Raw genomic sequence first — 68215 nt, forward strand, 5'->3', positions numbered from 1 at the left:
TATCCACACACATGCACTGATTACATAAAAACCCAGTTAACTGCTAAGCCAAGTGCATAGTGCAGCTGAAATAAATACCACTTTGGTTTAATACCATTACCTCACTGAAAAACAAGCTCACACTCCAACACAATAAAAGAGCGGGAGAATGAGAGAACAGCCCCTAATCCTAAACTGGTTGTTTTACAAGGCCAAGAAACAGCTGTGCCTTGGAATAGGCACTGGGTGTCAAACCCAAGGCCGGGTTTCTGACTGAACACAGTTTAGTAGAACGCTTGCCCTGGATGCAGTGCCAGGGCACCTCAACACCAGCAGGGAAATAAATAGTTTATTTACAGCAATAAGCATTTGCATTTGTAATGCTGCCTGAGTATGACTGAAGATCTGTTTAAGTATTATTTCAAGTCTTTCACTTCAAAACAGCTCCTCCCAGCAAATAATACCCTGAAGTCCTACAGAGAAAGTAATCCTTGTCCAACATTGCTTTGTTCCTGGGTTGGGGAATTGAGTAAACCCAGGAACTCTAGCTCTGTTTAAAGGCCATACTAAAATTCCATCCCAAAGGTGTTTTGCATTAAAGAAGGTTGAGAAAACAAAACATGAAAATGCTGAAGGATAGTAATATAAATAAGGAAAAGGAGGAGTGATAGTCTTTTATGCTCTAACTTCAGGCACAGGATTAGGGGAATATTTATCCCAATACATGTGTGTGTAGTTGGTCTGTAAGGAGATCAACTTTATGCTTGTCTTCTTTTCAGACCAATACATTAGTGCTGTTGTTTGGCAGGAAAAAGCAAGAGAGAATATGTTCTTATTGTGCTCTATGCCTTTGCAATAGCCACAGCTGAGGACTACCTAGGAGCCCAGACTGAGGACTGCTCAGAACAGCAGCTGCTGTGATGTTCAAAGCAGTATTTACAATCACGTGCATCTCTACTAAAAAGAAAGGTTGATTTCACACAAAGTACATGCATTATGGCATGAGACATGACAGCATTAAGCTGCACACACCTGCAAAGGCTTAAATTAAGAATGCAACTGCTGCTTCTTTCAAAGCAGTTCAAACAGCAAGCTCTGATGCATTCCAAATCAAACAATGACTGCCAGTTAAGAGCTCTTTAATTACAGAAAAATAAGTCTTTAATTTCATATCAGATATCATTTCAGACAAGCAATTTCAGTATGATAGTCCATGAAAAACAAATGCATACTCTATGGAAGTTAAGAGCTCTCAGTAAAGTCACCATAACATAGAAAGTTGTAGTTGAACAAAGCTTCCTATCTGGTTGAACTTCAGCAGCCATCATTGCACGCAGTTAAGTTCCTTTAAAACGTCTGGTTTAAAATTACAGTTCATTTAAATGGAGGGAAAGGCACTTAGTATTGCAGTTTCCAGAACATGATTTGTTTGTCTTCCCCTCCTGTAATAACACTGTTGCACTGTTCATTCATCCACATGGACATTACAGCACCTGGGAAACAAAACAAAGCAAAAACCAAATAAATCCAAATGCAATTGAGTGTGGTATTCGAGATGACAGAACAGATCTTTTTAAGAGAGTTTAGCCGAGTCTGATCATTAGATTTCAGTGACACCATATATATGCTAAGAGGAGTTTTAGTAGGCTTCAAGGTAGCTGCTCATATTCACAGTGATGATCTCATGCTCCATTGCCTCAGCTGACTTTTGGTACTAGAGGGACATCACCACTGCAGTGTAGAATGCAGATGGCAACTAAGGAAAGCATTCATGGAGAATGAGCTTTTTTACTCTGCCATTTGGAATTTTCATGCTAAAAGTGTATTCACATCTTGTAGCACATGCCTTAGAAGCCCAGAATGATCTCTCCACAGGTCAAGTTCCAGAGTAAAACTTACAGTAGGGAAGTTTGAAACAACTGTTTTTAGTTAAATAGCCTTAAAAACTTAACTGAATAAAACGGAGGTAGTTTTTCTGCACACATCCTGGTTGCTGATGTCCTGAGACTATATAGATATATTTAATCACCCTATAAATCCCCATCCAAAACAAGTTCTCTAGTAAACTTTATTTAACATTGCTAGACTCAGCCTGGACAGACCATGACAAAGGATACAGTGCAGTCTATACTGTATTTGAGGGCCAAGAGGTAGAAAAAGGTTGGCTTTCACAGTGTTGTGTGAATTTGAAAAATTGAGAGTAATTTCCCTTTGGCCAGTCTGGTAAAGAGCAATATTCCTCCATTGTTATTAGATTTCCTAGGCGGCTCACATGGCCCTACTTTTAATTCTGGTGTTTCATGTAAAGCTGACATCAGAACAGCCTGCTGGCTGAGCAGGTGAGTCAAAGTTTTCAGTACTAAAAGAGCTGGAAAATAGAAATCTTGCATTCAGTTTGAGAATGGGAATAGTTCAGGCATACCTGTATGCCCTTTGATTCTTTCAATAACTTTTCCTCCAAGAATGTCCCAAATCAGTAATTCACCAGATTGAGAGCCTGATAAGATGGTATTTCCATCCCACTTGAAGCACCTGCAAGTAAGTCTGAAGTTAGTTCATGTCAAGCTTTTACATAACGACAGCCAAACATTTCCAAACTAGGTCAAAAAAGAATTGGAAATAGAGATATGAAATCAAAGGAAACTCCACTTTTTAACATAGTCTTTCTGGAAAGATTATTCCCAAATTATTTTAAAGAGTCACAACCCAAACTTGCTTCTCTGACTACCCTAGATCCAGCTAGGCCTTCCCCTGGCAGAGGATAAAACATAATCCCCTAACAGAAGAGGACCCAGTCAGCTACACGTGTGTGATATCCCAGTGCTCTCATGAGCCATCACTTCTGCCACTTCATATTCCTGAACTGCAAAGATGACTTTCAGGTAAATAACTAGTGAAAATATATATGTGAACATGTGTATGTTTAGATATATCCACTAAAAATGAACAAGTGTACTCCATGTATAGCTGCTGTATTTTCACTCCAGTAACTGAGTAAGCATTCCATCTGTTTACCTGATAAACCATAAATAACTGTATACTTCTCAGTTGCTGGAAAAAGGTGATTGGTCTTTGATTTTAATAGTCAATCATTTTTTAAGATTATTGAAATAAAAAGACAACATTAAAACCCCCCAAAACAAAACCAAAGAATCAATTATTAGCTATAGAGATGATTTAAGTAAGAAAACTGTCACCTTGTTGGAAATTTCAGTAGCTCAGCTGCTGGAAGAGCTGGTTAGCTACAGATCTCATCATCTTTAAAGGACCTTAAAGTTGTTGTTGAAAAGTTATTTACTTAGCTGTTTGAGTTTGCCCCAGTTTGGAAAGCTTGATCAGAAGGCACACAACATGGTACAGTGTCAGCCTTTGCCCTCTAAAAAGTGATTCAACAAAACAAAGTTCCCAGTATTACTGCCCTTCCCACTCTGCTGTCACCAACTATCTCCACACAGCTCTGTAACCTGCATGTTCTCAGCATTACCTCTGTGGCTCTTCAGCAGTCACAGAAGATATGAGCATTCCAGTTTGTACATCTATCACTTTAAAACAACAGTCCTCTCCTGTGCTCAGTAGATGTCTGCTGTCTGTACAAAAGAAGAAAGCAAACAAAAGAAACAACAACAACACATGTTCAGACATTTGGTTCTAGTCACTAAAGCACTCTGTGATCAGCATGTTGGATGTGACATTGCCTGACCTACTTATCTATAAATAATTTACTGGAAATTAAGTCTCTAAGCAAGCAAAGATAAACAAGATTGGTTTAGAATCTAGACCACTGGTCTACAGCCTAGCATGGCCTTGTGTACAATTAAATTCTTTACAGTGGAGATGTGTGACAATCCAAAACATCTTACCATCCCCCTTAAAGCAGTAGTTCTAATAGGAAAGATAAATTACATGGTATCAGGAATAAGATTCCCTTTGAAACTCCCAAGAGTGCGTATTAAAAACAGAAATCCAACATACCAGGACTAAAGCCAGAATGCAATACAGTCCCAGAATGACATGGCAACTGGTGCAACACTGTTGCTGTAGAAACATCCCAAACACTAATGGTACCCTCTTTGGTTCCAGATGCCAGTATGGTATTTGCAGCATTAAGGTCGATTGTATTTACCTAGGAAGTTAAACATCCCATGATTTTTCCTATTCTTTCATGTAAGCCATCTTGAGACAGGTTTTAAACATACACAAAACAAGCCCATTATCCCTAAGATGATATTTTATTTATGAAAAGCTTTGAATTTAATTCTCAACATCCTTAAATTAAGTACAAGTATGAAAAATCCAAACTATAAAAAGAAAAAAATAGGTCACTTAAAGATATTTTAAAAGGTTTTTGCTTTGCTGAATCAGAAATGCTAAGTAACATTTCATATTGCTTTTAGTACCAATACTCTCCATCTAAATGCCAGACTCTACCCTTAAGGGTAAAATTTTCACTTTTAAAAAACTTCCTACCCATCAATGTTTCCAATTCTCTTGGCTACAGTTCTTAAATGTTACCAGAACTGTTTCACTATTTGCCAACATGACCTGTTAAAAAACTAACTCTTAGGAGGTTTAGAATACAGTAATTCTAAGTATCTTACTAGGCTGACATTAGAGGCTATAAACAAAAGTATGCAGTTACATATTTATGATTCATTGCACACAATGTGTTTATATATTTACAGTGAAATTCACTAAGATATTTGATAGCATAATAAACAACTCAGGAATTCTTTTTCATTTGCTTGCCTTACATTAAGAGGAAGCTGTAACAATCAAAACACTTGAAAAAAGATTAGTCTGTTTTCAAAACCAAAGAAGCAAACAAAAGCCACCCAATCCTTCCTGCCCCCATAGGAATTCTGTGCACACAAGCTGAGCAAGACAAATTAAGAAACCTCTGTTTACACTGGTGCTTCAGTCCCCCGAAGTGGGCCTTTCAACCCAGGAAGCAGGGAGCAGAACCATCAGACAGTGAAAACCCAAAAACACAACAAAAAGCCCCCATACACATTTCCCAAAATACACTCCTCAGCCCCTAACCCAACCCTTGTGCTTTACCACTAGATCATGATTTAAATGATCAATTAATTTTATTATTCTGAGATACTATAGCATACTGAGATACTGTAACATACTTACACTAACATCATGTTCTAGCTCTGCAAGCAGTTCAAAGTGGTGTTTTTTATTGCTCAAGGTCTCTCCAGGAACACAGTGCCACACCTACAACACAGATAGTTAAGTTTGCTCAAGGAAGCAGTAGTATAACCCCAGATGAGTTCCTCTAGTGCTGAACTCTCACATTACAAGGAGGACTGCTGGTGTTCACTGTGGGCCTTGCCTACGTGGCAGAACACAGCAAGAAATGGCACCTGAACTCATTTACCCTAAGCAGAGCCACGTGCTGAAGATGACTCTGCTGACTCCAGATAGCTACAGAGCTTACCTAAGAGTGGGTATATCACTGCACTGAATGTGTACTTGCCAAAAAATCATACACAGCAGTCTTTGGGAAATTATTTCCTGTGTCTAGCTTCCAAATTATCTTTCCACCTAACTGTAGGCATGCTCTTTAAAATTAGCAAGTTTCTGGTCCTCTTAGCTGAAGAATGTAAACTACAAAATTATTAAACATTTTGGAAGTCTATTCCACCCCGGAAACAGAATCACCAAAGTCACAAAACATTCCAGTTCCTCCAACAAATACAGTTTGTCTTCAGAATCCTTATTTTTTACAGTAAAATTAGAATGAATGAAATTTCTTGAAAAATAACACTTTAGCTTTGAAACAGTTGAGCTAAAGCTAAATGAAGAATAAACTCTAAAGTAAACTTACTGTGATACTAGCTAGGTTATTACTCTAGTACCAGAGGTACATCCAGCCCAAAGCATTTGGCTGTCTGAATATTACAGAGTGCTGGCTATAAATAGTTATGCAACTGTAACAACCCCATCTACAAACCTTCACAGTGGAATCCCAAGATGCAGAATATAAGCGCCCATCACGCCAACAGATCTTGCTGACTGCATCATCATGGCCCATTAGGATGTCTTGCTGTCTTCCAAATGCGATTGAATAAAAATATCTAACAGAGGAAGGTTACAAAAGCATTACATTTTGTAAAACTTAAGGGTTTTTTTTCTAGATAAAGTAACTTTGTTTCTGTAGTGTCTAATGGAAATCTAATGGGAAGAAAAAGAAACAGACACTGTTTTAACTACGAATTTCCGTATCATTATCTAAAACCATAAACGTAACAACCAAGGCACCCCATGCAATTCAATAAAGTCAATAGGAAATAAATACACACATATGATTGTCCCATGAAGAACTTATGACAGTGGTATCTCCTGGTAAGATCAGACAAGATGACAAAGCCTGTAAGAAAAAAAAAAAGTAGTATTCAATTTCTTACCCCAAATTCAATAAAAGTATATTAACATGCTTTTGGAGAACAAGAAGCATTTTAATCTTCTATAAACAACATGCAGATGTTATATGAACACTGACCAAGAAAAACCTTAGAGGCTGGACACTGAACAACAAGAATACTTCATCTCTGTTAAATAAAGGTAGCAGAGACATTCAGAAATACATGCAGAACTGATAGATTTTCCAAAGAAGCTGGTATATTGAAGTATGTAATTCCTCACTCAGAACTAACTGCGTCAGATCATCTTTTAAGCTGCTGTCAATTCTGGACTCAAATGGCTAACGAACTAAAAATGCAGATTTCTTTTGATGTTTGTTCTCCATCACAGGTACTTACCAGCTCAGCTCTTCCAAAGAACAAATATAACTAATTCCTGCTATTCTCAACAAGAAACATTTACAGATACCTGCTCAGTTACATTACCATCACTGGAAATGGCAAGGAAAAAACCAACAATCAGCCCAGTGCTTCTACCTGATATCATTACTGGTCATGTTTTAGGTCTACTTGAAGAACAGTAAGCCACTGGACTGTAAAGACTACTTCTTGCTGTACTACATTACTGTAAGTGTTTAGATCAGCACTAAAACTACAGGGGAGAAGAATAAGAGTATACAAGACCTCCTCATGAAAAACAGACTTTTTGCTTAGGAGTCAAAGAGCTCCCTTTTCACAGTGCCAAGAAGCAACATTCCAAAGTTTCCCTTTGCTGAAGCATTAGGAATTGATGTATCTCGATTCACCTGCTAGTGTGTCCCATGGCAAACCACAGGGTCTTGATCCTGCACCTTACTTGGGGACCAGTCAGGACATGCTATGGCTTCTGTCTGGGCAACACATTTGCCATTCTCATTCCCCCCAGAGATGACGGTAGAGAGAAAACTGATGTATCTTGATGTCTTGCACCAATACAAGACTGAACATGACAACTGTATCTTTATGACCCAGGTCTGGCCACAGTGCTCAAGCACAGAAAATCAAATTCAGAATCCCTTTGCCAGTTTTTTTAGGAGCAGGGGAAAAATGTTGTTCAGAAGTTGCTGAGATCATTGCTCATGGAGGAAGGATGGCTCATTTTCACCCAGCACAGATTCCACTCCCCTGTGCTTGGTTTTTCTTTGCTGGCTGACTCAGGCTTCAAACACTTGGGTGCAGTAAGGCAATGCTGGATGTAAGCACATGGGTGGAATTTAAGCTTCGCAATTCTGGTCCCAATGGTAGTTCAGGATTGCTCAGGAAGACACCTCTGCTGATGCCAGACTATCTTTGTCTACCACAAGTTCTTCCTTGGATAGCAGGGCAACTCAGAACACAGCCAGTGTAACCAATTAATGCTCCTTCCCCATGTTTGCAGAATGTGCTGTCTCTCTGGTGGCCTGACAGAGTCTCAATTCACTCTGCTAAATTATTCACACACAATAAAACTGAGTAGGGAGGGGAAAGAAAAGAGGCATTGATGGATGCTAAGAGCCATCTCTCTGAGCAGCTTTCCAGATCTCCTTATTTTGACAGCAACTTACCATATTTGAAAAGGACACACTTCTCTGGATGGTTTTTGATTCATTGGAAAACATCTTCAAAGTTGAATCTGGGGACAAGGACAAAATAGAAGAAAAAAGGACTATTTTATATTCTAGAAGCTAATAATTTTGTTCCTGCTTGAATATCTTACTATGGGAAGCAGACACAGGTTTCTCATAGTCTCTGAGAAACTCTTCTTAAGGCCTGTGACTTGGGCCTGGAACCACCCTGTTTTGCGCCAGTTACAGATGGACTACTCCAAGCTCATCAAACTCCACGAGAACTCTGGTATCTAAATGGACAAACTTCCATTATTATTATTACTGAAATTATCTTCCAAGCCTAAATAATACTGAAATACTTGAGTCAAAATCATCTAAAACAGAGCAAATTCATATAGTTAAACTATTTAATTACATCAGATATGTATTTCAGTTTCATGTCCTTTTGTTGAAAAAACCCCATAAACCTGCATTTACACTGCAGGTTGGTAAATACCTGTGCAATACTTACCCTGGGATGTAGTGAAAACAGAAGACCCATTGCAAGTGACAGCTATTCCAGTAATTGCCCTGTTTAAAACAAGGAAGCTTGTGGGTGACTTCATAGGTTTTGAAACTTAACCACCATACTGTAAACAGACTAGAGTTGAAATCTGTTATTTGAGCTCTGTAAGAGCTAAGACATTCAAGAAGAATAAAAACACTTCAGTGGTGTGTTATCTGCCTAGAGACAAAAATATACCTTGACATAATATGTGGAACACCAGGACAGGATCCCCACAGTGTTCTGTAAGAACTCTATCTTTATCAGAAGGGACTCGCCCATGTGAGAGGATAAATGGTTTCACATTTAGTTTTCCAATTTTGGATCAGCTACAAATAGTCAAGAAGCTGCCTACAAGCAGATACTGAATACCCCAATTGTCAGGAATTGGAACTTGCACATCTTTTCTCCTTTAAGTTGACATTGGCAAAGTCACTATAGGTAGAAATTTAGACAAAGCTTATGTCAGGGAATTAGGAAGCCCAGAGCATCCTGCACAGCCAAAGTTCTGTTACACAGCTCTGTGTCTCATTATTTCTCAGCAGTCTTCAGAGAAAAAAAAAGTAATAAAAATAATCAGAAGCTGAAATTTGAGTCTCTCCAGGATCAGGATTTCTCTAATGCTAACAATCTGGTAACAGGTTTCTCACTACAAATATTACCTTGTTTTAGGGACATGATAATGTTTTCCTTGATTGGATTACAGTCACCAAGAAAGTAGCTGGACTCAAGGTAGTAAGAAATCCTCATAACCAGCCCAGTCACTAGGACAAGAGATAGGGCCAAAGAAAAATCTGTTCTTTAAAATATAGCTGACATTGTTCATTATTAGGTATTTTCAAAGTCCACCTGAGTGCCCCTACTGACTGTTGACTCCCTAGGAACACATCAGAACAGTAGTTTGGTACTTGGATTAACTGAAAACCTATAGCTGGAGACTTAGCAAACTGCTCACACAGCAGCAGCTTGAGGTGTACAGTAGAAAAACTTAAGTGTTTAACCTTTCAAATCAGATGGGATGAAGAAGTTTGGTCATCCTGGTGTTATAAAAAAAAAACTAAACAGAAGTCTTTATCTGGCTGCTGTTATCAGTTTTAGAGAAGAGTAATCAATATCTGCTTCAGCTACTAAAATGGTAATGAACTTATACAAATCTAGAGCTAAGGAAAAACAACAGCAAAAATCAAGCTGACAAATACCTTCTCTGGATTCACAACCCATCATATACTCAAATTCATCTTGCATAATCAAATCACTAAGTCATCTCACAAAGAAAAGTATTTACCTTAAACCCTAACCCATCATTCAGATTGATACACAGATCTCCCACCCCAATTTAATGGAAGAATTTTGACTGAAAAGAATAGTACCTACTCTTTGTGAATTTTATATTGCTTATCTAATTTTAGTTTGGCAATATTGTTCCAGGCAAGTGTTATACTTTCTTCTGTCAAATCTTCAAATGATTCTTCATTTGGAGAAACTGCAATAAAATGCCACGATAAAGTTTCATCACAAAGAGAAAATAAAAAGACATATTTCAAATACCTAGGTAGCTGACATAAATATGAAAGTACAGAAATCATGCAGAGCTTCAGGAATAAGACCCTTAGGCTAATGCAGAGAGTGATAAGATCACTGACTTTTTCCCCAAATCTCTTCCTGAATTTGCATAGGCTTACACAGTCAAAACCAGGATTTTTCTTACCAAATGAGTGCTTTTAAACTGCAGACTTTATAGAACACAATTCCAAAATGGAAAACAAACAAAAAAAAAGAAAACCCAAAAACTCTGCAGTGATGTTCTGATGTCCTTTGAAATGTCAAGGTCTTTCCAGATGGAAAAAATCTAGAAAAGCCATTTACTGCTACAATACAGTATATGATTTTATTATTCTGTTGCATTCTGTTAAGAGTATCACAACTTCATTTCACTGTTGCAGAAGTTAAGGGATGAAAAATGTGACAAAATTGAGAATTAGATGTTGATTATTATAAGAAGGTCAAACCCAAGAGAAACTGCTGATGTGTGAATTAATGACTTAGGCAGCAAACCACCACATCTACTTAATACATATGACCATTACTATCACCACATACAACTTCCAAAGCCACTCTTGCCACCTGGATGCTACAGGCTGCCATGCTAAGTAGCACTCATTGTCATTCCTCTGCTTAAAAGTGAAGGCCATCAAATGGTAAGTGAATTAAAGACAATCAAATGTGAAAAACCTTTCCAAGTGATACCTGGGCTGAATCTTCAGCCCAATTTATAGTTAAATCACTATATACATTATGAAGACAAGAGCATGTTAGTTTCAGAGAAATGGTGTTAAGTCCTGCCTTGAACAGGAGCCTGTGAGGGCATTACAATCATTTTCTTGAAGAAAGTTATTCAGTCAACTCTGGCCCTACAGTATGTAGGGGGAAAAAAAAAATCCCTTCAGATTTTCATTCAAGTCATGGAAAAGGGAAAAAAATGCAGATGCTTTATTTAAGTTCTTAGGGTTTACTTTGATCAAGCCAATTAACTGATTACCCCTAAGACATCCCTGTTAAAAACACAAACAAATCTTTACATCATTTAAAATGCCTGCAGATATGGTCAGTGCAACTGCTGTCACATCAGCTTGAATTTGAAGTGTCAGGAAAGGCTGGGATGATAGCCCTCCCACACCTTCAGAAACAGAGGTTGAACAGTCCCAGAGGAGAACACTGGAACAGAAGGCAAAATACAGGGCAACATCTGTACTTTCAAATTTTAAACTGGTCTAGTTTGTTTTTCTTTAAGATTTAGTTCATGGGTTTATCTTGGGTTAGCTTACAGGGAAAGTAGCCAAGAGAGTTGTATAATGAGATCCTGTGGGAGAAAGATACTACTCAAAATTACAAATCCTTTACATTGTCAGTTTATCTATTAAACATTTACCTGGAGACTCAGCTATGGAAATGCTGTGACTAGATGTTCGAGACAAGCTTTTCAATTTCGGAATGATCCTTCGAGGATGAGGGGTTGTAAACAACTGTTTTGGCGTCTGTCCAAACTCCAGGATTTGTGTCAGCAGAGCTACTTTTTCATTGGGGTCCATAATACTTTACAAAACAAGATATATAATTAAGCCAAGGAGACAAGTACTACTTTTCCCTCCCCTCCCCTGAAGGCATGGGCCTGCATGTGCAGTTACTACAGCACTATAGGCCATCACACATTCTTAAAGAACTGATTTACTGCAGATTCATAATCATATAACAACTTTTTAATTTTCTTTATGTAAAATGACAATATTCTCAATGACTGAAAAAATGAAGCAATTTCGTGAAAGCCAGACTGAAGAAATGTTCAAGTAATAATCTTTCAATGCAAGCTAGAACTGAGAACAAGATGCTGGTTCTCTGCATATTTGGGAGTATAAAATGGAAAAGAAACACTGTTCATATACAGAGCCCTTCTACAGCTAGCAGAGAACTTCAAGAGATACTGAGAAACTTAGCTAACTGCTTTAACAAAAAAATTCAGATTCTTGTTAATTACCTGTTTAAATCCACTCCTCCTTCATAAGTTAATGGGTGAAACACTGGAAAAAAAAGTTTATTTGTACAATGTAGATATACAAGGCTCATTTTGTTTGTCTTCCTATAAACAAAGCTGCATTTTTAAACTCACAAAAAAGGTATTTCAGTAGGCATTAGAGTTTGAGGTCTTACATTTTAATCCTGGATTTTTTTACCCAAAAAAAGTTTAGGATTTCTAAGAGATTTTCAGAAAGTTCCAGAAGAAATCAGTACTTTCATAAAGGAAGGATCACTTATTTAAACTTCATTAAATACTCCAATAAATAAACAAATAAGTAATAACCAAGCAAGCACAGCTGCTTAACTGGATCTCTGGTTAATTTTTAGACAGGGAACAGAAAGTAATAAAGAATGATCAGAAAGGTTTGTGTATTCACCTTTCCAGGTGAATTGCCATGACGCAAATGACGTTGGGGCCTCTGCTTAAGATTATTTACTTTGACATAACTTCATTCATACACAGATCCCTTCTGCCTCTTACCTACTTAAGCATCTGCAATTCATTATGCTAATAAAATTCCATACTGCAGCAGAAATAGCACATTATGCATAAAAAGTGCTCTCATTAGTGCTCTCTTCTGAGAGGTAAAAATATAGGTGCCATAATTTATATGCTGATTTACTGTATTTACAGTCTGTGGTAATTGACACTTATGCTCACAGTATGACTGGATGCCAAACCCCGAAATTCTAAAATATAACCCATCATATGTTGAGGGCATGTGGAGAAAGTACACTGAAAAGAAATGAACAACAGGAAAACAACCCAAAACACCCTCAAGCAAACAGAAAAAAACCCCAAAAACAAACCAACAAAAAACAAAACCCCCACCACCCAACAAAACAAGTCCTATCTCAACTATATTACCCTGGAAATAAAAAGTACTGAGTACCAAAATGAAGAGTTGTTTATTCCTACCCTCACCACTGTTGTAGGAAAGTTTTCGTCTAAACATATTCTATGCTGTTAAGTGCAAATTATCTCAATATTAGCTGTTACTTGTAGTCCTTTAAAAGGATAAGGGCTTCTGGAATAAACATCCTAAAAATATGATCTGCTACTCTTTTTTTACCAAGAGGGCATTTCCTTATTGGGTAGTAACATACACAGCTAAAATATCAGACTGATGAATAAGCTAATCATTGGTAATAGTATTAGGTGTAAATAAACACATCTACACAGCAGACACATAACAACATCCCCTTTGTAAGGGCCCACAGTGATGAGATACATGTTCAGAGTAAGGCTGCAAACAGTGAAATGTTTCACATTTCAGTCTTATGTATGTATACAAGGACAAACCAAGACACACTTTTTCCTTCATGCTTGCTCCTAAAGACCTGGAGCCCACTAGCCCATTCCTTCCCTTGCCAATTCTCTCAGGAGGAGGGGGAAATTGCGTTGAAATTCTGTCACTGAAATTACAGTGGAGGAAAGTTAAATACATGTTTATTTGGAGGCCCTGCAGGCTCCCATTTTTAATTGGGAAACATTAATTCCATACTCTATTGCCACACTGTGATGTGCAAGCAATTCCCAGCAATGCTACAGAATCGTCTTGTCCACCCCCTGAAGCACATCTTCAAAGATGCAAATCACCACGAAGGCAATACTACCAGGTAAGTCACTATTTCAAGTCAGGATCAAACGTTCAAAGCACAAAATAAGCATTACAGATAAGTTGTGATTTACCATTCTTGCCTAGTTGAAACATCCCTTTTTATTTTTTTGCTAGTTCTATAAATGTGTATTTACCATTGTGAGCTGCAACTGCTTCACTTCCTTTCTGCTTGTAGCCAAATATGATGTCAATCCACTCATGAAGATGTTCTGATACATATGGACTTTCTAAAGCCTCTTGGCTCTTCTGAAGAAAGTCATCAGGACCTGACAAGAGAAAGGTTAATTAAAGGAGAAAACATCCCATTCAATATTGGTATCCATCTCTCTTCCTCCTCTTTCTTGAAAAGCCAACCAAACACCCCATGCTAAACATCAATTTTTTTACAAAAAAATAAAAGCACCTATTAATTATGCCAATGTTTTAAAGAAAGAATTAATTTAGAAGAAACTAGAATGGACATTTTTGAGGAAGAACCATGATTCCAGCAATCTTGAATTAATTAAAAATACAAGAAGTTTGACTACTATTACCTGATGCCCAAGGTGGAAGCTCTACATCTTCAACCATCTTTCCACCCTGCCTTTTTCCCAAGTCCAACTTCAAACTGTTTACTAGAAAACTAGAATCATTTTCATAAAATTCTGGAATCAACTGGAATTAAAAAAAAAAAAGAACAAAAAACAACCAAGTTTTGGTATTAGCTTAGTTTTGATCACTTAAATAGATCATTCAGTGGAAAGAAAGTTATTAAAGTTCATATGTCAAGCCCTAAAGTTGGGCAGGTTTTCCCTACAAGACAGTTCTCTGACCTAAACTGCTAAATTTGGAGTGGCACACATTTTTAACACATAATGTGTGACATATAAATCCATAATATCTATGAATATCTTCAGAACTCTCATTGCATAGCTACCTTCTCATTTTTAGGACATCAAGTAAGAGTCAAGACTAAAATCTAAAACAAAGCTAAAATTATAACCGAAGTTTCAGAGATAAAATCAATTATTTAACCACCACCATATCTAACCATTAACTGTAGACTATTTTTTAAAAAAGCATCATTGTATTCAATAATGTTTCTTTGATAAAGGAGTTGAACAGTATTTACTATGTGACAGTTTATTATTCTCAACGTATTCTACAAGTTAGGGTTTCTTAAGGCTCAAAAACCCAAGATACTACTACAGTTTAACTCTCTCGATGTAGCATTGCAATACATCCAAATCCTTACAAGATTCCACCAAACAATACATAAAATTGCATCTTTTCAGCATTAATCCATACTCTGGTAATTCCCATGTATTTCCAATAGCATTCACAATGATACTTCTGTTAAACTAAGAACCAGAAAGCAGGCACAGACAAGCAAACATGGAGCTGATACAGGATTAATATACAGTTAATAAAGGATTCATAAAATGCAGTCATCAGCCTTAAAAAAAAAAAAACAAAAACAAAAACCAAACCCACACAACTAAAAAGCACAAACAAGAACAAAAAACAACCTAACACACTCCAACCAAATACTCTCAAATTAACAGTAGATGAGAAAGCAAAGCACAGATGAGAAGATTTGAATAACTTTCCAGCCATTTACCTCTTTGAAATCTGTTGCACCATCCAAACAGTTTTTCCAGGTTTCTGCAATACTAGATAATACAGACCAATTACACATTTGTTAGAAAAAATATTTTTAAGGCTTTGCACTCCCTATTGATGCATATTTGAAAACAAAACCAGCCTAGTTATATACAAAGTGTAAACAAACCTGTTGAACATTCTGTCAGCGTGATCAAACTTTCCATTCTGCAGACAGAGCATGTATTCTGGAGCTTTGGAGAAAGAAAAACAGCATCAGCTTGCTCCAAATCCTGTCTGCTTTGGAGGTAACTGTCTGCTGAGAGAGCATATAAAAGTTGTCTTACCAACTCTAACGAGATAAAACAAAACATAACCCGGAGAAGAATAATGGCTTCCATACATGAACTTGGGCTCTGGCATTTCCTGATAACGTGTCTGCAACACAGGAAGAAGAAAGAAATGTCTGTTTCAAATCAGCACTCCTGCTTTCTCTCAATACTGAACACATACACACTGTTTCTTTTTAAAGACACAGATTAGGACCACCCTCAATTTTTCTTCTAATGATAAAACAAACTCTAAGTTCTAATAACCATGCAGCTTTAATCAGAGCAGTAAATCAACACAGCAAAATAGTTGTTATAACTGATCATCCAAAACTACCAGGTTTTCAGTGTTTTTTCCTCTCTCACTTTAACACATAACTGCAGTGACTCAAACTCAAAGAAGTGCAAACAAATTCTTCCTTTTTGTCTTTCACATCAAGTTTAATGAGAGTATGGAAGAACATACTGACTTTCATCAACCTGGAAGATTCCTTCCTGTCTGAAGCTCCTATGAATTACTCTGCAATGTATCAAAATATAAACAGAATGACTTTTACTGCAGTAAGCATGAAGCCAATAACAGTTTGAGGAAAGTCAGATCTTAGAAGGAAGACTTTATATACTGTTACTGTAAACACAATATTGTTCATATTCTCACCTTCCACAACCTTAGGAAGCTATATGATTTTGAAATATTTTAATCTTTTTTATCAATATAATGGAGTTATTCTGGCAATATTTTTTTCTAATGTTCTGTGAAATATTTTGGCATAATTAACTTTCCATAGAAGATAATAATTTTACACAAATAATTAAAAGCCAAGCAACAGAGGAACTTCTAAGTCTCTAACTATGTGTTTGACAGCTTATGAAAGGAAAATCTGCCTACCTTGAGAAATAGAAACACACAGTGCACTATTATAAGCATATAGAATTTTCAAGTTAGTGCTCTGACCTCCATGGATCCAAATTTCCTCTCTGAAGTACTCTCCCTCAAATTTAGTTTTTTTCTGAAATGGAAATACTTAAAATTTCTACTACTTTTCCTTATTTCTTCCAAACATGTGTTTTACATTACACATTTAAATCCAAGGGTTTTGAAGTTTCATAAATCCCTGTATGTTTATACCATCCCAGTGCCACCATATATACAGTCAAACGGATTTGGGGATACTATTTCAAAAGTAAGGCAAGACTTTTAAAAGCATATACATGTGAAACAGTAGTAAGAGAGAGGAAATGGATTCAAATAATTTTAAATTAGTACTGACAAAACCAGTACTGATGAAATTAAGCTGGAGAATAAATGTAGAATGGTTATAGGTATGTTTGCTTCTGATAAGGTTTATAGTTAACTTTAGATATAATAATTCATAACACAATTCCCAAAGCTTGATGAACAAAGCTCCTTTTATTGCCAATATGTACAAGACACAAAGTGTTCAGCATATAAATGCCAAGATATACATACCACGAGTCTATCCAGCCTTTCCTTATTCAGGGCACCAACTGGTTTACTCAGGTCACGAAATGTTTCAGGCTTTGTCAGATCTAAAAAAAAAACCAAACCCATGGTTATAGACTCCAAGCATTCTGTTAGACATTAGCATACTCTAATCAATATTTAAAAACAAACAAAAAACCCCCAACCTAACCAAGAAGCAACAAAGCAAACAAAAACCAACACAGAACACCTCCAGTAATTTTCTCCCTCCCTACTAACTGCAATCCCATAAAGTCATACTGTAAATGGCTACTCATCTTCCTTCCAAGTCCATATAATCTCATGCCTCTTGCTTAAGAGCTAATAGTTAATATATGGGACAGTTATTACAAGTAGTATCATGTAGTCAAGGTCCTGCTACCAAAGGCACAAAAGCAGCCATTATCATCCTCTTCCTACTCACTAACCATTCTGTCAGGCTACAGTTAAGTCCCACCATACAATCAGATTGAAGTGTTTGAGCAGGTGCTGATGAATACCATGAGATTCCCCTACTCTGCTTCTTGCAGAAGGACACCTTCCTCAAAAGGACAAACTCCCATCACAAACTGTAGGGTATGCCCAGCCACTGCCCTGGAGGGATTTCTGCTGAGATTGCATAATCACCCAGCAGGACTCTCTGGAAAGGCAACCACTTCTTTAGTCAGGGCAAGAAAAGTCAGACCCACAATCCTCTGGGAGACCCTGTGCAGATCCTTTGTAACCCATTGGCCTTTACCCTCTGAGACTCATCCCCTGTATCCCTATAAAAGCTGCCCTCTGCCCCTGCGAGAGGGAGATGCTCGCCCGTAGCTCCCCTTCGCCAGAGTATGGATAATAAAGCTACCTCGTGTGGAACAGCCACACGAGCCTCTCGACTCTCTCTGGTCTGGCTTGGCCTGGAGGCTGCCCTGCAGAGCTGAGCTGGAATCACGAGCTGACAATCACTAAAGAGCTGACAGCCTCTGCACAGGCCCTCCTGCCAGCAGCTGAGGGAAGACACCAGGCCTTGGGAAGGCGATTCCTTTCGGGACCATCTCTCTGGACCGGTCACAGCTTCCTTGGTCAGAGCCACTGAACCCCTCACCAGCTGTAACAAACTGCACTAAGACCCTTAATCAAGTAGTCTATTTAGGCACAAGCCTTGTCAGCCTCTTGCATTCAATTTGCAATGCTAAGAATTATAAAAGAACACCTGGATTCTACACATTTCAGTGTGTATAACTTGTTAAAAAAAAAGTCATTTTACTTTTCTATGGTTCTGTTCAATTTATAAGAATCACAGAAAGTCTTTGAATGCTCAGTACTGCCAATCTGCAAAGCAACCAAGCAGATGTTTGGTACATACTCTGTTATCTGAGGAGTGCAATACTTAACAGAAAAAGGTGAGGTATTTTATCCCCTAAGCTAAAGGGGAGGGGTAAGTCCACAAGAAAACATCTGAGATCACTAATGCCAGGTTCATTTTGATGTAACATGAACTTTATGCAGTGTAAAAGCCCCACAGACACATTTCAGGTTGGTCATAATGCACTAACATGCCTTTTTGTATACACATACCCAACACTGAACTAGAGTAGTCTGCTATGATCCAAGGAAATACAGGATACTGGGAGAGATCATTGCAGCTTCTATCAGCCAGATTGTTGAGATGGAGAAGATACTGGTAATTTGAAATATGTCCTCGCTGCCACTGCAACATATAACTTTCAGCTGTGTGCTCTGCAATATGGTTTTCTAAAATAAAATAAAACATTAAGAGTTGTGAGGTTTAGAGTTTGACCCCTAACTTATACCGTGATTAACATTACACAAGATACTATACAATAATTAAGGGCATAGTTTCTTAATAGAACAAGTAAGAATTTACTGGCAACTTCATGTTTCCACAGCTACCATAGCTTTTTAATGTCCCTGCAAATGGGCCTAAATTGCATTTGGTCAGAAAAAAAAAAAAAAGCAAAACATAAAGAAGGAGTTCTGAAACCAAACACAGTAAAAATGGGTGAATATTTACATAGGAATGGAAAAATATTTGCAGACCATGAACAACTCCCTCAGCAATCTGGCAATCTTTAAGATTTCAAATTTCTAGACTCAGTTCTGCTAGAGTCAAGCAAAAATTAAATATATTTTCCTACTGCAACCAAGGACATCCATTGTCAATAACTTGTGGAAAGAAGTCATGTATGTACACAAACAGGATTTAATTTCAGATCCAATGAAACAGACTAGAGGAAAAGAAAACTTGACCCACACTCAAAAAAGTAAGAATTATGCACCTGGAGTTCTCTTTGAAGTATAGGCAGGAGCTCAAGAAATTCAAACTGCACTACTCTCTGCTTATTAGCTGTAATGCCAAGGTACACTGCTGGAAAACTGGGTTATTTATTTATTCTTAAATTTTCTTCCATTGATTCAGTATACAGCACTTGGGCAAGTGCCTGAAATAGCAGAATTGAAGGACTGCAACCATAGCACAACATCAAGACAAACTTGGATTAGATTATGGCAGGCCTCTATTTTAGCTATTTTATAGGGTAGAAAAACATATTCCAACCTTTCCTTCACTTTAGGACTTTTAATTCTACAAATAAAAAGTGTTAGCACCTTCAAAGAGAAGCTCTTCTGCTGTCAGGGAGAGATGCTAAAGTGCTACAAACACTTTCAGAGAAAGGGCTCAGCCTTTTTTTATTTTACTAAGTTCCAACATTATCAGCATTTTCATCTACACCTTGAAATTTCACCTTAGAAAATTATCCAGGAAACAAAGTCTGAAGCAGGGTAACAGCATGCAGCTATTTCAATACAGAGAAGGTGATGTCAGAGTCTATTTCCTTTTCAAAGAAAAATCTAAAAGACTAAAACAGTTCTCAAGGAAAGTTATCATTCCTTCGTGGCCTTTCCATTTTTTCTTTGTGAAGCATGAGGGAAATGTCAACTGATATTTAGGTGAATTCATTGAAACAGAACTAGAGTCCCAGTACAACAACAAAATAGCACAAAATTTACATAAACACTTTCAATAGTGGCAGTAAATATGAGTTTCAGAGTTTCAAATTACAGAAAAACTCTGTCTTTTTCTCCCTTTTTTCCAGGACACACACATTTTAGGAAGCTTCTGTTTACAATCTGCAAAAAATATCCATCACTTTCTAGGAATTAATGCATATAACATTTAATAGAAATGAGAATTTAACTGTTTCAGAATGGTAATTTTCATCAGCCACTCCTAAGACTGAGGAAAGCTCAGGTATTTATGTGTGCACTGGAAATCTACCTCTTACATGAGGTTTCTCAGTAGGGTCTTAACTGAGGGCCTGGGGGATCCACACACAAGCTAGTCTATATTTTTTCAGCAAAACACAATTTAGCTGTGTGGACCTTATTTATCCCTTGCTTTGAAGATAAGAGTTTTGTGGCTTTGTTTGTTTCATTTGTTTGATTTTTGTTTTTTTTTCCTTGAAGCGGGGGGGGGGGGGGGGGGGGGGGAAGGGGGTGGTTAAATGACAGTGCATATCAAGTTGCAAATCAAAATAATTAGTTTTGCCTTAATAATGCCACCTCAGCTTTCACACTCAGCTCTTCAAACACAACCAAATAGATGCTATTTCACAACATTCATTTTGATCTTTGCTTATTTCTATTAAAAATTGTTACAGCTTATATATCTGTTTATTCTTCTCATTCTTCCCACACATCAACAGAGAAAAACCCAGACAAATTTCCCTTCACAAGGTACTACACACTACATTAATAAATAAATACTGCAAACCTATATATGTTGCAATAAGGAAATAGACCTCATCTCGATCCTGATAGTTGTAGAATTTCAAGTAGATGTCAGAACACAGATCGTTTTCTGTGCAAAATACTTCAAGTCCCTGAAAAGTTAAAGGGGGGGGGGGGGGGAATGAGACCAATTATTGACAAGCTGTAGTATTTGGGGTTTTTAACAGAATGTTCCAGTTACTAACATGTAAGACTTACAACTCTATACTGGGTAGCAGTTTTTCCCATAAAATCTAACATTAAATTTTCTATTTCCAATCATAACCGCATTCAGTTTACACTGAGCCAATATATTGGCTCTGTCTGGATTGATTAAGCATAGGTAATAGACATTTAATTCTTTGCATCACTCCATTCACTCAGGCAAAAAAAAAAAATATATATTTGGTTTACATGTGTTTTGAGAAAAAAAAAATTCTACAAGACTGAAATTCCAGTGCTAACACTGAAAGCACACAACTGAGGTTTCACTGCAGAACTCTTGTCATTCCTCAGTCATGTACAGTGGGACTCATCACTCCACGTTAAGTCTCAATATGAAGCAGTGACCAAACCTCCTCCATGAATCAATCCAGAGAAAATACATCATGAGAGAGAAATTCATTCAATCCTGTGATAGGTGTTTGAGATAAATGGAATGAATTGCTCCCTGATGGTACTCCCATCTCCCTTCCCCTATACTGACTGCTTATGAAAGAAGTTTTTCATCCTTGTCAGAATTCACTCTGCTTTTATCTTTTTGACAACACAGGAAAAGAAAACACTTGAAAAACCAGAAAGGATCATTGAGTACTATTTCACTATTTAATACAGAGTTTTTAAGAACACATGGCTTTTACCTAATGATGCAGACTGTTTCAGCTGGTCACTTTAAGAAACCATATATACACCATGACATTAAAATAAAATAAATACTTGAGCTTACCAGTGGCATCAGCCCATGTCTTCTTTTATAGATGCGACGCACATTTTGCAGTGTTATTTGTACAACTGGTTTCTGTGGGGGAAGAGGGAGGGGGAAAAAAAAGATGGAGACATTCTAGTAGGTTTATGTTCTTCTACCTTACCCTCCTCAGACAATCTGAAGTCTTTCTTGACTATAGATACTAGCAATATGAAAACAATATCCATCCATGTCATTTTAGCAGAGGAATAGTGATGCTAAGCAGTTATGTTAAAAAGAGGAAGCTAGTCTTTGCTGTTGGTTTTTTCCAGAGTAGCAAAGCAGTTGAGGAATCAACAAGCAGCAGTGTGTTATCCCCGAGTCTGTGGCCAGTAACAATGCTCATGCACGAGAGAAGCAGAACACAATAAACGGTATTGAAAGGGAGCCACTGGGCTGCTGGGCAAGCTGCGCCAACGGTGCCACCTGGCGGGTGGAATCAGAATGGCACCGTCATCCCACTGAAACCCTTTTCCTTGCCTGGACTTGCTTCCAGCATGTCAGAATCACAGTAATTCGGGTAGGAAGGGACCTTTAAACGCCGTCTAGTCCAACCCCACTGCAATGAGCAGGGACAATTTTAACTAGACCAGGCTACTCAGAGCCTGGTCGCACCTAATCGTGAATGTTTCCAGGGATGGGGCATCCACCACCTCTCTGGGCAACCTGTGCCAGTGTTTTACCACCCCCAAGGTAAAAACCTTCTTTTTTCTCTGTCTACTCTGAATCTAGCCTGGTCTAGGTTAAAACTATTACCCTTGAACTATTGCAAAAGGCCCTGCTAAAAAGTCTGTCCCCCAAATTCCTCCTCCTTTGTCAAACACACTTTCTCCAATTCCCTTCTCCATTCTCTGTACTAGCTCCAAACATTCCTTTGCCTCGTCACAGACATGATCTCTGTAACTCAACATTCCTTTCAGAGCACTCAGAGCTTTCTCTTTATTTTCCCTGTGTCTGAGCCTCCAGACTCCACTGAATCTTCTGCTTGTCTTTTCCTTGTCCTTAGGGCACTCAAGTTAGGCAGACTCCCTTCTTCCCCCACAGGGTACCAGTGGATGAGAGCACTAGAGGTGTGCTTCAGTCCTCAGCCCTGTGGAGGGAACTGGCAGCACAGCATTGGGATTAGAGGATGGGTCTAGCTTGGTTCTTCATCCCTGGCCAGACTACTCCACCAGCCTGCAGGACCAGTCATACCCAGCTGGAACAGCATCAGGGCTGCTGATGCAATCTCACATGCTGACAAGCAGAGTGGAAAAAAGAAAGATTAGTCTGAGAATTAAAGTTCACTGGTGATCATGCTACTGCCATGTCCATACTGAAGGTATTTCACAAAATCATAGCTAAATCAGTGGCCTGCTAAGACCATCACTACTATTTCTATGACAAAGATCCCAAGCAGTAATCCATCTGCAACATGTACTCAGCTCTCCTCCAGAGAAAGAAGTGATCAGTTTAATAGGAAACCTAGCTAAGAGCTCCCAAAGTAAACTCCATGGATATAAAGCTTTCACTAAGTTGAAACACCATCAGACTGAGAAATTTATCTTAAATGAAATGTTACAAGTAGTGATCTTCAAATATTAATAGAGAATAAGGAAAGGACATTTTGTGCTTTGTCAGTAGGAGGTAAACTTCAAGCAAGTTAGCACAGAACAAAGCCTCAGAAGAAGAGATACACTGAATGCAGCAGAGCAGCAGAGATCAAAGGGAGACTAAGGACCTTCTAAATGTAATTGGAAATAGTCTTCTTGGAGATGTGCTCTATGTGCATTTCAGAGAAATAGTACAGAAAATTAAAACTGCCCACTAGCACGGCAGCGTGCTCAGATTGTATGCAAGACCATCTATGAGGCACTTACAGGATATCCATTAAGAGGCTGGAAGTACAAGTTAGCATCAGTAACGCACACATGCCCTGGATTAGTCACCAGTGGCGTCACCATTTCTGCTTTACATTCCATATGCAGCGTTTCAGAAATGCTTTGAAATCTACAAGTGAAGAAAAGGAGTAAGTTTACCTCCAGTTCTTACTTTGGTAGAGGCACCCTTAAATTATTTAGAAAGGTTTCAGTTAGCTTATAGCCTTGGGACATCAGAATGGGGACTTCACTAAGCCTGTTTTACACAGGAAGAAGTTCTTTGTTGAGACCTCCACTTTAACAGGCACTCCAGAAAGAAATACTGCTACATTCTGCTCCAGTCTCAGAGAAGTAAGCCAGTTGACTTTCCTAAAACTAGTTTTATTTGGCATACACTGATGTCAAGCTGCAACAAATTCACAGATAAATGAAATGTTTTGGAGATAAAGTAACACATTCATCTTCGCAGCACAGAATTTCCCACTCTCCATTCCAGATGCTTCAGAACAAAAAGAAGCTAACTCTCTGAATTGGAGAACTTACACTAACTCAACCAGCCATCTAACTATCAGTGCAGTAGACTAATCAACCAACAAGATGAAAGTGATTTCCCAGTAGAAAGTGATTAGAAAAGTACCTGTTTTTATCAAATGAAGTTCTAGCCAAGCGTGATTGCAATATAGCAGTTATCTAACATAGAAGGAAAGAAAAATTAGTATGGTCTCTGATTCAAATGCAATGAGAACTTAATTATTAAACAGTGATATCACAATTTCATTATTAAACAGGGATATTAGAAATAATCAGGTACTTACCATGGCAGCTTGATCTCCCATCTTATCTAGACAAGAAGCCCTGTAAAGCTAAACAACAAGCTTTGAGTGAAACAGCACAGAGATCTCCCACACAGCTCAGGAGTCAACAGAAACAGGAGGGGCTTTAGCATTCTTGGTGACAGCATACTAAAAGATCCATTACTATTTCTTTTTAAAGTAGGACTTGTTCACTGCTACTGCTATGTTACTACTTTGTCTGCATACTACCACCCTGCGTAAAAGCTAATAAAAAGGTCACTTACAACAGCTGTCAGAACTAGCTGCTGTGTTTAATTCTACATTTTAAAAATAGATACTACAAGGTTTTCACCTTAAACAAATAAAGCTCTAAATTTAAAATCAAAGGATGCTGTGATGAACTATGCAGGGATACCAAATAACCACATACCTGATGTAGAGTTTGCACAACATCTCCTACTTTCCCAGCAACATCCAGTTGGAATAAGTGTTCTGTTCTACCCTAAAATTAAAAGTATTTTTACTACAAATTAATTTCAAACAGAACTCAGTGGAAAAAAAAAATAAAATCAAGCTAAACTAAAATAAAAACCCTTAAATAATGAAACTCTAAAACCTGATAAAACTATGCTATTAAAGATTGTGCTGTATCTCAAAGATTCCAAAAGCAGATGTAAAACCTGATCTTTTTCTCTTTACAAATATATCTTCCCTGTGGAAAGCTCTCTGTACAGTATTTTGTCTGTTGTTTAATACAATACAGCACAATAGCTTTGAAGTGAACAAGTTAATGTAGTGCAAACACCAGTAAATGCAGAAGTAGTACCTATTTTAATATCTATTTTTAACACACGCAAATACAGAACTAGCAAATGACATATTACATTTAAACAACTATTGTATTTCTTACAGATAAAAGACGCCAGCCCATCAAATCTTTAAAGACTAGGCTGAAAAAGTTAGTCATTGTCATCTACATAAGTAATTTTGAGCTGGAAAGATCCCAAATCTAATCGCAGCCTATTTTGACTAGTCATTTACAAAAGCCTCACTAACATCACCTAGCATGGGTGGCACACTCATTTTTCCCCTACAAAGTTTTCCCAGCTTTCTTAAGTGTCATTTTATAGTACATATTTCTGGTTTTAACTTAAATATATTAAAAGTATGTATATGGATCAACTGGGACTAACTCTACACAGAACTCATGTTTAGCAAATGTTGGATCCTTTCATGACCCGACTGTAGTATAAAACTGTATAAAATGTGTTTCTGTAGGGTTTTGTGATTTCTCAGGCTAGACTTTAAAAAAGCCAACAAAGTGATCAGTAAGACTACAACAAGACCCTGATCAGTAGATACAACTGGATTAATTTTAAACTGAAGGAAGACATGAAAATCTAGACGATCTTCACATACATTAGTATGTGATCTGAGCTGAACTGACAGCAATGCAAGAGGAAAGCATGCTTCAAAAAGCAAATGGAACTGGATCATAGGGACACATGAAATCCAGTAGCAATTTAGATAAAAGCCTCATAACATTTCACCCAGAGCATCATTCTCCTTCAACAGGAAAAAACCACAGCTCTCTGAAATCCTAGTGAATGGTCTACAAGGATTGCTTACAGACAACAATGTGAAAGTTTTTGTCTCTGTAGCTCTCCAGCCGTGTGCAAAGACAACAGCTCAGTATTTTGTAACTGATCTGAAACAATCAAAGAAAGACACGAAAGATAAAATGTATTTCTCAATTCCAGCACTTAGTGACATATATGGAACTGGCAACAATTCAAGATATTTAGCAGCAACAGAAAAAAAATCAGAAAAGATTGAAGGTGAACTAGATTTCTTGTTTAAAAATACAGAAATGTAGCTGCACTTTAGCAAAGTAAATTGTAATGGTTAACTGTCAGGAATGTTTTAGCTGTGGATGAATCATAACTTAGGAGAAAATGAAGTGAAAAGCTTTCCAAACAACCCCTCTCATTCTTTTCTTTTTCACTGTGTTGGCAACGGGATAAGGTATTTGTGTGATACTTAATAAATCTTGCACATGGCTGCAAAACAGATCATGGAAGGACTAGAAGACAAAACAGTTCAACATATGAAGAATTACAGGAATAAAACAAACAAAGAAAAAAATAATCTAAAGTCCTAGTTTAAAGGCAGATCTAATCACAAAACCAACCCCAAGCAGTTGTTGAGAGAACAGAGATCCTCTCTTGCCTCTCTGCTGTTGACTACAGTAATGCAAATTTAGGGACCCCATCATTCTTGAAATTTCTTACTTGAACAAATACATTGAGAAATATAATTCTGTCTTTTTCAATTCTTGGGCAATATGTTAATTAACTCTGAATTTTTATTTTGTGTTTTTGTCTTAACTAATCTCACAATTTAAGCAAAGAACCCTTACTTGTATGCCTTGAAGCCTCCAGGCTCAGAATCGGAGCAGACCGAACCCATCAGCAGAAAACAACCAGGAGTAAGCTCCAATTTCTGCTGTGAGCAGCCTCACCTGCCATTTCTTTGAACTGAGAAGCACTCAGCTGGGAAATGTCAATTATCCATCTCTCATCCTCAGGTCTGAACAGAACTGAGGAGAAGCCACTTAGCCAGGATGCAATGTCCACTGTACACAGCAGCCGGCTGACAGCTCTGTTGAGCCCATAGAGCTGCACATCAAGGTAAATGGCAAGTGTGAAGTCTGCAGCATGTCCTCCAAGAAGTATCAGAAAGCCATCACAGAAGAATTCCAACATGTTTTTTCAATATGCAATTACTTTTTTTAAAGCTTTATTGTCATATTCCTCAAATGATAATTATCTTACTCTTTCAGAAATAAGAACATAAATCCTTACAAAACTTTTTTTCTAGTAACAGTGAAAAAATACATACTTACTCTTACTGTTTTATAGGGTGCAATAACATTTCTTTCTTTAATGAGAAAAACCTGAAATAGTAACAGACATTACAGATTCACACCTTAAAAAATAATAAAATTAATCAGAAGTACTGGTAAATACAAAGCTAAAAACACTGTTTAAGCAAGCAAAACACTAGGTTGTAATTTCCTGCTTTAACTACCCTAGATAAACTGCAGAAAAACAATAAGCTTTTATATCAGCCAACTGCAAGAAGGGCAGAGTTCAATTTAGTTCAGAGGCTTACTTATACAGTCAATTAGTGGGCTTTTATCCTAATCATATGACCTTTAAGGAATCGCAATACTAAAGCAAATACACTCAGCTACATTCAGTGGGGCAGATCCTCCCCCTCTTCTAGTGCCTCAAGGTTCTGTCCAAACAGGAATTACCCCAGGCTAGCAACTCACAACATACACTGTGCAAACTTTCTCAAATGAATGCCCTTCTGCTGCTGCTGCTAAACGTTTTGCTTCCAGCTCCAATCATAATGAACACCAGATTTCCTCCCCTCATGCAATACCATGCTTTTGAACAGTTTTATTTCTCTGGTGCTAGCCTCATATCTGAGAGCATCTTCCCTCTCCAAAACCCACATAAAACTACTCTCTTCTTCAGAACATTCTCAACTCCTATAAAAAGACCTGACTGCTAGCACACTAATTTGTATGCTGTGCCTTACTATTCAGCACCTGAAAGGTGACAACCCAGAAATAAGTTGTAGTTTCGCTCTGCTTGTAGAGAAGGCTCAAACTTGCTAAATCTCAGGCCTAAGCTCAGGATTGGGTCTGAACTAAACAAAACACACTGGACTGCATAACCTACTGTGTTCTACTCCTGGCCCAAGAGAGTTGGTTGAACACAGGTCCTTTCCAGAGCCTCAGTTTCCTTCCTACAGGTAGCACACCTGCGGTTCTATGCTCCAAGGCATCATGGCAGCAGCCTCAAACCAAGGGCAAGTACTAAACTTGCAAGAATGGATGTGTACCATCCTCTCTATCAGGAATCCTTCTGGCTGCTACACAGAGCCTTCCCCATTCCCACCAGCTGACAACAGAGCCAACCTTCACCACACAACCACTCCAAGAGACATCCAGCTAGAAGAAAGCAAGTGGTAGGCTTAGAAGCCTCTAAGCTCAGCACGCCTCTCTAAGTGCTACATTAAAAATCAATGGTAATTAGTGTCTTTCATCTGACATCAGCATGTACAGACCTGAATCAGGCCAAGGGAGAATCAGAATGAGAAACCTGCTTTACATTCATTGCTCTTCTGCAGGATAACTATACTGAGTACTCCACATTACATAAGAAGACACAACGGTTTGTGGTTTTTTACTTGTAAGCTGAGCAAAACCTTGAGCATACTGTATTAATTTCCTATTTTGGAGGATTTCCCCCAATTTTATCTCAAGAAAATATACTGAATCTCAAATTATTATTCCCATTTAATATATTTTAAAGCCATTAGTTCTAAGTTGTCTGTTACATAAAGAAAAGCTGTTTATCCAGCTATGTATTAAAAATTTCTTCTGAGTCCAAAAGACAAAGATTTTTAAGATGTTCCAAATGTTCGCTATGGGCAGTTTCCTACAAGGCCAAAATTCTACTTAAAAACCATATTTTTAATTAGATCATGATTTGTCATAATTACAGCTAGTGACTACTTGACACTTGGAAGTCCATATGCCTTCTATACAAAATACCAGCATTTATGATGTCACCCAACTATTTCAGAACACTTCCTCACAGATAGGAAGATGACTGGCAAGCTAGACATGGGAGGAGTGGGGGGTGCTAACAACATTTACCATCTTAAAACTTAATTCCTCTTTCCTACAAGGTGTTTCTTATAATCACCTGTACTTCAGAACATATAGTAATGATGCATGGTGGAAGCATTGCCCGGAGCAGCTAGAAATACTTTTTTTAAAATCACTCAATAAACAAGAAAACCTGCCAACTCAAGAAATAGATTACACAGCATTTTTCACAGAAGCAATTTCAAAATGAAATCAAGTATCCTGATTACTTCAACACAGACCACAAACTCCTCTGGCACAGACAATATTAAATGCTTGAATTTGTTTTAGACTGCTGCAGCATGTACCTGAGCAAGGCTATAAATTTTGGGCGTTGATAAAGACAGATTTTAGAAATACACAAGAATATTTAAAATCATATTTCCCTCCCTCAACTCTTTTCTATCCTGAAAGGAAAACATGATTTTTTTTTTTAAAACCTTTTGCAGCTTTGGAACACCTATCAACTGCAATTTATCAAAATTTGAAATGTATCCCCTTGGTTAACTTTAAGAATTAATATATCCACAATCACAACTCAAAGACAATATTTCAGGACAGCTTCTGAAAACTATTTGGTGGAGATACAGCACAGTCCAGAGTTTTCACAAAGCTGAACCACAGGGACTGAGATGGCTTTGCCATTACCACAACATGCTGAAGAAAGCAGATGAAAGCAGTGTAACAAGACCAAACTAAAGATGACTAATAACAAGTTTTATTAGAGTCTTGTCTCCTTTTTCATTCAGTTCTAAGGTTTCCCTAAGCTCCATTATAAAATGAACAGGGCAAAAAGTTTACTTTATTGAATTAATGACTTAATGAAGTCATTAACAGTTTGCAATTTCCAGTATCAACAGTTTCACATTAATGCTAAGTTTTTGACATTAATTAGGTTTGCTTTCAGTTAACTTCCCACTCTTGGACTACAGCTTTGAGGAATAATACCATTAAGGAATGTAAGCATGCTCATTTATGTAACCTCACCCATTTATAGATCAAGAACCTGTTATATGCAGGTCTTACCTGGCTACATACAACAGAAATCCCTCCAGATGTATTCCTAAAATGTAAATAAGATATTGAAATGATGGGCATTTCAGCTTTAAAGGAAGTTAAATACATACAGTGTCCCAAATTTACCTACCGTGTGAAAGGGTTATTTGCTTCATTATCTTCTGGGGCTTTTATACTAATGCAATCTCTCAATGGTATCTGCAGCAAGTCATAAAAACACACACTCTTTCTTAAAAGCTTTTTAAAGAGACTCTTAAGTTACCAATAAATTTAAGTTTGCACCACTTACCTTGATAATGGGCTGGATATTGTCATCTGGTTCAAAAATAATTGACTTTGAACAGATTTTTAGGGAGCCTCTGAATTTTCTAAAAGGAACAACAACAAAAAAAGTTGTGCATGTGTTCAAGACACATGAGCCTAGAATGACTGCAGGAAATTATGGTATGTAAGAGTTTTGTACCTTTCATCTTTGCAATCTTTATTTATAATATGATTAGCTGTGTGCTGTTCAAAGTAATATTCTTCCAGGTTAAGAAGAAGCAGTGAAAACCTACAAATTAAAAAAAAGAGAATCTTTTATTCTAAGAGAAAATACTGTAACAGTTAGTACTCTTAATAAAACATATCAGGTCTTTGGAAAGCCTTCACTGATCTCTTTGCTGTGCCACACCCCAATAATAAATTAATTTAGCTCTTTAAAATAACAACCTATATGGAAAATTTGTCTACACATGAAGATCAATTGATGCTCTTCCAACATATGTAAGGTTAGATATTTGATTCTGATGCCTCAGGTGGAAACTATTCTAATATAGTTAGGCTTTCTGCTTTAGCCCTATGCCAGTCAGAATGTGCAATGACAAAAAAGAAGGGCAGGAACTAATCACTTAGAATGGATGGAATTAGATTGTTTTGAAGCCAAGCCAAATTACATTGGTCTAAAACGTTAAGTGAAAACACTGGCACAGATTTTACAACACAGCTGAGTCACTCGATGGACGCCCTCTGAGGAAGCATTACCTTCCTCTCCAACCACATTTTGTACTTCCTCTGTACCTCTGTTCAACCCCCCAAGAAGCCTGTTCATGGATTAATGTGATTAACAACAAACCTCAACAACAACAAAATAAAAATAGGAAACTGAAGTCTTCTAAAGTATTTAATTTCAGGATCATAGCAATGCCAGTGCTGGTACCAAATAAATGCAAACAGGGCAGATCAGGGGGAACATGAAAATGCTTTCTCTACCAACTTAACTAAAATTGCTGCAAGTGATCGAAACTCACCAACTTTCTAACAGGGTGAGCACTTGGTCACTGAGTGTTTCAGCTGTAGAGAATGCCAATGCATGCTGCTGGCACAGCAGGAGACGCAAAAACAACTTCAGTTGCAAGTACAACTTGTCTGTGGGCAGCACTGATCTGATCTGCACAAGCACTTAGTATTTATTTACACCCACACTTTGAGCTTTTTGTACTTTGTTCATGATGTGCTTCACTAGAAATGCCTGTGAAAACACTAATAAACACCAAGTGTCCCCAGAGCAGTATTCAAACAGCAGTAAATATGTCAAGAGTTCACAAAATGAACTGAGTGAATCGAACAGCCTGTTCATTAAAAAAGCATATTTCACAATGGAAAAGATAGTGTTATTGAAAATACATCTTGTGCACTTAAAGATTTGTGTTGCGGTTGTTATATTAAACAGAACATAACAACAAAAAAGAAAGGTTTACTGTAACTACAAGTAACAGTGGGTCTATATACTCAAAACTGTTCTTGTATCCAAGATACTTTGTCCTACTGCTCTACTGCTTTTTCAAAATAGCCTTATCTTTACCTCTCCCCTCTTGAAAACAGTTTTTTTTATTATCCCATTGTGCTGGTTTTGGCTTGATTTTCTTCACTATCTACATGGGGCTTTGTTTTGGATTTGTGCTGAAAACAGTGTTGATAATTCAGAGATGTTTTTGTTATCACTGAGTATGCTTAAACACAGTCAAGGCTTTTTCTGCTTCTCACCCCACCCCACCAGTGAGGAGGCTGGAGGTGTACAAGGAGCTGGGCGGGGACACAGATAGGACAGCTGACCCCAAGTGACCCAAGGGTTATTCTGTACCATATGGCATTATACTCAGGATATGAAATGTAGTCGCTTCCACACAGTTACCATTAAATCCCATTTTTCAACATATCCAGTTGAAATCATCTGGGACAAACTTAAAATTTCTGATTTTGCAAACTCAGATCTTTCAAGTTCTATCACATTTTTAAAGCTTTTCAATAAAGCCATGTTAGGATGTATAAAGAGCAATTCACCAGTAGAACGCTCTTCTTTCTAGTATGTATAAGCATATACATTCAATTTATTATCCACAAGCCAAAATATTTAAATAATAAAAAAAAGTCAAGGACAAACATAGCACCCAGATTTTTTAGAAAAAAAAATCTATTCACTTTCATCATAAAACAGCCACTATTCACATAGGGAACATGAGCTTCAGAGAATAGCACTTATGGTCCCACAATTAATTATTTTCCAAGAAAACTAACATCTGTTCAACAGAATTAATTTCTGAAATTCTTCATTCTTGGTCTCTTTCCTTTGTCTCCACCTATTCTTTTAACAAACTCCTCACATTTTTATATTCTTTCCAAATCCACCTGTTGACAGCACTGGTAATTACTAGACTTTTTAAGTTTTTGGTAAAGGCAGGCATCCCTTATGTATTCAGACAAGCCATGTTTTTACATCAAAACATTGGTTGTCATTCACAGTAACTATAATATGCTTAACATAAGCCAAAAGACATAAACCAAGAGAGTTCTCTTTGCAATTTTTCATTATAACTATCTCCATGAAACTATTGTATCTCTATACTTGTCACTTTATAAATCAATTCACCTTCCCAAAACCGAAAGCTGTGGGCAAGAATTTGAGGTATTCTTTCCTTAGCATAACACTCACTGCTGCTGAACCAGATGATTTCATGAAGAAAACAAAAGAAGAACAGATATGCACAAAAACTCAAGATAAACTCTTCATATAGGCTAAATAGGTACTGTGGGGAAACTGTAGGTTTATTCCTTTTAAAATACCACGTTTGCTAGCAGTATCCAGTTTATCCTTTTGCTATTCTCTGTGTCTCTTCCACATGACTACTCACTCCTAGGTTTACAGAGACAGCATCGCTGTAGAGCTTCTTGCTGGAGATCAGCGACCTCCTGTGCAATAATCTGCTCACTGACCTCAGCCTTCCTGTCTTGAAAATGGGTTGTATTGCTGTGCTGGCAACTGTTAAAGCATTTTTCCCCTCAAACATTGTATATCATATAGGCTAAGTGCATTTTCCACATTTTATCTTCCCCTCCCACGCTCCACAGAGCCTTCCATGTAGATCTGAAGTCTCTTCCTGGCATTTCTATGCTTGTTGCTACTCTACATGCAAGTCCATTCACTCTAACTGCATTTTCCTATATTTTCAGGCTGCCATGAGTCACTTCTGCAGGCAGACAGAGCCAGATATCAAATTTCCACAAATGCAATCACAAGTCTCTACTTCTCTCAAGCACCCACTGCAGTTGGGACAAACTTACTGCCTGTCCCCAGACTATGCCACAAAAACTGCCCCTTTTAAAATAGACATGATACCATAAGTGAAAGCAAAATTTTCACACTTGCATCTCAGCTATTGGTTAACAAATCTAGACCAGTTCAAGCTACTGCTAATAATGAACTCTGGAGATTATGATGCATGATCTCCGGCACAACCTTCTGGAGTTCTCAACTCATCTCAGTCTTTACTGCGCAAGTATTTAAATTTCATTTGCCTGTGTTAATGATCCATAGAGTTGTCAAAGAAAAGAAAAGTCAAGTTTCATCACATGTTACTAGAGTACATCAGAGCTTTTTATCTTCACAGAAGAAACATCTTTTACATAAACAGAGCCATTGATAGTTACTGTATCAAGAGGGCCCCTCTTGAGAACCATCACAGCACATGATGATACTTCAGGCTTGCCAGGAGGTTTAACAAGTATCTAGATCTACCAAGGTCGCAAGGGTACGGATCAGTCTATGGCATGTTGCATAAGTAGGCAAACAGTGTTGTGAAGGCCTGAAAAGAAAGGACATCAATCATAATAGTTATAAAATTACAGCAATGGGATCTTCAGTGCACAACTAAGCAGTTGGGCTTTGGGCTGACTGCTTTCCAAAGAGCTAAAGGAGGTATTCCAAAGATATCAAGATGACTGGCATACCAAATTTATATACTATCAGCTGCTATGTGGTCCTACAACTAGAATTTGTATGCACACTTAATATAGATCTAAAATAGAAATTTAATTCTGCACATGACAGGAAGACCTACAAATAAATAAATAAATAAATAGTAGGAAGAGAATGCATGAGATACCCTGTATAAGAAACTGGTTAAACCTGTAACAGTTGAAAATTGTATTTTGGTCTTCAGCCACTGAGCAGCTGTACTGCTCCCAGTGCTGTGTAATTAACAGCAAACACTAAGCCTATGACTTTATCACACTGACCTGGAATAACAGCCTGGATCACAAAACCAATGTCAAGACAAGTAACAATGTCCCCAGTCTACCCTTTCTTGCCTTCAAGTCTGATCCCAAGAGGAAAAAAAACCCTCAATCTAAGTGGTTAGTCAGGCAAATTGTAAGTTTTAACTGGGTCATGTACAAAAATGTTTTGGAATCTAAAATGAAAAAGGGTTGGTTTTTTGTTTTGTTGTTTGTTTGTTTTGGTTTTTTTTTTAATTTTAAATTATCAGCCAGAACCAATAACTAAAAAAAAAAAAAAAAAATCAAGCAACAAACCAACAAACAAAACCCAGTTCTGGTTCTTACACATTTTTAGGAGATCCCTTCAGTTTCTGTTAAATACATTTGCCTGGTGATCTAAAACTTTGTATTCCTGTAATACAGTAATAAATAAATATCACAAAGTTCTTTTTCAGGCAAACAGAAAAGGATCAAATTTGAGACTTTTTTCTTATTATCAGCATTTGGTTCATTTTGATACATTTTCAAAATTAATAACCCAATTGTTACTTGAAGCTTCCCAAGTATAAATCATTAATGAGTGTTTATTAAAAATCTACTTAGAGAAAGGTAATGCTATAGCTTGGAAAGCAACTCAAATATCTGTTGACACAAAATCCTTCGAAATTAAGAAATAAAATTCATACCTCAAAGCTTATTACAGGATATTTTTATGCTTGCTTCTGAATAAGAACAGGTTTATGTTCACAAATGTTGTGGTCACAATGCTATTTTATGCTTTGCAACACACTGATGAAGTTAGTAAGCCACAGACATGTCTGGGGATTATCGACCTTTTTTTCTTGTACAATGAACTTGACATACTAGGCTATCCAAAAAAACCCCAATGTGTTATTCTGAAAATGACAAAGAGACAAATTAGACAAGATTTTAAAAAAAAAGTTCAAACTCCATGGAAGTAGCTATAAGGGTAGAGGGTCTAGAAGATGTTCAATGCCTTATACTATAGCTTCTTAACAGTCCAGTCTTTGTCTCCAGTGTCTCACCAACAGCAAACAAACCTTCAGAGAACTTCCAAGATAACTGTATTTTCTTATTTACATGTAATATTTGAAAAATGGAACTTGAGGGGGGGGGGGGGGGGGGAAAGCAGCTTCAGTAACTTTGCTGGTCCCACACACTTCTTATGCCTCAAAAACTACTTCCAGTTGTGGAGACCAGCCAATTTTGACTTAAAAAGTTATCACATTAGCAGATAGGCCATAATACAAGCTTCTGTTCAGAGCTGTGGAGTTTTCCCAGGATAGTTCTGCACATGGAAGGGTGCACGGAATACCAGAATCAGTAGCATGTGAAGGGGTCAGGCACAAGAACAAGGTTGTAAGGAACAAGACTACCCTTCGGAATGCAGCAAACCTGTGCAGCAGTACTGCTGTCAGAGATTCTGGGAAAGAGGCAGTTCCACTTTCTAAGGTAAAATAAATCGGTAGCCACCACTACCACTATGGCAAAGCCTTGAGCTTTAGAGTGGGAAAGGCACTCAAACTGTTACAACTCAGGTTTAATGCAAGTTCTGCATTCAAAAATCAACAGCAGCAGCAGCTTGGAGGAGGAAGAACTAACATGCTAGATAAGGGAATATCTTCTATTATAATAACTCACGTAGCTGGAAAAACCAACACCACCAACTTAAATAACACAAGGAGTTTCCCAGATCCAAAATGGAAAGAAGATTTTCAGCCATAGTTGTGCCTGTGTGAGGGTATATGTTTGGGGTATAGGAGCTACAGCAATGGATTACCAGTATAGTGTACACACACACATCTCTACATCCCCCCAGATAACTTTAATGAAGGCTTTAAGAGCTTTGGTGTTGGAACATCCTCAATTTCCACACAGGGTTAAAAGTATACAGAACCTGGTGGAGTAAAGAGTTAATCTTTTAACAGTCTATGAGGAGACGTTTGAGCTTTAAAGGTAAGCACCTACACTTAAGAGGAGAGGTAAATTAAAGCATGCCAACATAATTTTGCTTGAAGACCTATTTCAAATTCCTGTCATTGTATAGTCCCAAAAAGAATAGAATAACTGGAAAATTCATATGCCAGTCACTTGGAAGGTATTTCCTTGTGAAGGGAATCAGTATTCCTTTGAGAAGCAGCTCCAGGTAGAAAAAAGAAAAAGGTAACTATCTTGCCAAGAAAAACAGAACTCACTGCCTTTTTCAAAGAGCTCCCATATAATTGCCATTCAGAAAAGGTCTGAGGAATATGAGTCAACATCACACCCAAGACGCATAGGAAAACTCAGCACTAAGTATCAGGAAAACACTTGCAAAACTTCAGCTCGTATGATGTCATTCCCAATACACAAGGTTTGGGAACCCAAAGGCACCCAAACATTCCTAGCATTGTTCAGAGTATGCAGCTAAGAAGCCAATCACTCTTTAAAAACTACAACCTGGGGTTTTTAAGTCCTGCCAAGATGCTACAAAATATCCTGCAAACAAAAGTGTGTTGCATCAGGCTTAGTCTACTTGAGAATTTAATGTTATTTTGCTTGATGTGCATGTACCTCTATACTTCAAAAAAGACTCAGAGATCCAACAACATCTAGGAGGAAAAGAAAACAAAACAAGTCCACAGTTTATTTTAGATACCAATCTCACCTACCAATCGAAGCACTGGACTTATTCAAACTGGACACAGGAAAGTCCATGCAGAGGCCTGTGCCATGGCAAAATCCTGTTTATACCACTCAGCAAAGGTACCCATTGATCCTGCTTTAAATTCATAGTCTGTGATTGAAGTCTTACTATTTTCACCCTTTCATCAGAAAAGCACATACTGGAAATCTACTTGGACAGAAGGGTTTCAAGTGGCTGATCCAACACACCTTGCACAATCACTTGACTTGATACTGGAAGTACAATTCTGATAACAGAAGGAAATTGTCAGGGATGAAAAAGCAGGGCAGCCCACAGCTATGCAAAACCAATTTTAAAATTAAACCTCCTCCCAACAAGAACAAATTACCTATAGGCCAGCTGTAGGACTCATTTACTGGTGTTTGGATAAAAACCTTCACTATGCATATTTTGTCTCAAGAGAGTAAGATAAGGCTACTGATTTAAAATAAGTAAATAAATAATCCCAATGCCCCAGCAGCCATCACATCGAAGATCCATTTGGAGCACCTACATGCTGCCAGTAGGTTGCTTCATGTGAGTGATGTTTCCAGCAGAAGGGATGAACCCCTCACACAAGAAGCTGAGCAGCAGGCAAGACAACCAGCAGAACTTTATAGAGAGCCCCTGTATCAAGTGTTTACACTTGCCTCCATTTGGGCACACTGCCAACAGAAGTGAGAAATCAATTTATAAAGAAAGCAACAACCTGAGCCAAACACCACATCATCTAACTTGATGTTTTGTAACTAAAATTGTTTGCAAAAAAGGGATTGCTGTTCATGAAGGATGAGTATTTTAGGGATTAAATAAACTGTCCTGCACACAGGACATTTCAGCACTTTCTTGTTTTCTACTAGAAAATGGCACTTAGAAAAGAAGGTTTATGTAATCAGATATTAAAGTGGACTAACTAATTAGTGAAGAAGAAACATTTTTTTTCAGATCACTTAAAACTAATCTGATCTTCCTTCCCTCCAAAGCAACTGCATAAGAAGATTAACTTCTTACTTACCAAGTTTCACAGTACTCCTAACCGGAACTTTTACAGCTTAAAGTTTTGTAGAAAGCGATGTACAAGTAATAAAAAAGCCAACCAACCAAAAACCTAAAAAAACCAAGAAACCCCAAACCAAAACACACAGCAAATACAGCTGCCACGAAATTTTTAAAAGTCCTGCTCATCTTACTAGGAAATATCTACACCAAGGACACAAAGATCAAGTAAATGCCTTCAAGCAGAAGTTGGTGTCTGTAACAACTACCCAGCACGTAGGCAAAAAATTCTCAGAACTTGTCCCTTCAATTAAGTCATAGCAAGCTGGTTTTTTGCTGCTTTAAGGCAGAACTGTAAGGACAACATGCACCAAAAATACAGTGTTTCTGATCTGATATTTCAAAGCTCAAAGTATTTTAAATCACTTAAATGCTTTTAAGATTTCCTAATTGAGAAAAGCACAGGAAAAGAGGGAGAGGCAGGGATCTGATATAGGGTACAAAACATGAATGTACTTGGATTTTATACTAATATCAACTGTTAGGCATGGGGAAGAAACAGAGAAATGGGTTTGCAGATATAGGAAAATCTGCCAGTGCAAATGTGAATGACACTAATCTTCCATGAAGTGGTCAAATTACAAACTGAAATAAGATCCTGATAGTCTGTCAAGTATGAGCAAAGAAAAAGAGTTCTCATCAATAACTGCATAGCAGTAATGATGACACTGATATGCTGAGTTTGTTCTCACGGCTTTTTAGAAGTGATTTAGATCCCACTTGGGTTCTTTGGAACAAGTCTGATGAGTTTTGGCCTTTTTTTCTTAGCTTCTCAAAAAAAAAAAAAATATATATATATACTATTTACATTAAATCCGTAACACAGCTAACACAGTCATTTTACTTGCTTTTCCTACAATTAAGATGCTTTACTTTACAATTAAAAACAGTTCTCTTTTCCTTCTAAACAGAAAGTTTGTCCTTTCTCCCTGCAGCCCCTTACACACAACTGAAACTAGAGCAGCCCCCCAAAGAAACGAGATATACAAGAAGACAAAACGTGATCCAGAACACATCTGTACTTAAAAAAAAAAAACCAAAAAACAAACACTTCAGAGGATGTGGTAGCTTCATGGGCTGTACAGCTATGAATCAGAATTTATATGGACAGAGTGAGTCCAGCTCTTCATCATGTGGTTTTCTCATCAACAATAAACAGTGCTGTGTAGCCAGCAGAGACCTGCGCGAGGAATTTGCACAGGCTCGCACGGGAGTAGCCTGCTGTCCGCCTGGTTCCTGCGGCAGGAGACAACCGGGGATCCCTGATCCCTCCAGAGAAGGCAATGTGTCCTTCTGCTGTGTGACCCATGCCGACCTACTGCTCTCACAGAGATTTCCTACGTGGAAATATTAAGCTTGCAAAAGATTTTGAAACTTTGTGACAAGACAGATACAGCTAAGCCAGGTAAAAGAAAGTGGGACACTACGTAAAAATAAGAGAGTAAATTCAGGATACACTCAAGTATGTGTGACAAGCCTTTGTTGTACGTTCAGAAACAAAACAAAGATTACAGTCAGCAAGCAAGAACGGGCTAATTGAATTTAACACTTTAAAGAGGCAGCACAGAGTCTGTAATTTAAAGGCTGACCATATACTGACTATAGCGTTCAAGGAAAAAAAAAAAAAAAAGAAAAAAATCCCAGCAAACTACAGTGAAGCAAAGCCCCATGCCACAAGCACATCTGAGAACAAACAAATATACAAAAATCTACAAGACACTATTTTTCATGCAGTTTATGCAAGGAAAGCAGCATTCCTGTTTTCCCAGGTCCTTTCTACACCCCCTTTCAGCCGTAACTCAGGGAAACCATCAGCCACCTGATCCCATCAGTAACAACAACGAGGGCAGCACAGCACCCGGGCTCTCCTCCCGGCGCTGCGCCGCGGCCTCCCCGGAGGCCCCGCCACCCGCAGCTCCGCCGGGCCCTCCGAGGGGCCGGGGCCGAGCGGGGGCGGCCGGGGCCGTGCCGCTCACCTCTCCTTGGAGTACAGCTCCCGCTCCAGCCGCCGCCTGCGGATGAAAGCCATGGAACCGCCCGGCCGAGCTGCCGGTGCCGCCGCCACAGCAGGCCGGGCCGGGCCGGGCCAGGCCGCGCCTCAGGGAGGCGGGGAGAGCGGGCCGGCCGCGGCCGCAGCCGGGCTGGGGCGCCCGGCCCGCCCCGTTTATACGGCCGGAGAGGCGGGGGAGGTGGCACACGGAAAAGGCCGGGGGAATGGAGCCCGTCGGCAGCTAGGGCTCTGAGCCCTCGGCTGCGGCGTCTCTGCGGCCCTTCGGGGCCTCCGCGGCGCACACGGAGGGAAGCTCACGCTGTTTTACATTGCGAAAGAGCTTAGTTACGTGGATTTAAATGCAAGTTTTAAATGTAGTGCCACTGCAGTGAGATCATTGTGCCCGTAACGCGTGTGACAGAAGCTGTCCGGGCAGGAGGTGTGTTCAAAACCTAGAATCACAGAACATGCAGAGTTGGAAGGGATCCATCAGGATCATCCAGTCCAGCTCCTGGCCCTGCCCAGGACATCCCCAGGAGTCGCACTATGTGCCTGAGAGCATTGTCCAAACGCTTCTTGCGCTCTTGTCAGACTTGCTACTTCCCTGGGGAGCCTGTTCCAGTGACCAAGCACCCCTTAGGTGAAAAACTTTTTCCTCATATCCAATCTAAACCTCCCCTGACGCGGCTTCATGCCGTTTCCTCAAATCTTATCATTGCCTAAAAAAGACCTCTCTGGAAAGAGGAGTTAAGTAAAATCCCTTAGTTCTTATAAAAACCCTTCAATTCATAGAACTGCCACTGTATCTGAACAATTTATAATGTGTTTACAGACACGATCTCTTGTGCAGTAGAAAAATGCTGCTTTTTCATAAGTTAGAAAAATGGATTAATAGAGGGGATATAATTTTTCCCATAGGAATTAGAATAATTATAGACTTCTAGGCCTCAAGAGATTGTCTGATGTACTCGCTGCACAGGCAGATTCAGGTATATGTTGATCAATGTAACTCAAATATTTTCAATTTATGGACATAAATATGAGAAGTGGTATATTTATGGAAGACAGGTTTACTTTGGCTAATTGTCTTTCAGGGTCCTCTTGGAGTACTTCACAGAATCTAAGGAGACAAAAGATCACAGTTTAAAAATCACTTCCATCATCTGCCTGAACTACTTCTCTAATCAATTTGTAAAAGCACCTGTTTGAAGAAAACATGCAACATTTGCATGTAGCTTGTACAAATTTCTAACAGCATCTATGGACATATATTTGTCCAATAGCCAACCTGAATTTTCTTTGCTGTATTCCTTGTTGTCGTACTTCCAGTGGAATCATGGAATTGCAGAATCATGGAAAGTCTTGGGTTGGAAGGGACCTTAAAAGTCTAGTTCCAACCCTCCTGCTGTGGGCAGGGCCACCTTCCACTAGACCAGATGGGTCAGGTCCCCATCTAGTCTGGCCTTGAGCACTTCCAGGGATGGGGTACCTACCACTTCTCTGGGCAACCTATTCCAGTGCCTCACCACCCTCACAGTAAAGAATTTCTTCCTAACATCTAATCTGAACTTTCTCTCTTCTGATTTGATGCCATTACCCCTTGTCCTTGTCACTACATGCTCTTGTAAATAGTCTCTCTCCATCTTTCTTGTAGGCTTCAGGTACTGGAAGGACCCAGTTAGGTCACCCTGAAGCCTTCTGTTTTCCAGGCTGAGGAATCCCAATTCTCTCAGCTTTTCCTCCTAGGAGAGGTGCTCCATCCCTCTAATAATCTTGGTGACCTCCTCTGGACTTGCTCGAGCAGGTAGATATCCTTCCTGTGTTGAGGACCCCAGAGCTGCAGCACTTGAAGGTGAAAAATATTTATGTGACTCATATATGTTTTAATAAATATTTGTGTGTAAATACATACTTATTTGTATAATTGTTTATATGTGCAGATATGTATATCATCCCCTCATAGACGAAACATTTTTTTCACTTTTCCTATAGACTACACTCATAAATGATTTATTCTTACAGCTTTATTCTGCCTTCTTTCCAGTATGACTTTTGCCTTTATCTTAAGGTATAAGGCATCAACACCAACTAGAGTGTGGTAATTATGCCCCATGTGTTACACGAGAGGAACATTCACAAATACATCCCAGAAAGAGCTTGCTTTTCTTATTGTGTCAAAAATTTCTGCTCAAAACCTTTTCTAACATAATGCCACCTAGTTCTCCCCATTTTATGCTAAACATGTAAGTTCTCCTCAGGTATAATATTTTGCCTTAGTCTTGATGATTTCATTCTACTAACTTTAGACATTTATCCTACTTAAGAAACCAGTTTTGAAATTTGATACTGTCTTCTAGCACCGAGGTTCGTGAGAACCAGGTTTTTAATATATCTATATTCTGTTGCACCTTGCAGATCACTAATGGAAATACTGAATAGAACTGAAATGACAACAGATCCTTATGGGTTCTCATTACAGGTTCTCTTCAAGTTTGATTTTTGTAAGCAGCATGCCTATTTCTTGGTGCTTTCATGAAAATTGTGTTTCTTTTGCTTTTTGTTTTAATGAAACTGTCATGGGACGGTGTCTAAATTTTACTAAACTCAAGATCTACAATAATTACTGTTTCTCTTTTTCTACTGAATCAGTGAAATTGATTGCAAAAAAGAGCGTTAGAGGAGTGTGAGAGTATCTGTTCCTGACAATCTTATGGTAATTTCTTAATGGTGAAATTTATTCTAGCTTATTCCTTGACATCAAAATTAATCTGGATTGCTTTAGACCAGCTTTCCTTAGATAGAGGCATTTTATCTTTTTCTTGTCTCTTTAAACCTACATAGTCTTTTAGCAACCAGAGATTATTTTTGCTATATTACTAAGTAAATTTCTTTAGGCCTTATTAACGTGACTACATAAAATTTACATAGTTTTTAATTAATTCCTTCTTTAAACTCTATGGTAAGATAAATTCAACTAAGTATCTGGGCACTTCTTACGTATTTCCAGAGCATTTTCTTGTTGCATTTTATACTCCTTTTTACCTGTCACTCATTTTGTACTGTAGGCTTTGTAATTGTGTTCTTTTATTCATATTCTTTTATGTTACTCTTCAGTTATGTCCCCTTATTGTGACTTTTTTCTTCAAATCCTTGAAGAGTTTTTAATGTGATGTTAACACAGTCTACTTCAGCTTCCTTTCCATCTTTTTGTTCACATCAAGATAGCTTGCTATTGTATGTTTAATTAAAAATGAGTGTATTGTTCTCTGTAGAAAATCTAGGTTAGCTTTAAATGACTGAGCTCAGGCCTAGACTGTACAGAAAGGAGTTTAATTAACTCATATAGAATGGCATGCTGTTATGATGAGCCTGCTTTTAGTACCTAGACTAACTTGATTAAAGTTAGCTTAAGTATTTCTACATAACAATGCAATCCAGAGTTGGCAGTCCTGACATGCTTTTTCTTCCTCTTTCTCTCAGAGTAGGGAAGCCTATTTTGGTCAAATGTGTCATGATCACTTTCACTCAGTTTACTTTCTGCCTTTAAAGTCAAAATGAGCTCCTCTCTACTTGTCATGCAGTTCCAGTTGGTAATGCCTCTTGTAACTTCTTCTGTACTGTGAAGCAAAACTTCATCCCTAAATACTACAGGAATTTGGTGGACATTTTGTGTCCTGCCATATTGTTCTTCTAACTGGTATTCAAATGATTGAAATCCATTATTATCTCATGTGCAATCTTCTTCAGCTGCTCAGAATACATCAGAAAAATCACCAACTTCCTCCTTTTGAATACAGCTGTAGTCTGCTATGAAAAATAGACCCCAATCATAGCATAATTTTGCTTCCTCCTTTTAATTTTTACCAAGAACAGTATCTTTTGTCTCTTCCTGGTTTCAATACACATTGAATCATCATCCCCCGATTTACTGTGCCCATTTTCCCCAGCATTCTTATGTACAGCTATCACTCATGTGCTACCATATCTCTGGGAGGCTACTAAACCTGTATTTTTTCCATAAGTTCTCTGGATCCCTGGCATTTGACTTCAAATATTCCAAATTGTTTTTCATTATTTTTTTCATTTTTTGTTTCTGGCAGATATTCCCAATGGTATTTAACCACTAAAGCTTTGTCTTTCAGGTATCTAAAAAGTTTCATTAAATACAATGCTCAAGAGTTTCTTGTCAATTTATTCTATTCTATTGGGCATTTTTAAACATGTTCATAATAGGCTGAACCTCAGCTGTTGAAGTCAGTGGTGAAGTTCTTGTTGGGAGTATAAAAGACTCCTGAGTGTAGTTCAAGGATTTGTCCAATAATGTATTTATTCTGAAAGATATGTCAATAGCCAATCTGTGGCACATTAACCAAAGGCAAACTAGTAAAGAGTACTTTCGCTTATTGTTAGTAGAACTAGTCAGAAAACAGAAACTCATTTTTTTTCATGGGGAAAAACCCAGCATTGTTACCTCTCATTACAATGACATTTACACTAGTTAAGTTAGCATTTTTGTAAAGAAAGCATTTTTTGAAAGATATGAATGAATGGTTTTGCTTTCAGGAAAAGTTTAGGACAGACTAACTTCTGCAAGGCAAACACTGGCCTGAGTCTTCTGTGACACATGCTATCTTTTCACTGTGTGTGTACTCAGAGCTAAGAATAATATAGATCCATTACAGTAACTGTAACAGAATCAACAACAATTAGTAGTGCCATGGCTTACCTGTTGCCCTGATCTGAGTGATGACCTGGAGTTACATGCTAAAACTCCACTAGTTTAAAAATAATCATGTAAAGTTTACCCTCATGATAGAATTGTCAGCTCCATTCTGAACACATTTAAACTAGTTTGTAATCATCTTTCTGACACCAAATTCTGCTAAGCTTTTTTGAGCTAGTTGTAAGTCAATTTACATGTGGACACAGTGTGTGTTTGATTTAAAATCAATTTTAATTAAACCAATTTTTATCAATAAACAAATGTTTAATTTACCATTTTCCTTGGAGAAAAAGATAAACCGAAACTGTCAAGATTTAAAGGTGTTCTATAAGTCAAATTGTAAAGGCAAGGATAAGAGAAACGTGTACAATTATTTTACATGTCAATTTAAATTGAAGATTCTATGTAAAATTCATGTTTCCAGTGAAATCCCTCTGAACCATACCCATTCTGAAATACAGTACTTGATTATAAATTGTTTTGGTTTTTAGTACTTCCTTGAAGGATTACATCTCCTTTAGGTCTCTATGCTCCTTTGCTAATGTTACTAGCAGCTCTTTTCCATAGGTTAATCTCTGTAGAATTTGAGTGCTAGGTTTTTCAGCCACTGGTTTGGTACACACTGCATATACAGATCCCTGCACTTCATTTTGGAGGTGTCCTGAAGAGGACTCATAAAATAGGGCAGAGTGCATGGTAATCCAGAAATAATGTCATACACTTTTATCTGCACTGCTGGGAAATAAAATAATACTAATTTAGTCTCTTCAAAGGCATGTAAATTTTAAAGATCAGAGACAAATTTGTAACAGAAAAGAATATATTTACTTTATTAAAACAGATTTAGAGCACATGTGAACTATATGGAAAAAACAGCCGACTGTGTTCGTCAAGTAAGATACTCCCACACCCCTTCAGTGTTCCCGCTACTTTATGGAGCTGATGACTTGGCTCCCCTCCAACACCCATGCATACATCATGTCATTAGATGCATGAGTCACTGTGCTCTGCTGCAGAGCTGCTAAATGTGGTGCCACAAATGTTGATTTGAAAAATGGATGAGCCTTTGAGTCATTTTTCAGTATAGCTGGTGTTTTAAGGAAAGGCCTTTTAGTAAGCTTGTTACATATAGTCCACAGGACAATGGAGATGTATCTTATATCATAGTAATGAAAATAAACATGGATAGTGGTGGTGAGAAAAAACCTGAAAAGTCTTAAGGAAGGAGGGAGCATCTACTAAGGACAGATACTCTATGCAAAAGTAGTATATAATAAACCTTACAGACTAAATACCAGTTTCCATTGTATCCACCACCATAACATATCACTTAAATGTAAATTTAAAAAGTAACTTGTAGTGTCATTGGGTTTTCTCTATTTTTGTATGGGCACAGTTAATTTGTTGGCAGAACATTAGTTAGCTGATGAATACATTGTTTTATTCCTTTGCTCACGAGCAAGTGCACATGACTAGATGTCTAAGAGTATCTGTGTATAAAACTCAAAGGGAAGTTTAGATCCCACTCTGTGAATGGTAAAATCACTAGTCTCCCTTTTTTTGGCCAATGGATTCAGTGTTCTGGCAGAGGGGGTTTTTCTTGGGTGTAGGGAAGGGAAAATAAAGCAGAAGAATTGGGATGCAGAACTAAACTGTTTAATTTGCATAAGTAGTTGGCCTTGAAAACTCTTAAAATGTTTCAGCAAAGAATATTTTAAATGCCTATACTTTTTGCATAGGTAACAGTCGTAGGTATGTTAGGCCATTTGTTTATTAACTATTTCAGCTCTGTGTCCAACAGTGTTCTTGCTGCAAAGAAGAGCTGTGACAGAATAATATTCATGCTTCCATTTTATATCAGTAAAACAAATTCATAATTTAGATTAATTTTCAGATGTGCATACAAACATATTTTTTCTTTGACATATATTCTTGTCTATTGGTTGACTTTATCCTGCTTTCCCTAAACCAGAAGAGATAAAGAGCAAGCCTATGTTATCGTAAGTCCTGTCTAAAAGCTAAGGCAGTGTGAGCAACTGGGGAGATACAAGATCAGCGCAGGTAAGGCCTGCATAAACAAATTAAACTGTTTTTCATATATTGAAGAACATACAACAAATGTATAAAGGCTTTTCCTTCTTCCTTCCCATCTAGAAAATTTGGCATGCTTTGTATGATGTATGCTAGAGAAGTCCTATGACTATATTTCTGAATGTAAGACTAGAATTTTCGTAAAGTGTAAAATGCTTTCTTCTCTGTCAGCAGACAATAGAGTTATATGTATCTATTTTATAGCAGCTGGAGAAGTGACAAATGAATAGAAACAATTTTTCTATTCAGAGCAGTTGTTTAGAACAGAATTTCTTCAGGAAATAATTGCAGTTGAAGCACTAAGGATGGATTCTTCTCATCTAAATTTAGCCAAATATGCAAGTTAAGCCTTTAGTCATAGTCTTCCATGCTTCTACTGTGCGTCATGGAGAGAGGTGGGTGATTTACCAGTCTTACCTTGGGCATCACACCTTAGGATTGCTTCCTATAGGATCTCTGTTAACTCTGGAGAGAGTCCAAATGACTTAAATTAGACTTTCAATTTTAAGGTAACTACGCTGAGTAAAATGAGCCATGTGCTGCAGGAGGTGCTTTTCAAAGAAAAGTCATTTTTTATGTTACATTATTTGTTAACAGCGACTCCAGATTTGCCCTAAAGATTAAACTTACCCATTGCCATGTTCACACACATGCAGGAGTAACTTGTTGCACATTTTAAGCATTTCAAAATCTGTGACCATGTTGATCTCATAGTGATCAGACATGCCTGGAGAGGCTGGACACCAGGTAGCATTGTGGAGGGAAAGTTCCCTGGACATGAAGCACACTGCTCTTATAGCTGTTTTGTAAGTTGTGCTTTTAATTGTGGTGGAAACATATCTGCTTTCAGCTGACTGGTTCAAAGGAGAGAGGAAAAGCAGTCTTTTGCATTTTAAGAGGAGCAGAGGTGAAGTTCTGGGTTTTTGTGTGTTCTGAAAAATTTCCAAAACCAAGCTAGAGCTTCTGCTCAGTACTCATAAGCATATGGTAATTTTTACAGGATCACATTTAGAATTCCCACTATGTGTGATATGAAAGAGAAAAATTCCGTATTTGATATTGCTGCCTCATTATAATAGCTTGACTTCAATAGCCTTCTGTTCAAAGAATTGGAACAGAATAGGGTGTGAGAAACTGCTTAGGACTACATCACTCAGCTATACGCAGAAAATAAATTGAACAGCTCCTCATGCTATATGCTTTCTGATACTTACATTTTTTTGAAATTCCTAAAGCAAAAGACCATTAATGGAAGAAGAAGTTCAACTTCAAGTTACTAGATGACTTATTTTAAAAGGATATTGGAATGATGGTTTAGACAGTGAAGCAGTGTTTGGCTTGTCACTCTTGGATTGTAAAGATTAAAGACTTCACATGCTGCAAAGACATACTTCAAGTACCCAAGAATTTTTAGAAGTCTAAAGCAGAAGGCACCTACTCTTCTTCTGAGATTTTGAACCTGAAATCCATGCTTCAAAGGAAGCATGTATGCTCCACATCTATAATGGTCAGGCATTAAAGGATACAGCATTCTGGTTGACAACTTAAGCAATGAGCTGTGGTGGTTTGGGAAGACAGGAACAGAAGAAAAAAGACAAGAGTATGGTTTTCATTGCTATATAAATCAGCATATCCATGTCCAACAAGTGGCTGCATTCTTTTAGCCAGTTATACCTGTGTGTTAGATGGTTATTTTCCTTCATCTGACTGTAAGGATTTGTTTTGTCTTTATGTAAGAAGAAAGTTAATTCTTTGGGGAAAGGAGCATCTCTTGGTTGCATTTGTATAGTATGTGGCAGGATATTGTGGTCCATGACATTAAATCAATTACAACAGTAGAGCCACATTAGTCACTGATGATGGCATCTGGATGATAAGAAAGTCAAGGAAACCAGCAAGACTCCAAAAGTCTAAATTAAGTGATGAGAGCATAAGCAAATGCCATTAATAAAAGGAAATGTTTTGATGGACAGGGTAAGATTCTACTAGTCAATTACTGACAGAATTTGATTGAGTAGAGTTTTCCTCTACTCTGACCAGTGCTTCTCAATCAATCACTACAGCAGTACCAAAACCTTTCCACAGTTTGAAAGCTTATCATTTAGGAGTGATGCTTAAAGGAATTTTTCTTTTAAAAAATGTTTTTCAATTTTTGCCAGCAAATGCATACATCTTTACAACCGGTGCAGGTGTTTCTCTGGTCTGTGCTGCTCTCTGTGCTCTTGTCATGGTCACATCTCCAGATATTGAACAACATTTTTTGCCCCCACCTTTTTCTAGAGATATTTAAAAACTTCATTAAGAAAGAAATAGTTTTTAATTTATAAATTTTTATAATTTCATAGGAAAGTCAGAACCTAACCATGAAGAAGTACAATGAATAGACAGGAAGTTATTGCACATTTAAATATGCTGCAGTGTCTAAATATATGAATACTCATTACACAGCTCTCAGTGCACTTGAGACCCTGCCAGCAAACACATGAAACCACTTTAAAAGCTAGGGGATGTGTGCAGAGCTTTCAATTCTTGCAGGCTTTTTCACAAAATTGATCTAACTGTAAACCATAGGCTCTTGTGAAATAGCAACACCACAAAGGTTTGTTTCTTCCTTATATTTCACCAGAAGCTATAACCACAAGTGCCAACTGTCTACAGATGATACAGGAGTTAATTTGTGAAGGAAAAGATGCAGCAAACTATCAAGAAAATACTTTTACAAAATCATCGGTGGTGTTATTTCTGCTGTTGGGACTACTGGGTAACAAATATTATTTGTAGTGATATTTCACTCTGCTCTCAACCATAGCAAGCCCTGACAGACCAGTAACCTTGAAGCTTGTTTATTGCACACCAAGGCATGACCTGGGACTTTTAAAACACTTCTATTTACTGTCCTGTCTGTGGAAGCTCTCCCAACTTCTCCCTTCACTCTAGTGTGTTTAATAAAGTGTTTGCATTTCTTTTCTGCCAGTTCTAGGGCTTAAGTTTACCTGGTGACTGATACAGGTCTCTGTCTTCTGGTGGAAATCAGTGACAGAGCCAGGAGAAAACAGACTCACTTCACCTCAGATTGACGCTTCTGAGATTGGTTCCATCCTAATAAATCAGAAACTTAATATGTATTCATCTACTACATTAATGAGTGTTTGGAATTTATTTAGATATATTTTAGACAGACAAAATATGGAAAAAAAATTTCCAGAAATATTTTCTTAGAAGTTTACATTACCTGTGCTTGTTTATCCAAAATTTGATCATATAGTAAGTGGGCATATTAAAACCTAAACATTTTTCTTGGTGCATCCATTTCAATCCTTTTAAGATTCTTGTTTCTGACAGAGATAGCTACTGTGTTTCAGAAAATAAATAAAGATTTACACGCACAGTTTATGATGCCCTTCATTAAAAAACCCTTTGGATATCACCACGCAAGAAAAATTGTTATGAGTTTTCACCTTGGAGAGATCTCCTATTGAGTTCTACACAGCAAGGATTTCAGCCAGAGGTGAGTGAAGTACTTCAAACCTCATAAACTATGAAAACAGAGGAGACCTTGATGTATCAATGTGTGGAAGAAATTTTGAAGCTAAATTTGGAATTCTTACCTGAAAATTTCATTCTTGAAATGCCCTAGATGGAGATGATAAACTGCCTGTGAAGCTATTTCCCTGTGCTCATATCAACAGGATAACATACTTCTTTAGACTAAAAAAACCAAAACCAAACTGGAGAAAATAGGAGTGCTGTTTCATATTTTTGGTCACTTGATGGCACTAAACTAACAGTGTATACATATTAATCACCAATAGCATAAGAACATTTCTGTGTCAGTGTATTTTTTTTTTTAAGGCTTGGCCTGATCTAAGTACTTTGTTTTGTTGAGGGTAGATTTCAGACACAATGGAGATTAAAAATAAACAAACCTAAACCGAAGAAGCAGTAGTGAAATCTGGCTGACTGTGTTCCGTCTGTCTTGTTAAAGTTCATGATATGCTACAAATACCATGATGGAGTGGAATATGTAGCATTTCTGAGGAAAGTAAAAGTCAGTTTTCCAATGTAATACACTGAAGACCAAACCAAGCCTTCCGGTCTAAAATCTGAGAGAAGTATCTGCAAACTTTGGATAGCGGCATTTCCACCAAAGTCTGTGGCCATCAGGTGGCCACCTACATGAGGTAGAACATGTGGACATCCTGGACTTTTCCATATGTCTTTGGGGAAATTGCCAAGGGATTATTGTGTGAATTAGAAATGAAGCAGGGAGAACTTTGCGTGGATGGTGTCAGCCATGTAATAGCATGCCTCTGCTGTGATACATGTGTGAAGAAGGGGTTGCAGGACTGCTGTGTCTCCCAATAAAGTCATCTCTTCACAGACTGTCCAGCAAAATGTCTGTATTGTATTTATTTGTACTGAAATCTGAGAAACCCTCAGTTAAATGGATCTTTTGGGGGGACTTTTCAGGATATAATAGAGTAGCAAGGGAGCATTTTTATTTAATTGTCAAAAACTTTGATCTTTCAACATATTTTCCTCTTCTACAAAGGAAAGAAAACCACAGTTTTTAAAAATTTTCATGGATTAGCAACCAGAAATGCTTTTGTTGTATCAAAGAATATATTTTTTCCTGATAATGCTTTTTCTCTAGATATTTTTAACTTCTTTTTCAACAGGAAGTTACTTGCATTTCAAAATCTCCAACTTAAGTTCTACCTGGACTTTGGTCCTTCTAATTTTCTCCCTGCAGAACCTCATAACATCCTTGTAGTCTTCCTGAGTTGCCTGCCCCTTCTTCCAGAGGTCATAAACTCTAATTTTTTTCCTCAGTTCCATCCAAAGCTCTCTGTCTGGTCATGCTGGTCTTCTTCCCAACCATCTTGTCTTTTGGCACATGGGGACAGCCTGCTCCTGAGCCTTTAAGGTTTCCTTCTTGAAGAATGTCCAGCCTTCCTGGCCATCTTTGCTCTTCAGGGCTGCCCTTCAACCAGTCTCCTAAACAGTACAAAGTTTGCCTTCTGGAAGTCAAAGGTGGCAGTTGTGCTGGCCACTTTCCTTAATTTGAGAGCTGAAAAGTTTATCATTTTGTGATAGCTGTGCCCCAGATGGCCTCCAACCATCAAATCACCCAACAGTCCTTCTGTGTTCACAAACCATAGGTCCAGTGAGTGTGTTCCTTAGGTGGTTCTCTCAACAGCTCTGTCAGGAACTTTTCTTCCACACTCTTTCATCTCTGCTGTGTTGTATTGCCAGCAGCCATCTGGTAAGTTGAATTTCCCCATGAGAACAAGGACTAGCAATTGTGAGATTTCCCCCAGCTGCTTATAGAATATTTCTTCTGCCTCTTCATCCTGATTAGCTTGTCTGTAACAGAGTCCCACTAGGATATCTGCCTTGTTGGACTTCCCTCTGATTCTTATCCACAAACACTCAACCCTATCAGCACCATCATTAAGCTCTAGACAATCAAAACCTGTGCTATGTGTTTCCATTCTTACTACCTATTATGTTTTCATCTATGTGTAGTATAGGAAACTTGTATGGTACTCATCCTGAAGGGGAGAAAGTCCATGACTTCACCACTTCTGGAACAGTGGACCATTTATCTTCAGGTCTTTTCATCGTGTTGTGGTTTAACTGCTGCAGAGATAAGGCCATGATGGACTTCACTTTCTCATATACTCATAAGTTCCTATCTTCAATGATTCTACAACTATTGAGAAATAGATCACAAACCAGAGGATATTCTGGGTTGAAAGGGGACCCACAGGGATCATCAAGTCCAGCTCTGAAGTGAATGGCCGATACAGAGGCTGAACCAACAACCTTTGTGTTATTAGCACTGTACTCTAACCGACTGAGCTAAATAAATATGGTATTTTCTGGGAGTTTTTAGGACTTTACAAAGAGTTCAATTAAATGGAAGACTTTCAACTTTCTAGCCAGTGAATCCATTGTCAAAATTTTGGTTGCATTTATCATCTCATGTGCTCTTAGCCATGATAAGCTGAGGGAAAGGAGTTGCAAAGCATTGAAGCAATTTCCACAGCATGCAAAGCCAATTTCAGCTCTCCTTTCTACTCATGAAAGTTAATGGCTTTCCACAGGAGGTAAATGAGGACAAATTTGGCTTTCTTGGCTTAAAAAATACCTTGTTTTCATGGCTATCTGCACTAAATTTAATCCAACTACAACAAATGAATCCATTCACAAAGTTGGATAAATGTGAGCGAAGCTAATATAAGCCATGCGAAAAGTCACCCTGTTCTATGCAGTACCAGTCAAATAGCATTTGAACTTTGTATGAAAGTATAGAAACATATATTAAAATCTTCTCAAAAATAGTAGATAAATGTGTAGTTTTTAGATACATGTCTATTTTTGCATGATAAATAAAATCATAGGATCTCAAATTTGGATTTGCAAGCTTGCTGCCAGAGAAGCAAAGAGAAATGAGAAAAAGCTCAAGAAACTGTCCTGTCAGTATCACACACTGTCATATAAGCTTTTCACTATTACATTTCTTAGTCTCTTGTGCTCCGTATGCATGTACTGGGATCACATAGCACAAATCCTATTTTTTTATAGGCCTGGTAAAAAAATGATCATAATTTTAATTGCATGTGAAGGTTTGATTATGGTTGTACGTATGTAGCTCAGAAACTGCCCTCTCCTTATGTTGCTGTTTTTCAAATAATCTTTTCTTCATGCAGCATAGATTGAGTTGGTTTTGCTCCTATAAATTTCTAAAGGGTTTTAAAAACATTGCAAACTTAATCAGTCTGTAAAAATTTTAATCAAAAATCTAGCATTCAATGAAAGAGCTGCTAGAGGGACTTTCAGGAGGACAGACACAGGGAAACTCAGTAGGTCTGCCTGGTTGAGGGGTGAGTGTGCTGCGTGAATGGCATGAGCACTGCTGCCTTGCCTCTCTGTGTCTTTATGCAACCTTGTGATGCCTATTCAAACCATTTGGATACCATTTCTACCTGAATAAAATCATATAAAAGACAGTGATGACTGTGACTCAACCAGAAACATTCCTGGAAGCTCCTAGGAAGACCTCCCAAGTCCGCTCATTCCACTGCTTATCCTTTTTAGCCCTGATCAGCCATTAGCTACCTAACAGGGCAGACCCATAGCTCTGCTGCATTCAGTTCTGTCTTCTTTCTTATTATTATATACACACAGATATGCTAAGATGTATACATCTGACAGATCTATAGCCTAACTAACTCTTCCTTGCAAACAGTTTTAGGTATAGGACATCCTCTTTGGAGAATGTGCAAATGAAAAGATGAACCTTCCCTTCACAGAGCTTACTAATTTTCAAAAATTCACAGGCTATACTTTTAATTATAAGAATAAAAAAAGAGCAACGAGTTACAGACTACAGGCCAATTATTCGTACATGAGTACTGAAGGCTGAGTTGAATACAAAGAGAAAAAATGTTGTGAAGCCAGATACTAAGCTAATGCAACTTGACATAGTTCCCTTAACATCAGTGGAGTTCTTCTGATTGAAACAAACTGAGAATCTGGCCTATTAAAATTTAAAAAAAAATCTACAAGTACCTACTAAATCTGACCTTTGTACTTTGAAGTATAAAGCAGGCTTTTTATCCACAGGTCTGTGCAATCTTTGGTTAAAATCCACTGGAATTAAGACATATTATTTTTGGCCACTAGAAAGAGCTAGTTTCTGAAAGAAACAGAAACATGTTGTTGTTTCAAAAGAAAAATTAATAGAAAGTTTATAAAAAAAATAAAGTAAATAAGGCTATGGAGATCAAATCAAGTGCATTCCTTCACCCCAAAATAACAGCTGTGTGCATGATGATCTGCTCAAGAAATCAGACTTAATTTAGCTGGCTTCCCTTAGCACTTCAGTGTGGTAAAAAGAGCTTTTCTTTCCCCTTGTTGCTAACTGCTCATGCTCCTTTTAATCTCTCAATTCCATTCCTGAGTAATGTGTGAAACTTTGGAAAGACTTAATCTCTAACAAAGAACTGCAATTATAGTTATGTGCATTGCTGGTGCAGTACCTCGATGACAACCATCCTCTCTCCAAAGGAAGCCTTTGCAGCTTCTGTGCCTGTTGAGAACACCTGTGCCCTGCAGCCCCTTGTACAAGCTGCCTGGGAGACTGTGGGGTCCTGGAGGAGACCGTGGTGGAGGGCAGACAGGCACAAAGCCTCCCTAAAGATTATAGAATCATAGAATCATTTAGGTTGGAACAGACTCTTAAGATCATTGAGTGCAACCGTGTAACCTAACACTGCCAAGCCCACCACCACTAAACCATGTCCTTGCGTGTCCTATCTACAAGCCTCTTAAATAACTCCAGGGATGGAAACTCAAGTATATCCTAGCAAATGTTATACAGGTAAAATGAACTGACTTGCCAGACCATGAATCACAGATTGAGCATGTCTATGAGACCAAGCAGAGCCCCAGAATTCAGAGCTGAAAATAGGTGTGGCTTTCCAATTATCATGGGTTAAACATGACAAAATGGAAGTTTTAACTTTCGGTCCAGTGGAAATCAGAAATAATTAGATCAAAATTAATGGCCTCGTTTGGAAAACTGTCCAGATGATGTACTCACCCAAATAAATGCACACACCCGAGTGCTGCACTCTTGAACTACTGGAAGCCATGGAAGTGGTAACACACACCTACCCAGCCACATAGCAGGAGTCATGGAGAAACTCACACTCTGGCAGCCCCACTGCATGATTACTCAGTAGCCTGCTGAGTAATGATTTTGTCCTGTGCCAACTGGCATGCTCTGCCATAAGACCAGAGTCAGATTTGGGGTTTGGAGTTATTAAAGACCATTCCCTAAAGGGCAGTGTGAACAAGAGTGACACAACTTGGCTCCCTCCACCCTCACTCTCCTCCCTCCATAGTTCTCCCAGACTGTGCTAGCAGCTTTTTTACTTCAAATACATCAGCATATCAGACCCAAACTGTGCAACACTAATTTTATTTTCATGCAGCAAAAGCACTGTTTTGGTAAGCTGCAGTGCCCTTCTGTATTACTGTGAACAGTGTGAGCACACACAAATATGATGATAATCATATGTTAGGGCCTCAGAGGTACCACATTGGCCTGAAGGAGATCTGAAGGACAGGAGATACCTGGTGTAGAAAGGATCAGGCCAGGCCACCTCACTTCAGAGCTAGAGGATGGTCCCTGAACAGGTATTATTTGGCAGTTCAGCCCCAGTCACAGCCACTGCAGTATCAGGGACAAATAATAGATGTTAGTGTTGCCAAGTAACATTTCTGTGAACTGAAAGGCCACCTGACAGAACATAGCAAATACAAACATAGGAAAGGCCTTGATCCTACACATGGTTTGGGTAAGCACATTAATGTAAAGACATTAAAATAAGCCATGATATCAAAGTATAAACCTGGCATGTGCTTTTCATTACAGTAATTCTTTAAAAAAATATCCCCTTTAAAATGAAGTCCTAAATTTTTAACAAGTGCGTCTCATTGATATGCTGTATTATGCCTAGCAAACCAGAACCCAACAATAATAAAACCCCATGTTTTATTGGACAGAATGCATAATGCAAACTTTTCCATCTAGAGAGGTCCTTTTTTCTCACTGGGATGAAGTAAGAATATGAATAATAAGCTAGGTGGTAGCTCTAAGAGACCAGTGTTCTTTCTTTCTTATGTAAGTTAGAAAGGCAAAAAAACCCAGGAAAAGCATCTTCCAACTGAGAGATGGCTATTTTTGAAAACACTAGGTAGGAGCACATTTAAGTCCAGGTAGTCATTACTCAGATATGCTCACACAATTCTTATTGCCTTAAATGTGTATTTAGTGCTGATCTGTGCGCTACAAATTCTAAATATTCATGTTCAGTTATTGAGAGTAAATATTCTTGAGAAGAAAGCTCAAGACGCACTATAGAAAATCCACTTCAAGCATAGCTGGAAAAACATTACAAATCCTGGGCCTGGAGAGACAGAAAGCATCCCAGCAATGTATTTAGAATGGCCCTTAAATTTGTTTCCATTGTGATGGATATTCTAGTCTAAAAGGGTTAGATTTTCTTAGGAATTTGGAATCAATTTGAAACTATGGACCTGATCCTAGTGGTACAATTTAGATGAAATGGTGTTGACATCAATACAGAGTGAAAGTCACATTTTGTCAGTGCAAGGACAAAGGCAAAGGCTAACTAGATCTATTAGACAACTGGTTTGGGCAATAATTTGGCTACTTCCTACAAGTATATGTGAAATGTGCTTAGAAAATGATGAAATTCTGTTTGACATTTTATTTGAGATCTTCTGCCACATTGCACAAAAACTTTCTTAGGACTGCTGTCTCTCCATCTGCAACCCACAAACAGCATGGAATGTACATGGAAAAGTGCATAGGGAAATTAAACTTCCTAATACAATTTCTCCTCTTAGGGGTAGATAAACTGATAAATTTTTAAAAATATTAGCTCCGAAAGTTAGGCATGTCTAATTTTAAGATTCTTAGTCCTGGTTCCCCCAGTGGATTTGAGAAGAATCAGTGATACTGTCTAAGGATTAGGTGACTGGTCCTTTATTCACTGGATTTTTAAAAATGAAGACATGCTTCTCCACTGCAAGACGGCTCACTGTTTTGCAGATTAAGCATTCATAGCAGATTGTGCATTCCTAGCAGATTGCATTTGGCCTTCAGTTATTGACTACAAAAACTTGAAAGCAAGTAAGTTTACATATATAGGTTTAGCTAAAATAACAACAACAAAAAAATCTTTCTTAATCCTGTACAAGGCAGTAAATGTTAACTTAAAAAATTTCCATTTGCCATATGGTCTTCAGGTGATTTGATGTAATTCAAAACAGGCATTCAGTAGCCTAATGGTTTTACTGTACCACAGATGTGTCATTCCCTTGAAATATATATTTTAGTTTGCTGCTCAGGCCTTGATTCTGCTGGCATTAGAAGCCCAATTACAGAAGCAAAGCAAATTCCAAATTCAGTCCACAAGGCTACATTATCAAAACCCTCTCCACTGGAAAAATATTCATGTTAGGCTTGAAACACCTTAATCATATTCCTCTTCATTTCTCAACACAGTATATGAGGATATGATGTAGAAGGGCAAGAAGCTACTCAGGAAAAGCTTTTCCCTGTTTTGTCCAAGTTATTTCAGAGAACTGTGGTTTGAGCCTGAGCTTAGGCTCGTGGGGTCACAGTTTTAACATGATTATGCACATGCATGACTAGCACCCATACTCGAGTGCACATACTGCAGATTTTAAGTCAACAGTTCCAAACACATCTTAGTTTGTTTTGCTGCTGTGTATAAAGCAGTAATGATAGATCTGTGAGAGGCTTTAGGGAAAAGGTTTGTTTTCCTTTGCTGCTTTGGTTTCTTACAATAACAGAAGTATTAGAAACATTTAAGATGGGGTGGGAAAATTCTCAAACCAAATGACTATGTATTCATAGACTGATGAAGTTTAGATACCTGTGAAATATATGCATGAAACCTTGGGTGAGAAAGTCCACTTCACTTTGCACAGCCATTTGTTTGGGCTGCTTTCCAGCAGTTGCTGCACAATCTACCTCATGAAGATCAAACATATTAAATAGGGAAGGTAGTAATTCTACAGCATGAACTTCTGTAAGTGTGGCCAATGTGGGCCAAGCACTAACTGACAGATACAAATGTTTTGTTCTGGTTCAACCATATGGATCAAAGGTTGGTGAAACAGACATCATAGATGGCAATCCCCTATGAAATCATGTCTTTTCATTCGGTTGCTTTTCTCAACATTATATCTATTACATCTAGTATATACTTCAGGTGATTTTGTTTTAAATGAATGGGATTACTTGAAATGACTGGAATGATGACAGCCACTGGTTCTTTAAAAGATTTTCAGATTCCTTCTCAAATGCTTCCAGAATCACCATTAGTGGAGTGGGACTTCACACACACAACTCAGCAGGGGCAGCAGTATATACTAAAGCAACTACAATGAAACTGAACACTGTTTCTAACCTTTCATTAGTGAGATCACAGTTGCTAGTTCAAAGCAGGCAAAACAATAAATATGTACTTTGAGCAGAGAAAGTTAAATGGTATACTGAATATCTTATTACATAAAAAGCAAAAGCAAAAACTTGTATTGCAGACGTTGCTTCTTGCCAAGCTCTTATTGGTGTTCCAAGAAAATTAATAACTGGCCTACTATAAAATGCTATTCTTTTTTTAATTTCTTGAAGCTTTCATTAAAAATAGGTATCTCGAGTGTGATGGATATTTCTGGTTCTTTTGAGGATTTGCTGTAACGTTAATCTCCACAGTGCGGTTGTGTTAACACCTTCCTGCTGCTAAACTAAATTTCACCTTCAGACACAGGGGGACTGAATTTTTAGACATGGATAATCCAGGACTCAGCAGCAGTGGATTTTGGAAAAGTGAGTGAAATATAACCCAAGCTGGGCTGACTCAGTTGGCAGGCTGAAGCTGAGACAGCTTGACAAGAAGTGAGTCTTTACAGATCCTGTATATTGATACTTCAGGAGTACGTTACTTTTTCTGAAACTTCCAAGGGACTTTATGAGGACTAGAAAATGCTATTTCATAGCTGCAGAATAACAGATTTTTTTCCTTACAAACAAGGGATGTCCATCTCAATCAATTCTGCCCCATCAGCTGCTTTGACAGAAATAAGCATTGGACCTATTAAAATGTCTGCAGATTCCTCTTTCTTCAAGAGTACATAGAAATTAGAGTTGAGTGTTTGCTCATGTATTACAAGTTACAGACACTACAGTGCTATGCATTGTGTAAGATTGATAGATTGATATGGAGGCAGATAGACACAGAAATGTTCTCAAATGTTGATGCCATCAGTATGTGTATGGCATCAATTAGATGTAGGTGAACCTCTCCTCAGGCTGCAGTCTGGGTAGGGGATTGCTTGTATGAGGCTCCACTATCAGAGCTGCAGGTTGTTCACTAGGTAAGAGCAATTCCTGAAGGACGCAAGGGAGATGAAATCAGAACTCTGGTTTTCTACAGCTATTGCAAATGAGGAGGGAATTCTGTCCAGTTGCTGGTACCTTAGCTCTGGTTACAGGAATAAACTGCTGTGGTGGTCCATTGTCATGGGAGTGTAACTTTTCCATTCAGTTCTTAGTTCATTGTGCTCATACACAGAATCACAGAATCACAGAATCACAGAATCACAGAATCACAGAATAAGCTGAGTTGAAAGGTACCCACAAGAATCATCGAGTCCAGCTCCTGGCCCTTCACAGCACCATATATATACACATATATACACATACACCATTTGTAGCAATGTGTTCTGTGTCAGCCTCTGCTTGGCAAAATGTCTAAACAGAAACTCCAACTATCAAGTTTTATACTGATGCTTATTTTGTGTACCTTGTTTGTGCAAAAGGAGTTCTTGCCTTTATTTAGTTTTTGAAATAACAGATTGTTCTTTAACTTGAAAAGCTCTTTGGCTATGCCTACCTTAGCAAATATGCAGATGAATCCAGGAGGGGATCTGCAGACATTTTAATTATATATGTTTCAGAAGGTGTTACTTTGGGCTTATTCTATTCTGGTCATATAGGCTGAATGCCTGTCAGTGACTGAAGTGCACTAGGTGTACGGCAGAGGTTTTTTGTTGTTGTTGTTTTTGTTTTTAGAATAAATTCTAGAAGTACACACAGTTCTCAGTGTTTAACCATTATCCTTCGAACATTTGACAGGTGGATCTCAAGGAGCTTAGTAAATCTTTGCAGTTTCAGAGTGGTTGAAATAAGTGCTGTTATCATGTTACAGACAGGGAATGCAACATACTGAAGTATTGCACAACTTGCCAACACAGAAAGTCTTTGTTTGAACCAGGTGTGTATGCCATGTCTGTTGACTTCCAGCTAATTTTTAAACTTCTCTTCAGTAGTTTAAGTACAGCTACTTTCAGAGCAACAAACCACTATAGATTTGTACTTCAACCTGTGCAAAACGGTACTGCTTATCACCTAATGAACAAAATGTGGAGGAAATACCTAGCCTGTATATCAGGTTTGTTCTTTGTGACAATATGATGTGAAAGCAAATGCCAAACACAGCCAAAATAGAATGGTATTTCAGTCAAACCATGTTTACTCTGTGTACTCTGAATATCTATGCAATGTGCAGGGTTATATAAATCAGGCATGCAACTTGTAAGCAAAGATATTCACCAGCAAAATGTAGCAACTGTCATATTCAAAATGAATGAATAAAAAAGAACCAGACTGGGCAATAAAATAACACAGATTTTCAACCTCATAAACAGCAGTGACATGCCTCTGATTTGCACTTTTTTATAAAGAAAAAAACCTTTTAAATCTTGTCGATGTTGAAAATATACATGCAGTAACTTTTTGTCTTCTGCCAAAAGCCTGCCCTCTATTAGATCAATGACATTTCCTTTGAAAGGCGTCTGGCTTCTGAGAGTACAATGTCCATCACTGAAATTCCTCGTTGGAAAAAGCAACAAGCAGGTGATATAGCAGATAAGGTTACTGACATATCTCCAAATAGGATTTCCTCTGTGGCAATTCTGAATAGTCAATTTTGAACATTTATAAAGAGTTTCACAAATAGACAGTGAAACTTTATTATCTTCAACTGGTGAGGAGATAGAGTATTCTAGAGTAAAATAGATGGCTACCCCATTCAATCTATCATCCTGCCTACAGATGTGTTCATTGTCTGATTGTAAAAGTTTAAAAAAAAGGTCTGCACAACAAAACCAAAATACACCTGGCCAGTTTTGAAATGCTGATTTCCTAAAACATATTCCTTCCTGACTTATATAAGTAATGTGTTTATATCAAGAAGCATGATGTTTCATTATACTTAATTATCTTAGCATAATTATAAATGCTAATGGTCACATAATTATCTAGATCTTTTTAAAAACCAATCACTCAACTCACTATTTCACTCAAAAAGTCTCTTGTGGCTGTAAATCCCATGCTTTGCGTGAAATAATATTTCCTTGAATTTTTTCTTCATTTAACTGCCATTAATTACATCATATAACATCTTCTCTTATTTTGGAATAGAGAAAGACTGGGTGCTTGTCATAGTTTTATATTAATAACACTGCATTTCAGTGTTTGTTTTATAAGTTAAAACCATAAAAGAATACATAAAAATCTAGTGAATAAGATGATGACAATCACAGAAAATAACAAGCTTTATAAGCTCTGTTACAACCACTACCTTAAATCATCATACAAGCATTCCTATTCAAAAATATGTCAGGTCTGCAATCAGTCTGAAGTTGAGGTGTGTAGATGAATACTGAAGAAATGAGTCCAGACTTTAGGACTGTATGACAAGCCTGTTCTGCAAAAGGCACTGCAGAGAGGTCCTGCATTGTCCGAAACTGTCAGGTGGTCTCACAGACCCCAAGACCCCAGACCATCATAATCACAAGTCGATAGTTAGGACATTTTAACTCACTCCTTCCACTAACTCACTCCTTTAACTCACTCCAGTGTCTCAGTTCTGGACAGTCCTCCTCTTGCACCATTGCAGATAACAGGGTGCTGCCATTGGTGGTCCCTTCCTTCCCCACTGTGGCTCCCAGACACCACTGCTGTCACCACCTAAATCCAGTTCATCCGCACAGGTCATTGAAATCATGACATTTTTTTCATTTCAGAAATCTGACTCTTACCATAAAGCCCACTATGGGGTCTCTTTTCTTTAATTAGCAGTACAGGGACCAGCATCAAGCAGAGCAGGGAAGTCTACATGCTGTCCTGTGACCATTGTTTTTCCAGCCTGTGAATGCCATCCCTGCCCTCCTCTCTTAATAGCTACCTTATCTCACCTCCTCTTTCCTGCATTTGTACATGTCAGCAAGCAGACTCCTTGTCATCTCGTCCTTCAGCGAGGCAGGGTTCTCAGAAGGCAGTTCTGGAGGCTGTCTAGGCCAAACTCCCATGTTCAGGTACAGTTGACTAAGAACAGGTTGCCTAAAATGCAGATGGGTTTTAAATATCTTCTGTCTGCTCTGCTCTCCTATCTTCTAGAAAGAGAGACCCTATTTATAAGTTAATAGTCCATGAGGCATCTGGATGAAAAATCTAAACATTAATGCAACAGACACAGTATGTTAGCACAGATTTCATTTATGATGGTTTACTGTTGTTTTTAATAGGATAAAATGTTTGTAAATGGTTGTGGAACCCATGGCGTCAGCTATAGACCTGGAAGCATCTGTTTGAAGAAGAACTTGCTTATTTTTTTCTTTGTTTTCATGTAAAGTTGTAACAGAGGAGCAAGGATTATGTGTGTATGTGTATATGTGTTTATATATGTATACACATATCCATATCCATATGCACATATATATAAACACACATATATGCATATAGAAGGGGTTTTCTTTGAGTACATGTGAAAAGTATTGTCAAAACAAATTTTACTGCTTTCTCCCTTTCATCAGGGGGAAAAAAATGTTGTTCTCCTGTACACAAAAGCACAGAAAAAAACACAAACATCTGCCCAAGCTGCAAATGTTGAACCAGATAAACTTTGAAATAAATTTCATTTCTGTGCTTTGAATAGCACAAAGGAAAAAGTGACCTTTCTTCTCCTGATGTCAAGCAGATTGCAGAAGAGGTATGTAAGCTAAAAATGCAGGTTATGTGATTAAAATTGAACTAAATGAAGTCAAATAAACAACATGAGAAGAGCTGTAAAACATATCACTGTCATTATTGTCATACAAGTACTTCCATTTACATTTCTGTACTCTGTGGGTTGATCACTACAAATGGTGATAACCTTGATGCCTTCTCTACAGTGAGCAAATCTTTGCCACTAATGGTGTGATCATGTATTGACTAAGTGACCTCGTCCTGTAGGCAATCTTGGTACTGAGTTGGGAGTTATTTTGAAGAGTTTTACTGAAGATTATGTTCAATTTTGAAGAAGCACTCAGCTTTAGTGAGAACTTCTGGCACTGAAGCTAACAACTGATTAAGAAATACCTAGTCAGAGTGCAAAAACTGCTTTCAAATTAATATTCTTTCAAATCTACTCACCTCTTGCATAGCTGCACTGGCTCCACTTTTGTTTATTATGCTGACCATAAGATACTTCTATTTGCCTTCATGACTGCCTCCAAATTCTCTTCATTTTAAGGCCATCAAAAATAAATGGATACAAATACTTTGTTATATTGCACATTTCCTCTTTGTTATATTGCACAACTGTGTAAATGTACAGTTTGAGGAAGTCAGACATACAGAATTAAGTAATTTCCAAAAATTTGTAAAAAAAGTGGTAGTAAGTAATTGATGTGAATTATTAATTGCAAATGATTATGAACATTGTATCCACTAGTCTAGAAACCATGTTTCCCAACTGCAAAAGAAAAGCTTAACTCAGTTAAACTTACTTAAAGAAAGGATTAAAATTGTCCCTTTATACTTTGTGAGACAGGAGAAATTTCTGGTAATAAATATTAATCATAAATGTTGATTTCTGAAATGATCACAAATTAAAGAATAACGTGATTCCTTCCGAAATTTATTAATGCAAAAATGTCAAGTTATGACAGTACTATAGTACTGTAAACAATGGGAAACATTTCTATTTATATGTATGTACAGTATATACTGTAGGATATATCAATGTCAAATATTTGCTCTCCAGTTGTAACAAGAATGTGTCAGAGAACAGCTGTGGACGAAGGTGGATTCAAATCAGCTATTTGGTCATCCTATATACATGAGTTTAAGAGAGCTGGCAAAGGAAGTCAATGAACACGAATGCTGAAATTTAGTCAGTATTGCAGCACTAAAAAAATCCATTAGACATTTTAAAATGCTCCCATTGTATTTTAATAGGCAGGAGGTAACAGTCTAGGTAATTATGGACCTATCAGCCCCTTCCTGTCCAAATAATAAGCAGCTGACATAGAATAAGCAAACCTGAGTGCTAATACAGTTCTGTGCTATGGTTCCTTTAAAGTGCTAATATGGTACTAATGAAGTTAACATCAATTCACGTGCACAGATGGAAAGCAGATCTGGTCTGACTAGCCTGATAAGTTTTTTCAGGGAAGCTGGGTGATAAGTGTAGTGGTGCTTGAATTTAGAAGTTTTTGACAGAGTTCAGAGCAGCCTTAGGGGTGAAAGCTGGAATGATAGAAAGTAGCATGGCACATATAACTGAACAGAAAACTTACTAACTAGTCCTTGCAAAAGTGGGGAACATGTTGGGTAGAGTTATTTCTTCCCACTGGGAGCACTTCTGGAACCTTTTCATGCATCTCTCATTGCTGATTGGCTTTGCAGATGTCAGGGACCCTGTGGGAAAAGGTGAGTGATGAAGAGAAAGGGGTAAGCTGCTCATTGTAAACAAATTTTATTTTTCAGACGGTCACATATAACATCTCTCAAGTTAGCCCTCTTTGTGCAAATGAAATCACCAAGTAGTGAAGAAATAGCTCAGCTCAATACAAGTGCTTATTGTATGGCAGTGGGCTGCAGTGCTGATGTGATCCTTGGACTGTAAACAGAGTGATCTTAAGAGCTGGAAAAATATATTTCTTCTTCATTTGGCATGAATCTGGATGTTACTGCAATCCTGTGTTAATGTTTTCTCTGCAGTCTGAGGAAAATGTTTGCAATTTGGAGAGCATTCAGGGAACAGTCATGACAGATACAGAAGGACAAGTAAACATACCTTGGAGAGAGAGAGAGAGGGAATGCAAGAGCTCTGTCTGTTTAGCTCAACAAGGAGAAGTTAGGAAGATGCCTTTGGTCACAATCTACAGCTGAGTGCAGGAGAAAAATAGGTTAGAATAGAGGGTTCTTTGGTCTGGATGTAGATGCATGAAAAGATCCAGCATTGAGAAGCTGAGGACACACACACTCTGTGGTAGTTGAAGACTTTAATTGTTTACCAAAATCCATGGTGAAGTCATTTGGAAATATCTAAGTTGAGATCACATGCTCTTTAAAGTGTTTTTCACTACAGGCAGGAACCAGCTGTGTGAAGCCCAATGGTCAATATCTGAATGCTAATCTCTGAGTCAAATCCTTCCCCAAGATTCTTCCAATCCAGCATATTTATTTCACTGTTTGGCAGGAAATGAGTACTGGCCATTTCAGTACCTTCTCCTGCACACAGAGAGCCTCTCAGAGCCAGGAGCTGTTATATTTGCATGGGATAAAGAGTTGGAACTGGAGTCGTCTCCTGTGCCATCTGCTCATGGCTCGGCACTTGGGACTGTGCCTGCATTGTAGGGTAGATCAAATAGGCTTGTACCACCCAGGCAGGAAAGCAGGTTAAGTGATCACAGTGGTATCTTCTCCCTACATAACCTTTCAGTCTAGTTAAGAAACTTAAGGTAAGTCTGTGTGACTTTTGTTAGCATAACTCTTTAGCAGGACTGTGGATAGCACGTTCAGGCCCATTTGGTCAGCAGCACTAGAGGCAGCCTCATTTGGACAGCCTAACAGCAAAATAACCTTTCATGTAACAAAACACTACAAATTTATCTGAGCGCACCAGTGGGTCTTAGGTGCCCTTGCTAGAGTTAGTGACTCGAAAACATTTTTCCTGATAACTTCCCTTGCCTAACCATATCTTGGGAGATGATTTAGAGTCAGTGGACAAACCTTTTCTGAAAAAAAAAACCCCAAAAAACAAACCTGCTTTTAAATCTTCCTCACTTTTATCTTTATACTTCCATTGTATTTTTCTTCATTTACTAGTTCCAGAAAGTGTTTTATGAGAGTTTTCCTCTCTCAGTGTCTGGATCTGATTATCACCACATACAATCTTTGTACAGTACATGCATAATAGTGTTTTGGGCATTTAGATTAAGAACCTGCTGCTAGTTATCTAGTCCCATCAAATATGAATTTCAGGGAAACACTTAGCTGTTGGAATAAAAGGAGATTTTTTTGTAATTTCTGTTCTCTGAATATTGAGTTGATAGTATTATAAAAGCCTGAATTCTCCTCAGCTATTTGTCTGTACCATTGTAAAGCCCAGCTGTTCAAAAGACACTGGACAATAACATAATGTTGCTTCTCTAAATCACTCAGATACAGGCACAAAGGATGGCAAACACACCTCATTGCTTTGGTAAAGGCTTTAATCTCAGAAGGTTGGAAAGGGATCTCTTGAAAAGTTCTGCTCTTAGGCCAAAACTGTAAAAAGCATTCAGACTGAAAATCAAAGAGGAAGATTACACTGAATTTTGCAGAGTTTGGAAAGGAAGATTAGATGTAGGTAGAAAATTAGGTTAGATTCCCAGTCCAGCCTAATTTCCAAGTTAAACGCCACTGTCAGATATTGTGATAATGCTGTCTAATCCCAAAGGTACCTGCACACTTTACACAAATATTTCTTAGAGCTTTCCTTCAGGGTCGTCATCTCCACTTCTTCTACTGAGAGAAAACTTTCAGTCCTGTGGTTGGAACATTGTGCAACAATGGGTTGGTGTCCTCTTTGGAAACAGCAGAAAATGAGCTCAGTTTTTCTGCTCTCTTGACAGAAGGTTGTTGCTGCTGCTGCCACCTGAGAAGATGAATTGGTTCCTCCTGAATGCTTTTAGAAAGCACTTTGGAGGAAGCCCAGGGAAGTCAATGAGTGTCTCCTGGCAGCACAGAATCATGTGCCACAGGGCAGGAGATGGGCAGATGTACCTCTGTCCTCGGCTTCTCCCAGTAACTGCCTGAACTCTCTCAGGTTGCTGAGTGCTGTGGAAGCTGTTCTGAGACACCAAGCTTGCCCTGTGATCACACTCAGTGCTTACTGCCTGACTCCACGTGAAAACTTTCATTTCAGGAGTCTAGACACATAAAAAGTAGGAACCTACTTTGGCAAACTGCTGAGCTTCGTAGTCTCAGTCTTC

General features: G+C 38.0%; 1 protein-coding gene across 3 annotated transcripts; it reads right to left on the reverse strand.

The window, feature by feature from the left end:
* Window positions 1–1117: 1117 nt before the first annotated feature.
* NSMAF (neutral sphingomyelinase activation associated factor) lies at window positions 1118–40631 on the reverse strand. 3 transcript variants are annotated; one of them, XM_069004802.1, is made up of 31 exons: window positions 40451–40631; window positions 30663–30752; window positions 30489–30567; window positions 30330–30397; window positions 30209–30245; window positions 27362–27412; window positions 24887–24958; window positions 24478–24525; window positions 24300–24352; window positions 23663–23792; window positions 21786–21857; window positions 20844–20952; window positions 18629–18805; window positions 17057–17136; window positions 15604–15694; window positions 15447–15510; window positions 15276–15327; window positions 14209–14329; window positions 13810–13941; window positions 12013–12055; window positions 11410–11573; window positions 9855–9963; window positions 8448–8506; window positions 7934–8001; window positions 6291–6358; window positions 5942–6065; window positions 5119–5202; window positions 3952–4102; window positions 3464–3566; window positions 2402–2511; window positions 1118–1472 (listed from the first exon to the last, which is right to left on the reverse strand). In XM_069004802.1, exons 1-31 carry the CDS (start codon window positions 40501–40503, stop codon window positions 1378–1380), a joined length of 2757 nt encoding a protein of 918 aa, XP_068860903.1. In that variant the 5' UTR covers window positions 40504–40631; the 3' UTR covers window positions 1118–1377. The 3 variants fall into 3 exon arrangements, with proteins under 3 accessions (XP_068860903.1, XP_068860904.1, XP_068860905.1); XM_069004803.1 differs by lacking the exons at window positions 30330–30397; window positions 40451–40631 and having other exon boundaries at window positions 30663–30750; XM_069004804.1 differs by lacking the exons at window positions 27362–27412; window positions 30209–30245; window positions 30330–30397; ... (1 more) ...; window positions 30663–30752; window positions 40451–40631 and adding an exon at window positions 26086–26228.
* Between the last annotated feature and the right edge of the window lie 27584 nt (window positions 40632–68215).

The sequence above is a fragment of the Aphelocoma coerulescens genome, chromosome 2 (genome assembly GCF_041296385.1).
Source record: "Aphelocoma coerulescens isolate FSJ_1873_10779 chromosome 2, UR_Acoe_1.0, whole genome shotgun sequence".
NCBI lineage: Eukaryota > Metazoa > Chordata > Aves > Passeriformes > Corvidae > Aphelocoma > Aphelocoma coerulescens.

Coding starts and splice junctions, on each gene's coding strand:
- NSMAF (XM_069004802.1), bottom strand. CDS start 40,503: ATGGCTTTCATCCGCAGGCGGCGGCTGGAGCGGGAGCTGTACTCCAAG. Junction 8,507..9,854: donor CAATATAAAATTCACAAAGA/GTAGGTACTATT, acceptor TGTTTTAAACAG/GGCAATTACTGGAATAGCTG. Junction 5,203..5,941: donor CTTGGGATTCCACTGTGAAG/GTTTGTAGATGG, acceptor TCTGTGTTGTAG/GTGTGGCACTGTGTTCCTGG.